Source organism: Anarhichas minor, unplaced genomic scaffold, assembly GCF_050575085.1.
Source record: "Anarhichas minor isolate MPS153535 unplaced genomic scaffold, ASM5057508v1 ptg000054l, whole genome shotgun sequence".
NCBI lineage: Eukaryota > Metazoa > Chordata > Actinopteri > Perciformes > Anarhichadidae > Anarhichas > Anarhichas minor.
The window spans coordinates 493,876-554,077 of record NW_027466500.1 but is presented as its reverse complement, the minus strand read 5'-3'; the positions used below and the strand labels follow the sequence as shown (position 1 = coordinate 554,077).

General features: G+C 42.7%; 5 protein-coding genes across 8 annotated transcripts; 1 reads left to right on the top strand and 4 right to left on the bottom strand.

Moving 5' to 3' along the window:
- Positions 1-1,864: 1,864 nt before the first annotated feature.
- LOC142931693 (phosphatidylinositol 3,4,5-trisphosphate 3-phosphatase and dual-specificity protein phosphatase PTEN) lies at positions 1,865-11,383 on the bottom strand. 2 transcript variants are annotated; one of them, XM_076075748.1, is made up of 10 exons: positions 10,635-11,383; positions 6,895-6,979; positions 6,734-6,778; positions 6,595-6,638; positions 6,213-6,451; positions 5,930-6,071; positions 4,391-4,459; positions 3,751-3,917; positions 3,110-3,367; positions 1,865-2,980 (listed from the first exon to the last, which is right to left on the bottom strand). In XM_076075748.1, the coding sequence occupies exons 1-10, from the start codon at positions 10,711-10,713 to the stop codon at positions 2,798-2,800; spliced, it is 1,311 nt and encodes a 436-aa protein (XP_075931863.1). In that variant the 5' UTR covers positions 10,714-11,383; the 3' UTR covers positions 1,865-2,797. The 2 variants fall into 2 exon arrangements, with proteins under 2 accessions (XP_075931863.1, XP_075931865.1); XM_076075750.1 differs by lacking the exon at positions 4,391-4,459.
- Positions 11,384-13,433: 2,050 nt separating this feature from the next.
- On the bottom strand, positions 13,434-22,903 carry LOC142931742 (bifunctional 3'-phosphoadenosine 5'-phosphosulfate synthase 2-like). The gene is made up of 12 exons (XM_076075816.1): positions 22,778-22,903; positions 20,427-20,541; positions 20,033-20,268; positions 19,770-19,908; positions 19,504-19,622; positions 18,613-18,726; positions 17,910-18,021; positions 17,046-17,251; positions 16,715-16,850; positions 15,187-15,455; positions 14,834-15,063; positions 13,434-14,388 (listed from the first exon to the last, which is right to left on the bottom strand). The coding sequence occupies exons 1-12, from the start codon at positions 22,802-22,804 to the stop codon at positions 14,247-14,249; spliced, it is 1,845 nt and encodes a 614-aa protein (XP_075931931.1). The 5' UTR covers positions 22,805-22,903; the 3' UTR covers positions 13,434-14,246.
- Positions 22,904-25,922: 3,019 nt separating this feature from the next.
- Positions 25,923-30,583, bottom strand: LOC142931803 (multiple inositol polyphosphate phosphatase 1-like). Its single transcript, XM_076075904.1, has 5 exons — positions 29,952-30,583; positions 29,681-29,875; positions 27,989-28,086; positions 27,336-27,466; positions 25,923-26,518 (listed from the first exon to the last, which is right to left on the bottom strand). Exons 1-5 carry the CDS (start codon positions 30,538-30,540, stop codon positions 26,140-26,142), a joined length of 1,392 nt encoding a protein of 463 aa, XP_075932019.1. The 5' UTR covers positions 30,541-30,583; the 3' UTR covers positions 25,923-26,139.
- A 1,422-nt stretch (positions 30,584-32,005) lies between these two features.
- LOC142931703 (multiple inositol polyphosphate phosphatase 1-like) lies at positions 32,006-35,453 on the bottom strand. Its single transcript, XM_076075762.1, has 5 exons — positions 34,874-35,453; positions 34,603-34,797; positions 34,143-34,240; positions 32,869-32,999; positions 32,006-32,469 (listed from the first exon to the last, which is right to left on the bottom strand). The coding sequence occupies exons 1-5, from the start codon at positions 35,451-35,453 to the stop codon at positions 32,091-32,093; spliced, it is 1,383 nt and encodes a 460-aa protein (XP_075931877.1). The 3' UTR covers positions 32,006-32,090.
- Positions 35,454-37,675: 2,222 nt separating this feature from the next.
- LOC142931704 (phosphatidylcholine:ceramide cholinephosphotransferase 1-like) lies at positions 37,676-55,524 on the top strand. 3 transcript variants are annotated; one of them, XM_076075763.1, is made up of 6 exons: positions 37,676-37,784; positions 49,229-50,147; positions 50,226-50,343; positions 51,246-51,399; positions 52,334-52,500; positions 53,154-55,524. In XM_076075763.1, exons 2-6 carry the CDS (start codon positions 49,537-49,539, stop codon positions 53,328-53,330), a joined length of 1,227 nt encoding a protein of 408 aa, XP_075931878.1. In that variant the 5' UTR covers positions 37,676-37,784; positions 49,229-49,536; the 3' UTR covers positions 53,331-55,524. The 3 variants fall into 3 exon arrangements, with proteins under 3 accessions (XP_075931878.1, XP_075931880.1, XP_075931879.1); XM_076075765.1 differs by having other exon boundaries at positions 37,698-37,866; XM_076075764.1 differs by having other exon boundaries at positions 37,698-38,866.
- Positions 55,525-60,202: the final 4,678 nt, after the last annotated feature.

The window sequence follows — 60,202 nt, the reverse complement described above, 5'->3', positions numbered from 1 at the left end:
TTGAGCAGTTCACACTCTTGTCAGAGGAAGGTTGAATAAAAGTGAATGGTGCAACACAGCTAATATGCTACGTATAGCTTCCTCCACTTTGCCTCTCCGGTCTTTGACAAAATTGAACTTGACGTGAATATTTCGCACGGATTAGTTTCATGAATTAATGAGTTGCATTTGCCACAACTATTCACCACTTTAGATGCCGTTGTACGACGCCTATAGTCTCTCACAGCTTTGACCCAACTCCCAATGTTGATTATCTCTAGTATAATCTAGATCTAGAGCTCGTAGGCTATCTCGTAAGTTTAATGAATGTAGAATGAAACGTTTATGTTCATGTCTAACTTTGAATCTTCTTTTTGGAAATGGGGCGTCCAAAACAGATATATGCTTGGTGGGAGAAATGGCAGTTAACAGTTTTTCAGTAGCGCGTGTTTATTTGGCTGTATGATGTGTCATATCTGACCCACATGAAGTAAATATTCAGATCTCCATATTTTTGGCCTCGTCTTCAGAGAGGTGGCTGAGGCAGAAAAACCCAAACAAAAACTTTCAGAGGAGCCAGCGCTCAAGACATACAAATGAAGCAGTATATTGATTAGATTAATATTTCAGATGCCGCCGTGTCTGTGTCTGTGATGAGGAGGGCAATCAAAGGCCAAAGATGTGGACTCTCGAGCTCCACTGAAGTCAGCCCGTCTTCAGTCTCGCCTGCCTGTGGAGAGCCGAGACGTCTCTCTCGACCCAGCACAGCACATTCATTATTAATCTACCGGAGTCTCTCCCTCCTCCTCGGCTCAGCCAATTACAGTCGGGCCCCTGCGACTGCCGCCCGTCTCATTTGACGCTGCACTGGTTTCGGCTTTGATGTCTCTATCAACGCGAAGGAGCCGAGGACCCAAGTCTTAATAGAGCAGAAGGGGATTATGTGACTGCCTGCCTCTAGGGGTGGAACATTTCATATATATGTATGTTTAATTCATACTTTATTTTATTATCAGGAGACTTTGGGCTATGCTTTAGCCGGGGTCTCGCCACTCACTGCTCTCCTATCCCAGTGACATGGTCGTTAATCCTGTTACTCTTTCATTTGGGGCTCCGTCTACCCGAGGCCTCGCGCTCCTCCCTCCCGGGCTGGGAGCCCTCGCTCCTGCCTCTGCTCAATTCATGTGGCGAACGCCTCGATTAACCAGCAGCAGCAGCCACTCTCGCTCGCAGCACTGGTGGTTCGGTGTGAGGCCGGGCGGCTTTTAGCTCATTAACGTCTGTGTCAAGAGGTCAGCTTGCTTTTGAAAGCAATTCAGGAAATGTTAACTTTGCAGAACTAGCAAAAACAAAAGCGTCTCTATTCAACTTCAGTTAGCAGAGGAGTCTGAACCTCAACCTGTTGCTACGATAATCAACACATCGATAGACTGTAGATGCTCCGCCCCCTAGTTGAGTCACGCATTTGCATGAAGTGAGCTTTCAATAAAGTTCCTTCCATCACTTCCCTACCTCAAGTCCCACCCGCTATTTGCAGCGCTGACCTTTAAAGCAGGAAGTTACTGTGAAGGCGGCTCCAGCGACAACCTGCTTTACAGCATTTCCCTTATCAAGTGCAGCGCTTGTGCACATTTTCCTCCACCTCTCACACGCCCAGAGTTCAGGTTTCGGCTGGCTGTTGCTTAAAAGCCCGACTTGAAACCCCGCCAAGTTAAAAGACTGCTTTAGATTCAACTGCTTGTTGCAGAATACATCTTCGTTCTGCATGATTTTCATTAACTGCGAACAGCAAAGGGAGAATATTACATAAACCCTCTGATGTAATTGTCTGAGTATGACTCAAAGCACCGGGGAACCCCACGCAGAAGACACATCTCAAGGCTGGTTTCTTTAAGAAAAGACAACATTGCATACATTTTATTAGGGATGGACGCCAATTCCAAATACATGCAAATCACCATTGTCCTTTAAACGTAGTGTCGACATTATTGCAAACACTTGTCTCCCTGCTGTTTTGTGTATTATATTTTTATTATCTTAGGATAAAAAAAAACATTAACAATTACATGGGATGCCTTGTTCTGCATAATTTAAACGTATACACAGTGGGGACAGGAATGGCAATGCTTTAGACATCATCACAGCCTCTTCATAACGCCGCCCACTCCAAACCCACTGCCCGCATGCAGTTTGCACTGCACAAAGACCAAAAGTCACGTGAGACAGCCTGCAAAGAGCACAAGAAGCATTCACAGTAAAGGGGGATAGGAAGGAGGATAAGATGGAGGGGAGGGAGAGTAAAAGATGAGAGGAGGAGAGGAGGAGGGGGGAGAAGAGGGAGTGAAACAAAGTGACTGCAGCACTGGCCTTGGTTTATTTAGACAGGAGAAGGAGCAGCATAGTCCAAGTATATCATTCTTCTCCCACACTTCAACTCCCGTCTCCTGATTGTGGTTTCCATTGTCTTTGACACAAAAAAGTTTTTATATATGCATGTATATATGTATATACATAGACGTATGTATATAGATATATAGAAACACATGTTCATAGCTACAGCACCTTTTCCCATGGGGCAACAGTGTCAATACCTTGCACATGGTACATGGCCGCGCCAAAGAAAAAAAAGAAAAATAAAAAAACAATATATTGGTCAGGATATTTATCTTTTTTTCCCTAAAGTTGGCATTTGACATGATGATATTCTATTGCCGTCTGGGGGAGGGAAGGGACAAAGGTTCTTCTTTTGAGTTTATATTCAAGTTTTTTCCTTTTTTTTCTGGTGTATAATTTCTTCTTTTCCTGTTTTAAAAAGAGTTCACACTTTTGTGATTTGCGTGTGCTGCTCTTCATCAAAAGGTTCATTTTCCGGATCAGAGTCAGTGGTGTCAGAGTATCGATAATGGTCTGGCTCATTGTCGCTAACGTCCGGGGTGACGGATGTCGAAGTGCTTGCCTCAGAATTCGAATCCTCCACGGTTTTCGTAAAATACAAATTCACCTGGAATTACAAATCAGAAACTAACTTCAGTCTGTGCAATAAAGACAATACTCATAAACAAGTCTTAATCATTGCTCTTTGGCCGATTTAACAGACTCATCCGAGCAAATAGCCAAATGAAATGCGTACCTTGAAGTTTGGCGAGAAGTAGCGGTTAGCTTTGTCTTTGTTGGCCTTGTCCAAGTCGTTCTTCGTGAGCGTCAGGATGAGGTAGTCCCGGTCGCTTTCCCTGCTGCCGTCCCTGCAGTCGGCGCTCTGCGGCTGGCCCGGTGCCGGTACCCCCGGCTGGCTGTCTGCGTTGTTCACCGCCCCGTTCTCCATCTTGTCCCCGCTTTCCTCTGGTCCAGGGATGAAGAAGGTGTTCACCCAGAAGTGAAACATTTTATCCTACGGGGGCAAAAAAAAAAAAGGGGCCGAGAGGAGATGTCGTGAGGAATTGGGCAAAGCGGAGGATTCAAAAAGGAACTTCTCATTACGGCCGGCTATATTCTATATTCTCATCATCAACAAAACTCAATATAAAATCTAAACCAATGCTGTTTTACTCCACCAACAAAAGACGTCTATGGCACGAACTAATTACCGGGCTTTTGCAATAAAAATAACTACATTTATGTTTTATGTATTTTCATGGGATTTGTTGACAGTAAAAATAAAAACCCAGAATGGTGCCAGACTTACTTAACAGGTATAATTGTTGACACCCTGAAATAAGCTCTTAATGACAGAAACATGTAAAATTAAGCTGCAATTAAAGACACACAACTAACCTTCTTCATCATCTTATTCTGTTTATGGAAGAACTCCACTTTGATGTCTCCGCAAACTGGCAGCGGCTGGGGGAATTCGAAAAACATGTGCTTGTCCTCGCGGCGCGTGTGCGCCGGGTTCGACGTGTGAATCTTCACCTTCAGCTGGTACACCACGAACTGGGGATCTGCAAAATAAACGAGTCAACGTTGCGCCAGAGGAGGGCAAGATTGAGAGATTTATGAGGGAAAAGAGGGACAGAAAACACAAGAGTGAGCGACAGTAAAGGAGCAGGGAGTGTGCCAAGAGAAGAAGCAAGACAAGATACCAGTGTTAATGCATGAGTTGGACCAAAAACAAAAACAGCACACCACCACCTCTCCCCTCCGAGTGTGAAACATGCTCAAATTAAGGAGGGGAAAGAGCACAATATGGAGCACCCAAAGAGACCCGGAGCCAGAGACATACGACCCTATTCTGATACACAGTCACGGTTCGGTCTTGTATATATATATATATAGAAGCATTTCAACCGGTGGCAGTTGTGTTCATAGACACTAGTCCTATCCTGCCTCAGACTGCTCCTGCCTGGTGGATCTCTGGGGCCATATAAAAAGCAAATGAGTGAAATGATAATAATGGATGAAAAGGCTCATTTACCCCAATGCCAATTCCCTTTCCTGAAGCCCTGAGGGGTCGGCTCGCTCCTGTTTTTAAAGGTACTGTCCCCTTAAGAGAGAAAGAAGGAGATTATTACAAACAGGACGTGGCTGGACCGTTAAGGGGCCTGACAGCAGGCACAAACACAAGAGCTCCACACAAACAAAACAAAACAGATAAGTGCATCTACACAGTTTTACCTTCAGAAAAACAACCAGTACGCGGCTACAAGGTGTGCGTCGTGTGAGCCGATGCGCTGTGAGACGCACAAAGGGGAAGGACGAAAGGGGGAACTCGAGATCGCCGACGACCACGAAACAGAGTTGAATTTAGCAAAACAGAAATCAAGTTATTTTTAACTGAGTTTTCAAACTAGCTGTTCATCTTTTGCTGTGGTGAACCTAGAACAGGTTGATTTGAGTACATGTATTAAGACGTCAAACTCAGAATAGGGCCTTCTTTTTTTGAAAGGGAGTGTTAGGAGGAAAGATCAATACAGTCGGGATGTTCAGCACAGTCAGGCGTTACGGTGAAAAAGTCAAGGAAATGAAGGAAGGAGGCGCATTCTTCTTGAGATACAGAGAGGCACAACAGCTCATAAAGACATTACAGAGAACTATTGAACCGTTTGGTTAGTAAAACAGCATTAACATGTTGAGAAAATAGACATGCACAATGAAAAATAAAGCGTCATTATCTGCTGAGGAATTTCACCCAAAGGTCTCTGTGGGGATGACTTCAGTTGAATTATGAGATAAAGCACCGATGTTGATAACGTTCTGGTTTCAGCGCACTTTTTAAAATAAAACAAATTCCTGTCTGTGCCACTGAACACAGCGGACGCACCATTTTACAACAAAGTCATTCCACTGGAGCTCAGAGCAAACATGCAGTGATATGTAAATACTCACATGAAGGCACCACTACAGTGACTTATTAACAGGCGTGTGTAAAAACACAACACCGACCAGAATGTTTAATTGCTTTACTGACTTTTAGTTACTTCCTGGTTATGCATCTGGCTTGTTTACTGTACTTGTCGGGTGTGTGCGTACACAGTTCACTTCCCTCGTGCTCTGCTCTGTTTAAACAGTTAATATTGTAATTCCTCTGAACACTGTGCACAGAACGGTATTACACAGCAGAAAATGGACACATGAAAGCAGAACCTGGCTTCTTTAGAGGCCGGCCTCGTGAGGAAGCTAAAAATATTATTAAAAGATGGCTCAAATTGTGTAAGTTTGTTGTACATTGGGACAAACTGAGGAGATCTGATTGAAAGCGTGTTTTCAGAGGGCAGAGAATGAGCCGGCCTTGTTGGAAGCAGTAACAGAAGGACTTTAGAAGAAATACACTGCAGCTAATTCAGCCACGCTACGGCACGGGCCGACTGAACTCTGCCGTAGACGACCCGCTCTGTTCCACAGCAGCGTGGGCGGAGCCCCGACAGCGCACAACACATCCAAGGCTCTCGCTGCGTTTGAACAGCGGCGCGCATGCCTACGCCCTAGTGAAGGTTGGAACACGAGCGTGACTCACTGCAGGTGCCCCCGCTGAACATGGGGAGAGTCTCGAACACCATTTTGTGGAAGAGGAGCGCCACCGGCTTGTAGTCCAGCTGGTGCTTCAGTAGGTGGCTGTAGTAGTAGACGTAGCGGCGCTGGCTCGGGATCGTTACTCCCTGCAACGACAGGGACAATGTTTACAGGTCTATAACGTAGAAACGTTTTTTTTTTTTTTTTTTTTTTTTTTACAACAACTGATCTGGAGCTGGAAGAGCAGCTGCTGTGTGAAGACATTTGGTCTCAGACTATCGTCCCACCTTCTTGTCCCTTGTCCTGACTTCTCCGTAGAAGTCGAGCGCTTCTTGGGCCTTCTGGAACTTGCCGCGGTGGAGGAGATAGGCGCAGATCATGACTCCGGTGCGGCCCTTCCCGGCCTTGCAGTGGATGGCCGCCACGTGATTGTCGTCCTCGCTGAGCCACTGGTCCAGGTCTTCGCAAAACGGCTTAATTAGCTCCAGCTGGGGAGGGTTGTGGTCTTCGAAGGGGTACTGTGCAACTGAGAAGACAAAGAAGCGTGGACACAGAGCAAGACGGGTCAGAGGAGACGAGACACAGGAGACATTTTATCAACCGTGTGTGTCATCAGGCTTTTAGGTCACACTGCTTATTTTCTTCTATAGAACATGTCAAGCAGCCTACCTCTGCAGTTAAATTTGGCAGTATCGTAGTGTCTTTCTGCGCAGCTGAAATGGGAAGAACAAAATGTGGTTAGCATACACACACACAGAGAGAGGACGTTATTACGTGAACAGGGACAAACAAAACGTGCAACACTTACAGGTTGTAGATTTTGTAATGGTTTTTATGCTTTGAATCCAAAAACCTGTTTTGCAAGAGAGAACATTATATATTTATGAGATCAACTGCCAGAGCAAAATGAATAGACAGAAACTGTGATAAATTGCTTTTCTAGGACACAAAAGAAGCGACGCAACTCACCGCACTACGTCGTCTATATTGTTTCTGTACACGCCTTCGAGTCGCTCTGCTGGAAAGCCCATAGCAATGATGTTTGGGTAGATATCTGTTCAGGCCGGGGTCAAGGAGCTGTACATTGTGCATGACTGTGAACATCAAAACTTTAAAAAACTAAAAAGGCATGAAGGCAGCATTACCGAGGCACATCTTCAACCTGAGGAATGAGTAGGTCTGCCTTCAACAGCTATCTAATAAAACCAAAGTTACAATCCATAAGAAAAAGTTGCCATCAGAGCACAGTGACAAGAATGCAGAAACATGCAGCAGAGCGTTAAAAAAGTAACAGCCAACGTTAATATGAGGGTGTCACTGTAGTTATGGATAGATGTGAGCACAGAGGAGGGGCACTGTCCGTGTGCATTGTGACAGATGGCCTTGACAGTGAGAAGCAGAGAGGACGGGAGTCACGGCGCTCCTGCACTAGCCGGGCCCACAAGTGGCTGCATGAGGAGAGTCTCCACTCTCTGACCCGCATTTATTTTTAGAGCCCAAAAGTTATATCGGGATCATCGCAAAATGTTTCGGCTTATCTCTCTTTCGAAGCTCAGCTGGAAAACCAATTTGAATATCTATAAAAAAAAAAAATAAAAAAAATAAAAAAATAAATAAAAGCAGTTGTGTTTTGACATGCACATGCAGCGGAAGGCAGTTGTGTTTGCGGCGTGGACACAAGTGGAAAGCACCACGTCGCTCGTGCTACACCTGCCTTTAAAAGTTGCCTCGTACCATCAAACGGGGTTCCGTATGTCAGCGCACGATTGGGACGGAAAATGTTGTGGCCAATTATACAGTGACATACATACAATTTTAAAAAAGGCGCACACATCAGTGTCATGTTGCAGAGAAAAGAAAAATTGAGTTGGCACGCGTGTCTTTGAGGCCTCATCGCCTACCTGTAAACTGAAGTCTGCGTGTCGCCATAAGCTGTGGGTTTTCACACTTCAACCACAGACTCAAAAGGGCAACCTTTACTTACACTTCCTGCGCCACCGTGTCAAAAAATAGAAAAAGCTGAATGTTTCTTATTGGATGCGTTTCATTTTGAGCAGACCTTATTTTCTCAGAGTCAAATCACTTTTTAACTGGTCAGAAAGATTTGACACGGGCATCTGACAAACTCTGGCTTAGCTGGAGTGTGCACACAGACAAGTACCTGCACATGCAAACACACACACAAGAACAACCCCTTTACATGGCACACAGTGCGCGTGCACACACACACACACACACACACACACACGTCTCACAAACCCCTGTGAGAGGAATAGCTTTATGCAGCTCAGGTATGCTCAACATGGGCCTTGATGCATGAATTCAACAAGCCCTACGGTTATATTAGCAAACTGCCAAGCTACTGACCTGTAGCTCCCTATAAAGAGCTACAGGGACATACTGTGTACACACTGTGCATTAATCCAGTCCATTAATGCCTCAAAGACCTAATCAGGGGCCAAAACACAGCTTTGCTATGCTATTTGATGGGCTATCTAACCCTTGGACCTACTGGCAAAGTGATCCCAGTCTATTCTAAGTGTTTTTAAAAAGCTCCAGAGCTCCCAGGAGAGCCTCAGCCCAGGGCATGTGTGGGGGGGGCTTGGTCTCTGCAGCTGGAAGGAAACACACATACGGGACCCCCGACGGAAGCTCCAAGTAGGAGGGAGAAGAGGAAAGAAAAAAAAAAAAAAAAGTGCCGTTTCAGGGCACGCCTTTTCTTTAAAGCCAGCCCTGCCTCGGCTCTGTGCGTACGCCAAATCCACGGCTGAGAGCGAGAGAAAGGGGGGAAAGGGAGAGTGGGAACCGGGCGAGCGCCGAGTGAGGAGGGGGGGGTGGGGGAGGACAGGAAAGGAAAGGAGGAGAGCAGAGGAAAGGGGGCAAAGCAGAGGGAGGGAGAATTAGAGTGGGAGTAGTGAGGGAAAAAAGAGCAAAAGGAGAGGTGGTGGGTTGAGAGGGTAAGAGAGGGAGAGAGAGCACTCAGACGGCAACACTGATACAAGATCACTGGCAACTCTATTTTAAGGGCAATTCCCAGAACTGCGATACTGCATTACATAACTGCAGAGAGCCCATATTGTTTTTAGACACCATGCCAAAAAGAAATGATAAAGGGGATGTTAGAAAGGGCCCACATCTGAACGAGAGACTTCAAGTGAACTGAAAGACGTGCCCCCTTCACACCTGCACCGATCTCTAGAGGCAGCTTTAGTGTCACCACAAGTTTTACCACATTAAAAACAAACCGGGTGAGAAACATCTGATTATAATATTGTGATGCACACGTTTCATCATCCCAGCAGACACTTCAGCTCAACGTTATCTATAGGATTGAGGAAACTAGTGCTCCGCTTTACATTTTCCATTCGTCTACAAAAGAAAAGAAACGTGAGGCAGCAATGTTTTCAAGTTAATGCAACAACACAGAGCATAACCAGAGAAAATGATATGCAGACATATCACGGCATGTTTCATCTACATGCCGTATGGATTCAGATAGGACGACAACCTACAATCATTATAATTATCGATTAATCTTCAAAAATACCTTTTTTCCCCACTGTAACCTTGATTAATCAATTAATCCTTTGGTCTATAAAGTGTCAAACAATAAGGGGGAAAAAAAAACTGTCAATCAGTTTCCCAGAAGCCAAGCTGACATCTTCAAATGTCTTGTTCTATCTGACCAGTGGTCCAACACAAAGATATTCCATTCAATCTCATATAACACTAAGAACACCAGCAAATTTTCACATTTTAGATGCCGGAGGCAGACAATATTTGCATTAAAAACACATCAAAATGAACTCATCTATTATTTGCCCACTTGTTTCGGCTCTACAACCAGAAATATCAAACTCAGGACTCAAAAGGCCAAAAAGGTTGTTTAGAAATCGTGATAAAAAGTGTGATCAAATCTTAGTACAGACACACATTAGATTTCATATTTAGTTGCCCGTGGTAAACTAAATCAGTATCATTTAGTTCATGACCAGTACCAGCTTCAGTACCAGCAGTACAGCACCGAGGAACCAGGTCATCATCAGTGGTAATAGATGAGAAATGAGTGCTGCAGAAGGGCCTGAAATAGACATTATTAAAGCTGGAAATGACTGCATCTCCATTAAAAAGGGGGAAGGCAAATGTTAATTAGATTTTTCGAAAGATTTTGGTCGAAATCCATCAATGAATACTCACCCATAGAGGACACAGCCGAGATGAAGGAAAGGTGAGCTGATGACAGCAGGGACCAAAAACCTACCACATAACGCAATGTAATGCATCTAGATGCACAAAGATAGAGAATACTAGACCCCATCTAACCCTACCTGTCTTCAGACACACACTGATTTTAAAAACCTGACTTAATGCCACTAACAAACCCAGAGCTAGGTCCACCGCTGGTCGACTGGTATGTAACGTTAGGTAAACGTCGCTTACTCAAACACACACACTAATGTCCACTTAAACGTTTTTTTCTCATCTATAATACGACTGTGACATTTATCCGTGCAGGTTTGACAGATCCACCATCTTTCAAACATGCTGGGGTGACAGCAGAAGCTAGCTACGTTAGCATGGAAGCTAACTACCTCTACATTACGGGTCCAGTTATGCTACTCAATGCTAATAGTACACGTTACCGGTTAATGATCTGGGTGCTGGGGAAATTCAATGAATAAAAAAAAAAAAGCAGTGTGAAAGGATACATGTTAAGTCCAGGTCGAACCCATCCTCTTGATATCTCCTTTTGTTCCGGCTGACCATTTCTTTTATAATCGCAGCCATTGTAGCAGGTGACAGGAGTCTTTCAGGGGTAAATGATGAAAACAGGTTCTTCTAGTGTTACCCGTCTGGTCGTGTGTGTCGCGGTCAGTGGGTCAGGTCCTCGCGGGAGACGTGCGAGCCAGCAGAGCTCTTGGTGTCCGTCGGTGGGATTAGAAAGGCTTCCTCTGGAGCATAAAGACGGGCCTCGCTCCGCTCCTCCGTGCAGGCCCGACTTTGCCAATCCCGCAACTCGTCTAGCAAACGCTCCCGAATAAAATACATGCAGTTGTCCTTTAAGATGCCAGACACGGTCCAGGCCGATGATTCTTCAGACAGCGAGACTATAGAGGACTCACCGGTAAACCCGTCTCCAGTCACTCGGACGCAGCTAGCTCGCTAGCTGACGAGCTAAGCTAGCAGCAGCCAGCTAGCTAGCGACAATAGCTAACGCTGCCTCCTCTTTCGATCCAAGAGCCTCCTAACGATTCAGCATCGTCGTCGACTGATTGCCAAGAACACATCTGAAGAAAAGTGACAGGCTCCACCGTGAATGTATTTAAACTATACAAAAAGCTCAGAGATCTGCACGGATTGGTTTGACAGTTCCGTCCCGAGGAATCATCTTCTTTTCTTGCTCCTTTCGCTCCAGCTGAACTCTCAGGCTCCCATCATGGCCTCCACCGAAGGAAAAAAAGAAGGTAGAGCGGGCTGGGATTTTAGAACAAATATCCCTCCGCCTACTCCATATAGTTCTGCCGTTTAAATAAAACCGGCCAACGCAGCATTAGCTCATTGTGTTTCGACAATTTATTTTTGATGCTGATAAAAAACTGCTCTCAGAAGTAATTGTTATAGCCTCGGAAAACGCAATAGTCGAGTTATTTCATGCTTCTGGCGGAAGGATAAAGTGAGTCGGCATGCGACGCTCCCTTCTGTCAAAGTGATCACGTGTGACTGTAATTAGGGAAGTTTCCAACATAATGTCACTTTTCGCGGTTTAAACTGTCATTTCAGGCCGTAGAAAATATATCCTTTAATTTATCAATCCATGAGACGTTTATCATGTTTATAGTTGAATATTAGTATACTTTGCAGTTCCTACATTGCCTTCTTCATACAATCTCTTCAAAACAATCCTAAATTATACTAACGTTGTTCACAGCATGGACCATAGTCTGTTATTTTATTGTTTATATTCTTGTCCTTGACGCTCACTTACAGTGACATTATGCATAATAAAATGACAAACACAGTCATTGCCTAGATTCATATGAGATTATTTCAATGAATACTATACTACTAATAATAATAATGACACTTTAGTTTACAAGAACACAAAGAAGTAATCAAAAATGTTGAATGCATCAAAAATATTTATCTGAAGTAAGTGAGATTCTCAGTGGTTTGGATTAGATCCGAAACAATTAGTCAAATAATTAATTAGTCAAGCTACAGAAAATAAACAGCAAGCAATTTCATTATTGATTATATAATCATTTATTTCATTTTAAGTGCCAAAAATATTTGCTGGTTTTCTTATTCCTTAATAAGTCCACTGCACTCCAGCAGCAAAAATCACTGCATGTGCCTGTGTCCTGCTCCGGAGGCCCATTCTTGCTAAAGCCAAACAGCCACACAGCATGAGGTCACTTTCATGATCGCCATGTTCATAATGCTAAATAATTGGGGCACCATCTCTCCTAATGAACTGTGTGTAAACATCAGCCTACATCTGAGGAGGCCATACTCAATCCATGTTCATGCAACACAGCTGTGCAAACCATTGATCACTAACTGACATTTTCACATTTTAGATGAGGTGCATGCCTTGCACATCGACCGTCATGCCAGTGATACATTTTGGGGTGTGAAAAAACGGTTAGCCTCTACGTTCAGAAATATTAGGCCTGTGGGACACAAGAGATTTACACCAGTAGCCGTCCTGGTCATTTCTCAGTGACATGACATGTTGGATGTACAGTAGTTGGAGATTTTATAAAGTACTGAGGTTGCAATTCAGCAGATTTAAATGGGGTTACCTGGAACATCGCAGATTAAATGATCTGGTCCCACGTGAGGCTAATTACAGCTTCTTACAGGAGATACTGGTTCTCCTCAAAGAAGAACACTCATCTGGTAGCAATGTAAGCCCTTACAGCTTAATGACAGAACGGCAAAATTAATCAGTCCTTCAAGTTCACTCAACCATCTCTAAAGTATAATTTCAAAGCGTCTCAGGATCTCCTTAATCTGTTATAACAGATCTGTCTGGCAAAGCCAATCCAGAGTCAAACCCCAGTGTTTTACAATTCCAACAAAGGTCCATAAAGATATTAGACAGTTATAAAGAACATCTCCACTGTGACTGCTGCTTGTCCAAGTTCACCCAATATTTGAGACAACAGGTAGAAACACAGGACTATCTTTGGGTCTGGTATCAGTGAGAGATGTCATCATGATGAGTGTCGTTATCAAGCCCACCTCCTGTCAGAGAAACCCACAGTGACTGAGCCCTTTTGCATGCATTTAAAAGTACTTCTGTTATTTCGGTGTTTTTCCCGTACCACTTCTTGCCAGCAGATGGCAGCACTGCACTCTTGGATTTGCAGCCCCAGAATGCCACACTGCCCAGTCGACTTCAACCTTTAACCCTCAATTGATAGGTAGGCACCTTGTACAAACATAAGTTAAATATGGTGTGGCGCAAAACAATGTGGCACAAAGACAAATCAGTACAGAGGTATCAGGGAAAAGAGAATAAATTTAATCCATTACATCAGAAGGCATCTTGTTTCGATGTGATTCATAATAACTTCTTTATTACTGCATTTGTCACCCTAAAACTGCAGGTCTTTATTACATAATTGCATTTTATAAAATCACACAAATCACATAGACACGTCAGGGCAAATGGCAGTAAGACATTTAAACATTTTCTGTTTTATAAAGTTAACATTTGAGAGAAAGGCACTTTCACATTATTAAAAAACCTATGTTGCATTTCATAAAAATATGAAACATTAACGGGATGAGTTAATGAACATCCATAGGCCAGATGGGAAAAAAAAGAAAGAAAGAAAAAAGTGCACTGTAGGTAGTGATACAACAGCTAGCAACCTTCATTCAGCTCATACATAATTTAACATAACTTATAATCGCCATAAAATTTTATAAAAAGTGAATTTTCTTTTGCCATGCATCCCTCAGCTATTACATGTAAATATCACAAATGATTTCTCAGTCTTCGGTTGTGCTTAATTCAAAAATAATAATGATCTCAATCTACCTTTAATTTATTCAAATACATAACTTTAAATAATATGCATTTATAAAGGACTTATATGTTTTACAGGAATGTAAAAATGTAATGCTTTAACTGCTTAAGAAAAGTGATTTCTTTATGGTGAAGAGACTGATTATTTATAGCAATCTAAATAAGTATTTTTGGATAAGATAAAACAAAAATCTATCTAAATACTCCTATACGGATGGGGGGATTTCTACCCTCCTTTGGGAAACGATGGCTTTCCTTGGTGAGCTAAGCGCTCTGTTGATTACTTGTCCTTCTGCAGAGAGGTGTAGTACTCGACCAAAACCTTCCAGGCCTTGGGGGCCATGAAACCATCTGGAGGGTTTTCTGCACTCCGAGCCATGTTCCTCATCTTGGTTCCAGAGATAAACTCAAAGTCAGCATGTCTGAGAGAGTGAGGAGGGAAGGGCAGGACAGGCTATTAGATATGTTGTTTATTTACAAATCACATGATGAGGCCATAATTACACCGGCACAGAAAGGTGGCTGTAAATATACAAGAGCGAAGTCAGAATTCAGTAGGAGTTGTCGAAAGATGTACACAACAATGTTCTTGCAGTGCGAACAAGATAAGAGGCTGGGTCACAGACGGTTCACATTTCCATAAAAATCATGTTTAGGCTTGAAAGATTTGGGCCTACAAATGCGTTATCAGATTTATCACAGCAAGTCTGACATTTCTTTTACCAGTTCGCTCCAGTTTTATTGCACTTGGGTTCACACCGGGACAACCATGTCAGTAGATTCCATGTTTCATATGAAAAAACAATTAGGAAAAACAAATAATACGTAGTAGACAACAGGACATATGAGAAAAATCTCTTCACTCACCGCTCTGTGTCATAAAAGTCCATGGCCTTCTTAGTCTTGTTGTAGGCAGCGACCCTGAAGGGGATGATCTCCACAGAGATGAGGCCCGGGGCCATGGTGAGGACCTTGCTTCCATGGGTGGGTTCATACAGGTCCTGCTTAGTCACCGGGTGAGGCATGCCTGCAGGGTCCCGGCCAACAATGTAGAAGTTTGCTCCGGCAATCATTCTGGCTCTACAGTGCCACTGAACCTGATGAGGAAGACATGCATGTTGATATTTATTCACACACACACATATAAAGGGTAAATGGGTACACAGTAGGAAGCCGGACTGATAGAAACCGCTAAACAATAAGCCACCACTCCTCCTCACCTCTGTGGGTCCAGCGTACATCATAGGAGAGGGGAAGATGGCAACGATGGTGCTTGCCGGGTCCAGGACGCCCTCTTCCAGGACTGCAGCATGCTGCTTCATCCGCCAGTCCAGAGGCACATCGTCGTCTTTGGTCCAGCCGCCGAGTGGGTGCAGCAGGAGGACCGGATTCCTGTAGCCTCGCTCCAGCAGACGCCGCTTGGTGTCCTGCATCAGCAGGGCGTGACCATTGTGGACCGGGTTACGCAGCTGGAAGGCAAACACCGCATCTAAGGATGGACAACATGGAGGATTACAAAATAAAGTTCACGTGACAATAACAGCAGCGGCATCGCAGTGTAATAGAAGCAGTACAACACAATGGAGGTGTTGAGCTTTCATGTCGGTGCAGTCCAACATATGTGAAGAATAGTGTGCATTTTAGTAGCTGTCACAGTAAACATGCTCACAATACCGTCCACAAATCTCTTTGTTTCATACATTTTCTTAGGAAAATGTATCTATATATTCTATTTCATCTATCTATATTTTTCTTACTGTCAACAAACCCCACAAAAAGCCCAAAATCAACAATGAATTGATTTTTTTTTCTGTGTAGCATTGCTAAACCCAATATAGCTTTTTCCTCTAAGCCATAGAGCTCCGTTGTTGTCAGAAGCAGTTAAAAACTCATCATTGTTGCACCGGCTGGCATCATTAACACCAACATGCGCAGTGTTGTTTATTTTGTGTCGGTCCCAAATATACCGTCCTAAATACTCACTAACATAATAAATCTGCTGCAGAGAATAATCCAAAACAAATGCACTGCATCCCTCTGTTTGAGAAATGTTTTGTCAAAACCGCAGTCTATTTTAGGAAAGCATTTAACCTTTTTTTAAGTGAGTATGTATTTCTAAACTTTTTCAAAAGGTTTAGTTCGTCAGCAGGAAGAAACAGACTTGAGTCTGAGAGCCACAACGAAAGTATTGAGAGACGGACAAATGGATTTCTGCTTTTGGTCTTTTCTTGGGGTTTGTTAACAAAAAGAAAACAAACATTTTGTAAACCTAATCTGTTAAGTGCACATCACCACATGCCTGTACCAGTAACACAACTCAGGAGAGCAGCAAAGAACGACAATGAACAAAATACAAACTGTAGTGTGTTGCAGATAAATAAACGACACAATCCTGAACACGGCATTCACATCAAAGTGAGCGAGCGAGAGTAAAAACAGGTGATCACATTTCGTACTTTTTTTAGAAAGATACTGCATGTCTCCATTGATCACTGAACACAGGGCACAAACATCACCATGCGGCTTTAAATTTACCATTTTATTTTTTCATCAGGTCCTTTGTCAAGTTCTTCTGAAAGACAAATGGTGCACTGCTAAATACATTGCTTTCTGGTAATGTCTATTCATTTTTTTTTACCAGCTGCGAAGGGTATTTTTTTTTGTCATAAGCTGAACACATTGTATGCCATTGTGTGTTCCCTGATTGTTACGGTGGTTTTGCGATCGGAGTAATTTAGATTCTCTAACCTGCTTTCATGTCTTTGAACTTCTGCTTGAGCTCCTGTGGAGTGAGGCGGTACTGGTCAAGTCCATCGTTCCATTTGATTCGCTCCAGCACCTCTAGGTCACCACCTACCAGCCAATCACCGCCCTCCATAACCATCTGGACAAAGGTGATAAACAGATAATTATATTTGAGGACATTGTTTGCAGCAAAATGCCAAAGTTCAATATTGACACAGCGAAAGCTAACAAAGGTATATGTACCAAAGGACATTACTATTTGCTGTGCAATCTTGTGACAGACATTGACATTGCAACTGTACGCGTTGAAGATATTTGATGAATGCCTTGTCACCTTAATGTAAGGGTGCTGTGGACAAGTGGTGCCCCACTGTCTGGCACAGCGTTCCTCCTTGCGATGTTGGTAGAACTCTGGGTTCCTGAGAATAGCCACACGTGAACCCTGGTACTCCAGAGCGACAGCCGCACAGCCGTCCATCCCCCGCTTGGTCTCGGTGCTGACAGGCAGGACGATGGGAACAGACATGTTGATGGCCCCGCCTGGGACAGAAGACGATGCAGTGATCTCAACCAGTGAGCCAAAGAAAATATTACTCCAGAAATGTTGTATTACACAATGAACACTGCAAAACAAATACAAATCACTCAAGACAACCCGTAAGTTACAATTCATGTTTGGGGATCAGCACTTTCAAGCAGTTATTCCCCACCAGGCGCACTTCTTAACCTAACTCGTATGAAAAGCTTGAAGTTGGAAGAGGAGAAAAAAAAAAACTCTTTTCCATCGCAAAAAGCCCCCAGTGCCGTTCTTTGAAACAGGAGCAAAAAGTAATGATTGAACACTTCAAGTAGCTGTCTAAAATTAAAATGAAACTGTGGAAAATAGTATAAAGTGTTTGGATAGGTGGGACTGAGTTGTTCTATTTGGAAATAGGCTGTATTATTTTCTGTTATACAGTACTGATGTTATATTTTAAGATAAAAACTCCAATCATTCATACCTTCAGTCATTCACACACATTTGCTGTCAATAATTGCATAGCAATTTCAAAAACAACATGCACAATCCTATTTAATTGTCACTTATGTCCTCAGTAGGAGAGGTTACTCTGCTTGTGCTTGCCTTCAGGGAAATGTGGTGGAGACACAATGTCCTGGCATGTTATAAGAACAGTCAATATGTGCAGCGGGCTCTTACCATCCAGCAGGTTGCCAAAGTGTAAGACCTGCAGGAACTCTCTCTCCCTCATGAAGCCCTTCAGAGGGCTCGCCCAGCCTTCTGACAGGACCTGCACCCACTGTAGATCCAACTGTGGACGAGGAATCATGTCTCATCATCAACAGCACGACAGACATATAACGCACGGACTTAACTGCACTGATCAGCGCACTGTCAACGTTGATGCGCTAAATCAACAAGTCTGTAAATACAAGTATGAATGAAAATTCATTATGGAAGTAAGAACACTGGATGGTTAAGAGTTAACATCCAGCTTAGAGCGTCACTGAATGAGACATTGCTGCTGACACATTTACGATCATACATTCCTCGCAACACGATGTTTTGAGATAACTCATCTGTTACTCATCCAACAGATCTTTCGTCTGTTTGATGAGTAACAGACTAAAGATGGAGGTGTTACTATTTTAAATACACAAATAAAGAGTGAAATAACCATTGACTAAGCCCATTTAGAAGAAGATACAATTAGAAAGACAGTTCACTTCAATCTGTATTAGTACCCAGGGAAGTTGGAGGACACCATTAGTGCACAGGCTCTAAACAGTGGGGAATGTTTATGGGCTCATCATGAGCAGCTCTCCGCCACGGTCCAGCATTGGCCCCCTTGTCCATTTGCTTTGTGATCAAAAAGAAGCCCGTATGCTGGAACGATGGTTACCTTGGTGATGCTTATCGTGGGAAGCGTGTTTGCGTCAGCCACGGCGAGATTCAGCTTGTTCTCCGTAACAAAGAGTTCATTCACCTCCTCCATGACCTCGTCTGGTACAATGTTCTATATACAAGGAGAAAAGGGGAATATTAATATCATATAGTTGGATGTGGTTGGTATTGTAGGTCTATTTTCGTTATCGGTGAATCTGATGATTCATTCCCCCGACTTATCAGTTAATCGTTTGGTGTGTAAAATGGTAAACAAAAGTTTGTAAAGCGGCTGTCACAACCTTTCCCATCATTTTCAACCCACAGTGTCTTCTTCAGATTGCTTGTTTTGTCCAACCAACAGTTCAAACCCCAAAGATATTTAATCTACTATCATATATGACAAAGAAAAGCAGAAATTTCCAGCATTTGAGAAGCTGGAATCAGGAGACGTTTAGCATTTTTGCTTGAAAAATGCTTGTGTGTGTTTTGTCTTTAGTTGCAGATGCTACAGTTTTGTTTGTAAATGCACTTTGGGTTCCCTCGTCTCAAAATCAATGGGTTTTTGGTTAGATGCCAGAACTGGTTATGAACCAGTGTGATGATAACTTCCCAAATGGCCCACGTCATCCCGGCACCACTCTATTGTAATTGCCTTTCAAAAAGATGTTTGGTTCAGGGAAGCAGGCTAATACAGTCCATCCGTGTCAATACGGAACCTGCTTTAAGACTAAATCTGCTTGTTTAGTTAGGGATGCATTTACTTACAAGGTGCTCTGTGAGCTTTAACATTTGTCTTGTACACGGGAAAATACAGTGCCCATCATAACAGAAATGTAAAGTGACTGAGACTGATGAAAGCCTGTGTGAGAAGAAACATGTATGGTACAATGTTTTATGTTACACCCACCTGCTCCTTGAGCAGCTCCAACACCTGGTGGAGGCACTCGTTCACTGAGAGCTCTCCAGTTTTCAGCACAAGATCTGGCGCCTCAGGACGCTCGTAATCTGAGTCGATCCCAGTGAAACCTGGCAACAAATTAAAAAAAGACCCCCATCAGTGTTCATATTACATGTTTTACTTTAATAAGGTTAGAGGGCTTGGCTTTACTCGTATCACTCCTAGAGAGCTAGCGTATCAAACATTGGTGGGAAGTTTTGCACTGTCCCACTGACCTTTGATCTCTCCAGCGCGAGCCTTCTTGTAAAGTCCTTTTACATCCCTGCTCTCACACACCTCGAGAGAAGCGTGGATAAACACCTCAAAAAACGGCAGCCCGGCACTCGCGTGGATCTTCCTCGCCTCGTCGCGATCCTGCGGAAGAATGCAGTACAAACATTTCATTTATGCGTTGCAGTGTATTCCACACTTTCACCAAAGCCTTCATTGGAGGTGTTCAGCTATTTGTGTAGACTTTTGACTGCTCGTGTTTTCTGACCTTGCCGAAAGGTGAGATGAAACTGGTGATGCACACCAGCCCGGCATCGGCAAACAGTTTGGCCACCTCAGCAATACGGCGGATGTTCTCCTCGCGGTCTACGGCCGAGAAGCCCAGATTCTTGTTCATGCCGTGGCGAATGTTGTCTCCGTCCAGTGAGTAGCAGGGAATGGCGTGGGACACGAGAAACTCTTCCAGGGCAAAACTGATGGTAGTCTTTCCGGCACCTGACAAACCTAGATGGAAACATGTGACAAGAGATATATCAGCATGACGACACTATATTTTTAGTCCGGTCCAGGTGAGCTTAACCACGTCGGTTCCTATGTGACAGAGGAATGAGCCGCCTCGTGACCTTTAGATGGAGATCACATACGAGTGTATAGAAATTTACCGGTCAGCCATATGGTGCAGCCCCTGAAGCCTCCCCTGGTCCCCACGACCTGCCCTCTCTTGCTGCGGCTGACATGGTGGGCCTGGTACACCACGTTGGTCGACATGTTGAGGTCCTGAAACAGAAGAACGCGTGCTCAGACAGAGGCAAGCGAAAGCGGTTCAGAGGAAGTTACATATGATGTAATGATGTACATATGAACAGGACAGGACTGGTTGCATTGAGCCATCTCACCTCGCCTGACACCTTTTGACACTGAACAAGACTTGTCACATCACGCAAAGCAGCGCGACGTGGCAATTCCAAATTGTGATTCGCGCTCAGTTTAGCATAGCATGACTGGTTTTACTTGTCCTGCTGAAAGTGACTATGAGGAGCAGGCTGTGGATAAATGGGGCTGTATTGACTTCTAGAGGGGAGGGGTAGATGAGGGAGGCATGGAAGGAGAGGGGGGGGGAGAGGACTGACTGGACAATGTGTCCAGTGTGTGCAGCCCAACGATGATGTGGCAGTGCTCGTGCCCACACGTTCGCCCTCTGCACCCACTTTCCCCTCGTCCCTGCATCCATCCCATGGCTTCACTTTTTGCAGGCTCATCCCCGAGACTCAGAGAGAGCTTCAGTCTCAGTGTGACAATCTGCGTTTAAAGAGCCGTCTTTCACACACCAACCATGAGCCATGACTCAAAATCAATGACACATGAAGGTGTGTTTCAATCGAGGAAGTGGTGAAGATCGCCATATAAAGTATTCTGGGAATTGCTAGTAATAAAAAAATGAATAGAAATCACTCCAAATATGACTAATAATATGTTGAAAGCTTTTGAAAATGTGCAGCTTGGTTACAAAAGTGTGACACTCAATTCTGTGGAAGGATGTGAACGTTTAACACTGTCATCATTTGTCAATAAGTGGCCTTAATATGCTTGGCACAGCATTTCAAAGTAACACGCTGCTCTTACAGCTAGGAAGAATTACAAAAAGTGATTCACATGCTCTGATAATGAACATTATCTCATAATCAAAGGACACGGACAAGGCTACAGTTTGTGCATACACACCCACAGCCTTTGACGAGCAGATTTATACTTTGGCAGCTTCCCTCCGTTCAAATGATGGCTTCATAAAGGCGTATTTATTTAAGAGTAAACTTTAAGACGTGCTCTTTAGACATGTTTTTTCCCCCCAGAACCATTACTTCACTTCATTTGAATTAATTTCTAAATCACTTCCCTCCTTTAATTTAGCATGCTTTTGAATTTAACTGTCCTCTTTATAAAGGACTTTCAACTGCATTCCCGTGTAAGAAACACCTTATGTAACTCCATTCCTCTGGCTTCCCAGTGCCGCTTACATCCTCTTTGTGAGGAAATTACAAAAGATAGACTTTGATAATAAAGTGGTCTGAAGATGTACAACAATGGGAAAATAGTAAGGGCCTTTTGTCAAAGTAACAACAGCACTTTGGGTACATTAAAGCTGTCATCTTCTCAATTAATTATATGTCACAAAATTGTAAAGAAAAGCCCATGTTTACATATCTAAATATGTGTGTGTTCTGTGTGTTGTGTGTTGTGTGTTGTGTGTTGTGTTTATTCTGTTCAATAAACAGTCTAAAACCCAAAGATATCCCATTTACACACTAATAATAATACTTTCATCTGCAGTTTAAAAGTGACTCAGCTCTGAGGTTTTGTCTGTAATGGTGCACAAAGTGAGGGGTGTGAATCTACAAAATGCAGCTCGTGCCTGGGGCACACGCTCTAATACTAGACAAAGACGCAACACAGGTTTGTGAATGGATGTTTGTGAGCCTACAGTACGGTATTTTGTATAACAGTCTTTCTCGCATAGCTCTCCTCCACACATTATAGCTCTCCAAGTTATAGCAGCATTCCTGTGCAGCATCGGACCGCCGTCTCACAGTGGCCTCTTTCTCCAGCCTCGCTACATTATGAATGGGCCAAATTGACGTGGATACGCGACTACAACAACCGGCCTATTATACAGAGCCGAGGCCAGTCTGTGACCATCACACCTGGCAGCAGCCTCAGTTACAGTGACGAGGGAGGCACCAACAAGGGTTACCTTTGAAGGAAAAAAGTCATCAACTAATGAGACTACTTTTCACTGTGTGTCTCAAGGAGAACAGAGTGTTTATTAGCCTATGAATAAGACACACAGCGTTAAATAGTTATAAGGGGAGTTTTACAACTCGGGCGCTGGCGGCTGACACACACACACACACGCGCGCACACACACACATTTTTTGACTAACACTTCAGGGCTGATCTGATGACAGATTGCATTTCAGTTGTTTCTTGTCTCACCGTTGTCTGCACATCTACTCACCGTACGAAGCTTTTTCACCCCGGACATTTCGCTGTTGGAACACCGCCTATGGGCTGCTGAACACCGGGTCTCGGACCTCTTCACGCTCGCAGATGCCTGGATGAGGGAGACGAGTTCGTAAAACCTCCAGAAAGTTGGTAATCGAAGAAGACGAGGGGGGTTTAAAAGGGACTTCCAAGACACGTAGCATTCCGCTGGCCCAGCCTCTAGCCCTCCTCCTCCGATGCCGACAAAAAGAAATCTGCATAATTTGCTGTGGACCGACCAATACTCGAGCAAAACGACATGACGGGGCCGAGCCTCAAACCCCGGCAGAAGTGGCACAGAGGTTGGGTCATTCGGGTTGGACACATTACCGCTACTCTCTGACACTATTAGTTAAGCTGCTATGTGAAATGACACAAACACGTATCTCTCCAAGCAGCGAGTACATTAGGCGACTCTGTAGCTGAAACAATTTTCAGCTACAGAGTCGCACTCAGCTCCGGTTACAAAAGCAAATCTCTCCGGTTTTATTGAAGCGGAACCGTTAAGAGAGCAGAAACGTTAGCTGACGTTACTTGGTTAAACTAGTTGTAATATAGCTGGCGAACATTAACTTATATCAACTCTATCGGGGGCAACGTGACATTAAGAGTAGGTCCAGTAACGTCATTCAGCCGAAGCGACAAAGTTCACACGAAATGATGTCTTAATAGTTAACCAATTCATCGTTAAGTGAGGCAATATGGTTCTGCGCTTTGTTTTGACGTAACGTGTCCTGTAGGCTACTTTGCTTGAGTATTATACCTTGTTAACGTAGCATACTACAGTTTGGAGGCAAATGTACTTTTCACTCCACTACATTTATTTTGACAGTTTTAATTACTTATAGATACTTTGCGGAGTCATATTATTAATGTAACATATGAGCAAAACTATACATGGTGATGAATCTTTACGAATTCACCTCCACCTGACAGGATATGTTGGGAATAACATAGCCTCACACGGGTTATCAGCAATATGTTGGGAACGTGAAGGAGCGTGTTTGGGTTATCAGCATCTAAGAAACTAAATTCTTGACATCAATAGAATTATTAATGTCAGTAACAATTATTAATGATTATTAATAATAACGGGGCACCACCCTGCGAACAGGGACCAATAACCAAACGATAAACTAAGTCTCATAATTAGTGTTCACTCACAATGTCAACAGTCTGAGTACTATTACACATTCAGAGTGAAAGTGAAGGTTTAAGTTCGAGCACAGACCACATATACAGCTATCATCACAATACACATGCACAAAGTAATCACAGACAGCTGCTCTTTAAAATATAACAGAGTTTATTACGTTCTAATACTAATGATCTAGTCAACTAATATCTAAACTAACAACAACTATACATTTATGAGCAGGCTATCTAAAATCAACAGACTGTTGAAAAGAACTCTAGATTTGGATTTAACTATCACCCCCCTGGGTCTGCTGGGCTGGAACAACGGACCGGTTCCTGTATACCCTAGAGGTGTGTACCTTTTTCATTTTACAGTTTGGTTGTACATAATGGCGAGCTCGCGGCTCTTCCGACTCGAGCAGCGGTAGTTGTCGGGGCCCTTTTCGCGTGGGTTTCAACTTCGGCTGTCGGATGGTTGGAAGGGCTGGATCTCGTGCTTGCTGGTCGGTCAAATCTGCACTACTATTATTCACCGCGCAAGGTTGTGAAATTGGGGGCCAATTGTTCTGGGGTACCAAGGGTGTCCCCTGTTCCGTTGCAGGCTGGTTGACTGCAAGGGAGAGGTCAGAGTGTCGTGCGTCTTTGTTCTGAGCGCTTTTCAGCGAACAGAGGGAAGACTTCTGGTTTGGGACATGGTTTTGGATGGCAGATTTTGGCAGTTGTAAGCATGCAGGCGGACTGGGTGGACTAGAGTCAGGAGCAGGTTCTGGGAGGGGCATTGGCATCGGTTGTCTATGTTCCTGGGTGATGGCGACTTGTCCGTCTGGAACTGGCCCACGGCTGGCAAGGTTTAGTGGCTTCAGGTCGTCCACCGGTGTCCGGAGTGTGGTAAAGCTCTTTACCGCCTCCGTCGCATGTTGGTGTATAAGACTCTTGATCTCTGGGTCTAAACTTGCTCTTCTGGAGTGGGTTTGGGACTTAAGATTTCGTTTGAACCTAATTCTCTTTTTAGGGTGAAATGTCTTCTGATGCCATGACTCATGATTTTCTGGATCAAAGCGTTCTATGTCGTTGGCAAGAGACTCAAGCTGATGGATAGGCAGACCCTGCGCGCGGAGAGGGCCTGGATCATCAGAGTGGTCTGAATTAGCATAGTCGTTTAAGACGACATAGCGGTGAGGACGACTACCCTTTCGACGTGTGGGGGAGGGGCTGCGTTTCAGGTGCATGCATGGACTACACGGGACGTTTTGTTCACAAAACGAGGCGCTTGGTGGAGAGTGGAAGTTCTCTCTCTCTCTCTCTCTCTCTCTGAAGAAGTCTTGCTTCTTCACTTCTGCAGGACTAAAAAGGGGTTCGCTTCGTGGATACGAACAAAGATAAAATAGACAGTTTGGTGAATTCGGCCAGCGAATATAAAACTGTTAGACCTAGGTTTTGATTAAAAGAAGAACAACGTTGCATGTGTGCCTCCTGCTACCCCGGAGGGATCGATGGAAAAAGCATTGAGGTGGGGGTTGCAGGTAGTTTTGTAGAAAGGGTGGCTGAACCACAGGGGTCCTGGGGGTGTCTTGGCCCTCGGCCAATTAGATTGCAGCGCTGCTTTCAGGAAACTCACACCCTAATATGAATTTCTTCAGAGCTGGGGGGTTTGGTGCTCAAACTACAATCATGATGAAACCTTTGCTTGCAAAAGGGAAGGCCTGACTCTCTTTGTTCCACAGCACATGTCGAAGCCATATAGTCAGATCCCAACAGATATAAAAAACGTACAATACTTTTAAAGTTTTGAATGCAGGACTTTTACCTGTAGTGTAATGTAACTCTCCTCTGTGGCATTGATACTTCTACTTCTAAAGATGTGAGTAGTATTTTTTTCCATCACTGGTATTTTGTACACTTGAAGGACCTTGTTCTTTCAACAGCACCGATTATCTCGTCATACATACTGACCACACAATCTCGAAGCAATATCAAATGTGTACACTGCAAAAATATATTCTTTAATTCGTGGAATGAAACATTGCAAACAATAAGCAATATATGTGAAGTAATACTGCAATAGTACATGTGAACTTGAAATGAAATTGCTAGGCTGGGATCAGTTTCAGAGACACCTTTTCTCAGCCGGAAGACAAATAAAACACAATAAAGCCACTGCAAGGCCTCTTTTCCAGGATCTACCCTGTGTGCTTGGACTTAAGCTGGACTCTTGAACAGCTGACACTCAGTCTCAAAGTCACAGCCTTGGAGCAGCTCCCTGTAGTGATTTCTGACGTCTTGGTAGCTCGGCATGGAGGCCTGCTGGTTAGTCAAACCGGGGAAGGTCACGGGCTTCTCGTTGAGCAGCGGTTGCAGTCTCAGGTCGCCTCCTCCGCAGTCGTATAGCACCAGGACTAAGTTAGCCGCATAGGGCAACATGTGGCTGGTGCGGAAGGAGCGCTGGGCCTGTGTGGCGAAGTTGGTGGAAGTCAGGGCCTCGCTGTCCTTGAAGAAGCCCAGGAGGGTAAGCAAGGGCAGGAGGGTCTCTGCATGGCCGACCTGGACCGTCACAGCCTCAGTCACCTGTTGCCCTGACCTGACGTACAAGATATACAACATCAGTTTCAGGTCTAACACACAATAAGCTCTGTAAAAAGTGTAATTAAAGAGATGTTGAAGAGAAATCTGTGTCGGTAAGGAAAAAAGACTGTATCGGAACAACTCTGAGACTCCTCCACATTACACAATAAATAATAGTGTTGCTTTTTACAATGACAGTAAATTCACCTTGAACTTAGAGAAGCTAGAAACAGAGACAGATACATTACTTACAAAATACAGCTACAAAGATGTTGATTGTTTTTATGTTAGTGGATTTAGCACATGCAGCGTCTTTCTCTATTACAGAGTGTCTTACCATGCAGTGATTTAAAGGATACGGCTTGTGATGTTCTATATTTTTATTATCTTCAACAAATCCCATGAACAAGCATTGTCTGCGTATCCAATCCTTGATACAGCTTATATACCATAGACTTCCATTGCTGTACAAAATCATCATTGAGCCACACAGTTGCACAGGCTGACATCATCCTTCATTACAATGAACATGGGTACTATAGTTTATGTTGAGTCAGTCTCGTATACACCGTCCTATTACTGTTAATACTCACTAGAGCAGTCGTTCATAAAGACCAGAGCAACACATTTGTATTCATTTACAGCTGAAAATAAACCCCATCAAACGCCTTCGAGTAGTAAAGAATGGTCTTGGGGCCGAGAGCTAAAGGCAAGGTGAGAATTGAGAGATGGATTGTTTCATTTGTCTTTTTCATTGGATTTGTTGACGATAACAACATTACAGAGTAACAGCATCCTACAATCTTACAACTTGAAGGACAAGGTTTACTCACTTGTTCTCGTCGGCTGCTCTGTCGAGTCGACTAAACGCATCGTGGAAGAGAATGCAGCTCGACTTGCGGTTGATATCGTAACCATAAGCTCTTTTCCAGAATTGCTTAAGGTCGTTTGCATACTCCAACACCTGTTGAGCCAGATAGTACAAAGATATGGGGTTTTAGAGAAGACTAAAAAAACACAGGGATCTGTCTTTGTGACATGAATACTGCCAAGGTTTCTCAATGAAGGAACACAGCAGAGAAACCATCACCTACTAGGTAAGGCAGTCGTCTTAATATGACTTGGCCTTCCAAATGTTTCCTTCCTTTACAGACAGATTAAAAGTAGGAAGACGTAATGCAACAGATGTTACATGGGATGTCTAGTTAATTTGTAGAAGGCTTTTAAATCTGGGTTCAAAGAAATAGATACAGCATTAAAGATATTTGATAACATTGTTTCCCGCATGACGGGAGGGTTTAAGACTGATGGTGCTACGTCTAACATGACTAGAGGGCCTGTATATTAATACACTTCACACAGTCTAATCCATTGGGATAAAGGACAAAGAGTAACTTAAGTTGAACAAGCACATCATCTCTAACTTTTATGAAGGAATCTGAGCTGCGAGGTTGGCACATTCAATGATCCACAAACAGGGCCTCACCTGTGCGTCAACTTCATCAAACAGCCGACACCATGGGGAGTTCACAGTCCTGATGGCAAACTCATAAGCACACAAATAAAATGCAGCTTCGGCCATATCTGCAGGAGAAGGGTTGCAATATTAAAACGTAGAGAAGTAGTGAAATCAGACGGGCTAGGCAATCATTAAAGCACACACAATCAGAAGCACTGGCGCGTGACCTCATTTATCCGGAACACGTCTTTGATTCTTATGGCACTTCTTCAAAGCCACAAATGAAGAGTCAATATTGGCTACCAGCTCAGTCTACTTTCAAATTAGAAAACAGCTCCATCTACTGTACATATACCCTCTGTGAAATATGAATGGGATGTCCAGCACACACCGTCTCCCTCATATCTCATGCTTTAGCGACTGCTAATTGTTGTGTTCAATGGCAGCAGATGCATTTGAGAAGGTAATGATTGGGAAAATGGAGAGCGTCTTCAATTGCGACACTTTCAATGAATTATTTTCAATCACTTTGATCGTTTTTTTTTTTGTCATTGCACAGCAGACCAGATCCAAAAAATGTGAACTATGTTGACAGGCAAGCCTACCGTTTTTTTTTTTCACTTATAGAAAATAAAGTTTTTCATAATAAATTAATAATTAATGGATTGAAATGGGACAAATTTGAAGGAAAATACTCAGCAACTGTGTATAATAAATACTCAATATCGTAGTCTCTATTTCCCCTACATAGTCAGTACTAAATTACAGTTTTTCCCCCAGAAAATCTCTTAAGGAACTATTAGGATTATACAGGAGTGCAAAATAAAAACACACATTTACAGTGAGAAATAAGACAAATTCCTTCAGAAACAACTATTGCCAATCAGGAGTAGCTCTTTTCTTTTGGTTACCTGCAAGTAACAGACCTGGGATCCATATTCTTAAGAAACTTTGGACCTAAATAATGGTAAATGAATCGGAGTACTTAGCACACAGTGCACTCGATAGCAAAGTATTAGAAAAGATAGTCACAAATCTGACCATTCCCAATGGTGGAATATAACTATGTATATTTACTTGATGCTATGTACTCGAGTAAAGGTTTGATATACATATACTTTACATAGGTATTTACATTGTATGCTACTTCCCACTTCTAGTCCACTACTACATATTTGACAGCTGAAGTTACTTTGAAGATCAATCAATTACAGTGAATCGTAAACAGTCAATGCTATTCACACATTCACACGTCCAATAAAATATATCATAATTAATAAGGCATCATAGCTGGATTACTAACGAGGCAAAGCAGGCAACTGCTCTGAGGCCACCAAGAGTCCAAACTTCACTGTGTTTATTTGTTCATTTGATTACTTGTACATTTGTTTGGGAAATTGCATTTGTTTTAATATTGTGGCCTTGTGTCTCAATCAAGTTCTAATGTCTTTGTTATTTGACTTTGTCTTGTGCTCACATGGTGCACCTTCCTAAATAAAGATGTGTTTCATCAAATTACCACAAACTAGTTGACATACAGACCACCTTTTAGTTTGGATACTTTAAGTTCATACACTTGGTGGAACATACTTATGTACTTTAACTGTAGTTACTTTTCTAAATATAGGGATTTTACTTGTAAAGGAATATTTTTTTATAATGTGGTTATAAATCAATTATTATGAAATAAAGGATCCGAGTACTTCCTCCAGCACTGACCGTCTGTGATGTCATTGTAGGGGACCCTGAGCCGGTCTGCGATCTTCTCCGTGACCCTCCTCATCTCTGGTCCCTGCCTGAACTGGTCCACCTCTGACAGAGCTGAGGGGTTCTTATCAACTTCCTGCACAAACCTGGCGCACTGGTCAAAAAACCTCATGAGAGCATCGTTCACTGCATGGTCAAACTCCTTATCTGGGTAGAGAGAAGGTGACAGGTTAATGAGAATGTATCTAAGTTGTAGATCATCGTATATTTCAGGTGGTTTTACCTGTAATAGCCCACAGCTCTGTCAGTCCTGCCTTGAAGGACAGTGTGCTATTGACACACCTGTGCTTTGAGCTGGTTATGAACTTGATGAATCCACCTCTGAGCTTCTCCTCTGAAATCAGTGAGGGGAACAGCTTCGACAGCCTGACGGCCAGATGCTTGTGGTCGTTCACACCTTTCTGGACGAGGCGGCCGTCCATGTCCTCCGTGTACCACATCGTCCACTGGGTCCGGATTTCACGCAGCCAGCTGGCTTTACCCGAGGCGTTGTGTAGGACGATGTCGTAGAGCTTCTGCATCTTCTTGACGTTCTTGCTCGTCGGGTACCTCGTGCCGTGTCTTATGATGGCGGTCAGGTGAATTTCGCGACATTGCGCGGACGGAGGCTGCAGGATGGACCTGTTTACAGCGAGTATGTCCTCTATGAGGTACGGGTTCACTTCCTCGTACCTCCCTTTCGTGCTGAAGTATTTTGCGATCGCTGGTATGTTTGGATTATCCTCAGGATTCACTTTGATACGAAAACAGCAGCAAAAGCCAGTTATGATGGTCAAATGAAGAAAAAGGATTTTCCAAAATGTGATCGGCATGGTGCAGGCGAGCAGCTTGTTTGTATTGACGGGTGGGGTGCCCCCCCCCCCCCACGTACCAGACACAAAACCGAGTGACGTGGACCACGTGGGACTGTCCAACCAATCCGTTACACAGAGCCTGTCCTGAAACAAAAACAAAGTTTACATAATGGACCGCAGCTTGCCTCATAATGGACATTGCTCACTTTCAATCACATGACAGCTTGTACTTTACTCAGTGGTGTCCACGCAGTAATAACACAGTGTGCTGGTTAGTAGTAAAAGTCCCGCATTAACTATACAAGGAGCCTGCTCATTATGCAGCATGGCCCATTTCAGAATAATATATTATATTATTAAGTTATTAATTGTAATTATTGATGCATTCATATGTACAAAAGTTGGTTTTAGCTTGAATTTCACCAAGGTATTCATCAATAAGGTCTTATCTTTGTCCATAATAATACAACAATTTGATGATTATATTTAGTTATACTAATCTTAATCTGCAATGTAAGGGGTCAAACAAATGTAGTGTGGTAAAAAGTACAGTATCTCCTTCTGAATTTTAGTGGAGTAGAAGTATTAAGTGGAAGAAAATGGAAATTCTCGAGTTAAGTACAAGTACCTCAAAAGTGTACTTACAGTACTTGAATAGATTTCACCACTGTTGCTTTTGTACATCTTAGTTCTAAATGGGTCTCTACAACTTAAAAAAAAAAAACTTGTATAAAAGATCGTCAGAGATACAGTATGTGATTAACCCTGTAGCCAACAATGACTATATTTCTCTATGAATTCTATCGTGTACTCTTGTACAGCAGTGTGTCATGTTTAAAGAAACCACTTTTTATGATCAAAGTACATGCCCTGGAGTTGAAATGCATTGTGGGATTCATGGCATTCTTGTCATTGCTTTCAATGGTGGAAGAAGCACTCACATCCTTTACTGAAGTAAAAGTACCAATACCACAATGTAAAAATACTCCGTATGACGTAATTAATACACTGTTATAGGTGGTTGAGCTGGTCTTAACTACTCTCGTCACTAAATATTTCCCTGGCTGTATATTTTTGTCTATTATTTGCTTTATAATAAAAGTTAGTTGTAATTCATTAGGTATCTAAATAAAAACTATTTTACGCACAACTTTTCTGACCTTACAGTAATTCAATCAATTTAGATGTTACAAGTCAACCCACTGGTAAAAACTCGAAGATATTCCATATAAAAAAGAAAAGTGATGTTGTTGAATCACGTAACATGTTTGACGGTTCCAGATGAGTCCATCACAAATGTGAATTTAGTTTTCTTGATAAGAAAGGTGTTATTGTGAATTAATGATCAGTTTTCTATATTATAGTTATTTTTATTGAAAGAAAGAAAGACAAAAAAAAACATTTAGTCATTTCTTAATTTTTAATTCAGTGTTTCGAGAAACACAAAAGTGCCTCCTGAAAATGTTTGGTTACAGCATCCATATTTAAATTTTCAAAAGCAGAACATTTAGAAAAAACACACATTCAACCAGTAACATTTTTCCAGGATCTACCTGGTGTGCTTGGACTTAAGCTGGACTCTTGAACAGCTGACACTCAGTCTCAAAGTCACAGCCTTGGAGCAGCTCCCTGTAGTGATCTCTGACGTCTTGATAGCTCGGCATGGAGGCCTGCTGGTTAGTCAAACCGGGGAAGGTCACGGGCTTCTCGTTGAGCAGCGGTTGCAGTCTCAGGTCGCCTCCTCCGCAGTCGTATAGCACCAGGACTAAGTTAGCTGTATAGGGCATCATGTGGCTGGTGCGGAAGGAGCGCTGGGCCTGTGTGGCGAAGTTGGTGGAAGTCAGGGCCTCGCTGTCCTTGAAGAAGCCCAGGAGGGTAAGCAAGGGCAGGAGGGTGTCTGCATGGCCGACCTGGACCGTCACAGCCTCAGTCACCTGTTGCCCTGACCTGGCAAACACCACATGGGGTTCAGAATTTAACATGGCTTATTTCATAGAATTAAGTGTAAATAAAACTCAAGAGAACACAAAAACACTATAGCTACAAAGCAGAACAATATGCAATCGGCACCAAGAAATGTCTGGGTTGTTAGACAAGTGTTTATATCACAGTTATTTATCCTGCCATATCTGCGTACGGACACATTTTAAACCTCCATAATTTGTAACTAAAGAATAGAACACAGACTAGTCTAAGGGTACTTAACATTTCACAACAGCAAAACAGCCAAAATTAGGGTACAAGCATTAAATATATATAGATATTTCATGTATTCCACTGAAGGTTTTCACCAAAGTCTAACCCACATTTGTACGGACTGTGCAGGTCATTTTAAAGCTCACTTACTGGCTCTCGTTGGCTGCCTCGTTCAGTCGGTTAAACACATCATGGAAAAGAATGCAGCTCGACTTCCTGTTAATATCGTAACCATAGCCTCTCGTCCAGAATTCCCTCAGGTCACTTGCATAATCCACGACCTGTTGATGCAGATAGTTCACATGTAGCCTGCGTGTGGGTGGCCTTTACACAAAGAAGAATTTCCCAAAATAGCAATTTTTTTGCGTTCTGTGAGATAACATTTCAAGCTGCGTGAGTGTTAGGTCAGCTTGTAACACAAGGCACAGAACACAATTTCTAATACACATACTGCTAAAGGGTTTCTCAGTGAATGAATGGTGTGGCTTAACAGAGAAGGCATGCATTGTGACTTTTCTTTTTGATTGTATACTCCTTAAAGAAGCAATAGGATATCTAAATTACTCGTCGAATGTTTTTCTTTCATTTATTTTTCATTTAAAAGGGACTACAGTTAAAAACATTAATGTTCCCATGTAATGAACCGTGCCAGATTTTAAACAGATTTGCATCTGTAGTCCTGTTGAGGGTGCTGAGTACCTCCGACCTAGATTAGACTGTTTGTTTGCTTTTGTGTTTGCTCCGAAAGTCGGTTTATTTTCTGTGGCCCTAATTGACCTATAAGTGCTCCTCTGGTTGGCTTAAAGTGCCCGTCTGATCAGCTGAAGTGCATCACTGTCACTTTGTTTTATCACTTACACTAGCTTTTGTGTTTCTTTTTTTCCTCTGTAAAGTCAGGAGACTTGGTTGTGATACATTTGAACAGTATTATATAGGAAAACATAATTTTCTATGTGAAAAATAGCTCTATAAATAAATTGTGGTAGTCAAATAGCAGCCTACATAATTTTGCTGCCAAAGTTCCAGAGTATAGACATTTTTGTTTTAAACATTGGGCTGTTTCAGCAGTGTCTAATACACATTTTGACATGTCACTGAAGAAAGGACGCGAATAGTAAATTGATGATGGCTGAATTCCTTTTAACTGCTTCAGTTTCACAGTCCTGGTATTGTTTATGATGGCTCATTGTCACACTGTCATGTCTTTTTGGGACACTTTAATAGATCAGAGCCATCGTTAATGTCGTTACTAACACCTATGCTTTTACGACTACGACAAAAGCCTGTGAAAAAGGCCTATTGTGCAGGAGAACATCCCAGTTGTTCTCTCTGTTATAAATGGCTCAATAACAAATGAACTTGAAACAAACCATTTCCTGTTGCCGCATTAAATCTACATGCAGCTGACCATTAATTGCTCCTACCTTTGCATCATCCTCATCGAAGAGTTGACACCAAGGGGAGTTCGCTGCCTTAATTGCAAATTCATAAGCACAGAGGTCAAACGCCGCCGCAGTCATATCTGCATGGAAGAGAGGTCGGTATCAACTGTTTAGTGGTTAAAGAACGCAGGAAATGCAGTCATTTAAAGATCTGTGATAAGCGGCATCCTCTCAAATCAGGCTAAACAAGAAAGAAGTGCACTACAAGAACAGTACAGTTGATCAGAAAGTAGTTTGTCATAATCTTAAAAATGAAGCACTTATAGGCACTTCATTATTGCACCTTCACTTTACCAGAATACTAAATCAAGGTCATGAATGACAAGGCTTTCTACCACCTGAGGCAGAGGCCTCAACACTTCTAAATTAGCTTCTGATAAATGCTAAATACGTTAAGACACACATCAACAGCGTAAAAAGGCAGTGTTTCTGCTGATGTTACCTTGTGTGATGTCATTGTAGGGGACCCTGAGCCGGTCTGCGATCTTCTCCGTGACCCTCCTCATCTCTGGTCCCTGCCTGAACTGGTCCACCTCTGACAGAGCTGAGGGGTTCTTATCAACTTCCTGCACAAACCTGGCGCACTGGTCAAAAAACCTCATGAGAGCATCGTTCACTGCATGGTCAAACTCCTTATCTGGGTAGAGAGAAGGTGACAGATTAATGAGAATGTATCTAAGTTGTAGATCATCGTATATTTCAGGTGGTTTTACCTGTAATAGCCCACAGCTCTGTCAGTCCTGCCTTGAAGGACAGTGTGCTATTGACACACCTGTGCTTTGAGCTGGTTATGAACTTGATGAATCCACCTCTGAGCTTCTCCTCTGAAATCAGTGAGGGGAACAGCTTCGACAGCCTGACGGCCAGATGCTTGTGGTCGTTCACACCTTTCTGGACGAGGCGGCCGTCCATGTCCTCCGTGTACCACATCGTCCACTGGGTCTGGATTTCACGCAGCCAGCTCTCGTCACCCGAGGCGTTGTGTAGGACGATGTCGTAGAGCTTCTGCATCTTCTTGACGATTTTGCTCGTCGGGTACCTCGTGCCGTGTCTTATGATGGCAGTCAGATGAATTTCCTGGCATTGTGCTGATGGAGGCTGCAGGATGGACCTGTTTACAGCGAGTATGTCCTCTATGAGATACGGGTTCACTTCTTCGTACCTCCCTTTCGTGTTGAAATATTTAGAGATCGCTGGTGTATCCAGATTTTCCTCAGGATTCACATAGTTAAGTAAACAGCAGGTGAAGATGAGGAAACAAAAGACAGTGAATTTCCACAGAAAGGTCAGCATGATGCACACAAGAATTGGTTTGAAAAAGCAGCTGTTCCCAAAACCTTCTGTGTCAAAAATGGGACTGAGCAGAGTCCAGTCCAGTTTGTTTACCCCAATGCCCTCACAGCATATGCTAAAGTGAAAACACATTCTTACACAACAGCCATTGATTGATAACCTCAAAAGAAAAATTAAAACAGTGAAATGAAAACTACATCAGAAGTCTTGTCAGATTATCAAGGTTTCTTGTGTTTCCAGTTACTTCCTGTTTCCCTGTTTGCATTCTAAAATTGTCTCTACTTTCACAGAAATCCTGTTTATAATGATTTAATATATTACAGTGTCACTCTTGAGTTATAGGGAGACAGTGTTGTTGTTGTTTTTCTATTCTCTTACCACAACTTCATGGTTTGACAACCTTCCCGAACACCTATACGATCACAGCTATTTTAGTTTCATTTCATCCACTTTGAGATCAGAGTAGCACATTAACCACAGAGCTTGCAGTCTAAGAACTCATCAAGAGGCAGCGTGGATATCTGAGCGAAATCTGTCCTCATGCACAACATAGTGCAGCGTTGTGAAGGTTCATGGACCTCCGTTTTGTTATTAATTTCCCCATCCAGATTACATTATTGATGAGTCACTATGGCACTTATTTATCATCTCACTTGTCTGCAAAATGTCAAACTGACATTTTGAAATGTATACAGCAGGAGCTCGAAAGTGCAAGACCCTTCATTTGTAGATTTTGACATAATTTATAATAACATTCTTGCAATGATGCCAACTGGAAATTCGAAATATATTTAACTGCAATATGCAACTATTAAACATGGTACATGTATACTAACATATATAATAACAATACAATACAATTTGCATTTTGCAGAAGTCCAGTTAGGAGAGGATCCGGGCATAGTTTCATTTGCAAAGCTGGTTTCAAACTGAATAAAACGTATACTGTACTGTTAAAATGTAAGTAATGACCTGTGCTTGGTTTTAAAGAGTTTTATGACCCGTCAAGGTCTATAACAAGCATTCCTGTTTTTTTATGCTATTTGGAGAAAATGATGTGCTGTGCAGGTCTAAATAGCAGTCGGGCAACCATGCTTTACACAGTACAAGTTAAACAGATTATGTCCTCAAAGATTAAAAGAGATCCATTGTTGATCCATGAAGGAATCACTTATCAGTTAAGGCTGAAGAGGATGTAAAACTACCTATAGAAACAGTGAATGCTCTGTCAGACTAAATGTATCAGGGGTTATTCAAGATATGCCAACTCAATTATCCTGCCTTATCAAGCATTATAAGCTTAATATAATCAGCAGCATAATCAGTGGTATTAAAAGCTGCGTGACTGAATAGAAAGAATTAGTGCAAGTATTCATTAAATGTCAAGTGACGCTTCTGACAAAAACTTCAAATCAGAATTTTTTAATGTATGCTACATCCACTTTTTAGGACTGTGTGTGTCCACCCCCTCCACCACTGCCCTTTAAATTAAAAATGTTCAATTCAACAATTGAATTATGTCAAAGATTTGGTCATGTGTGTTATTATTTTACAAGAGCCAATTGTCCATATTAATGATTTGAAGCACATCATTATTAAAAACTAACAGTATTAATTATTGCAGGTTTTACTTTATATTTGTTAGGCTTTTGTCTGATTGTTATTCATAACAGTGGCACATTTGCATTGATTGATGTTGTCACCTATAAATCAAGGTAAAAACCTGAGCACTTGTCGACCAACAGGTCTGCAAAGGTTTGCTTTATATGCTGTGTTGTTTTTCAGGAAAAATATCGCTGCCCGACCCATTGCATGGCCCAATTTTTCCCTTACTTCTCCGATATCACAATACAGTGTGTGTGCTCAGTCCTTCACCAACTGATGGCTTCAGATGAGTGAGTGGGTAGGGCTCGCGCTCTTCCAACGCTGCATTTTATTCGTAGCTCTTACTGTTGCTGCATTCAAAGCGCCTCCTGTGCTACAACTTCAGAGCTCTCATGTCTAAATATGTATTTTTTGGCGCTTTATTTACCCAAATATAGACAAAGAAATATTCTATGACGTGTGTTGTTCATAGTGGTGTTATTGTGTTTGTGTTGTTCCGACCCATCCCACCGTATGGCAACTTTTGTCACACGGGCACTTTAAGCACCGCGCCATATTTCTGTTGGTACGTGAAGGCAGCACCGGTGACGGTATGAATAAGGGAACTCCCAGTTTTTCGAGTACCAAACCGCCTCCCCATGAAAACACCGGATAAAACCACAGAGTATACGGTCGTGAAGAACCACTGCGATTTAAAAAGAAGTCCGTAAACATTTCGACGGCAAGGTAATTTACACTACACACACGTTACTACTCTTTAGTCGACCGCAGACCTAGCTATCCGCCGAGCCCTGAGAGAGAGAGGGAGGTGAGTTAACACGGTGGCTCGTGGTAAGGCAAGTGTTAGTTAACGCGTTATGCTGCACCACAAACTCGTTGTATTGTATAATGTCAGTAAATTGCGCTCGGTGCGCGCTTTTCGACAACCGTTGTATTCTTGACGTGAGCTAACGTTAACTAATCGCTGGCCTTGTGTTGAAACATTGTATCAGAATCCTGTCTCCCGTTATCGTTAATCCAGATCCAACGTGATTAACTGAAGAAGCTGCGGTCACATCGCGCTGCGTTTATTTTTTTTATTTATTTTTTAACCGGATCGAAATGTTGTGTTGATTAATTTTTAGGTGATAAATACACACACACATATATATATATATATATATATATATATACACATATATTTGATCCACAATCATGTTCGTTAGCTAACCTATGAGTACAAGAGCCCGACTGTGTTTTAGCTGACGAGCTAGCTTAGCTAAAACACTGAAGACGCCAGCTTGTCTATTTTTAGGAGGTCAAACTAAGCTGATGAGCCACACGTTACAGTGGTACGTAGACTCCAGTGTGAATGCAGTGAATCAGTGTTTTCAGTATGTTGAGGAGCCACCTGTGTCAGCCATGACGTTGACGTTAACACTGTCTCACAGCTGTGCCCACTAACGTTACAGTGACTCCACTGATATATTCTCAGCTGCTGTCTCTGTGCACATTAACCTGGAGTATTAATGGTAGTCACGCATGTGTGTGTGTGTGTGTGGTCATAATTTGAAGATGTTGTCACGTTATTCGCGGAAGAAAAGGGCGGAACTGGTGACCTGCTTTTTGCACGGTGTACCACAAAGTCTCGTGTACACGTCCATTGCTCCTTTTTTAATGGGAACACTTGATGACCACAGACATGTTTTGAACAGTTGGGGGGGGGGGGAACACCACTACTATGTGTGATCGCTAACCCGAGATCCACTAACTGCCTGGACAGAGACATGGACTGACGTAAACAGAGAGATGTCTGTGTAGCGGAACTGGTGAGAAAGCAACTTTTCATAGACAGTATGACTGTGGTGAATGTCAACGGGGCAAAATGTAAGAGTGAGTCAATGGGGGTTATTGTCACCAATGCATCCAGCCCAGTTGCTGAGGAAGCCTCCTTGCCAAAACAAAAGCATGTCAGACTATCAACAAGTGGAAACAAGGAGTTTTCTGTAGGCAAAGCTCTGAATCAGCTGTGGAAAAACTGTCTAAGCTGATGACCAAACATGTTGGCCAACATTAGCTTAGGTCACCAACTTACTCTGGAAAAAGTGCTTTAATGTTACTCGTGTCTTCAGAGAATAGGCATACTATTTTGTCAGTACGTGTTTTTCTTAAAGTTTTTTTATTTTTTTAATGTTTTGGATCTGATAAATGTGCATCTTTTTTGTAATTCTGGATCCATAGGCTGCACATTATTAAATGAAGTTAGAGGGAGTTGTCATTTTTATGAATGCAAACTACAAAGCTTTACTGGATATGACTGATGAATGAGTCAGAGCTTCAGATATTAAACTCCATACTTGACTAGTATTAGTATCCCTCTTAGTGATGTTTGCGTTTATCAGTTACCCATGTTAGTGTCAGCTTGTGTGTAATAACTCACCATCAAATTACTAAGTTTAAGTTAATGTTGGGGAACACACTGTTAACAATGTATATCAAAATGAGATTCTCAATTCAAAACATTACTATAGAATGGAGAATCTGTTGATGTTATATGCTCAGCAGTTTAAAGCTTGTATGTGTACACACCTAGAGAGAGCACCAGCATTAAAATTATCTTAATAAAGCCTCATTTCTAGGTATAAAACTATGTGAAATATGTGCCACGGCTGTATCCCTCTTCATCCAAAAATAGTTTTCATGCAGTCACAATAAAGGAGGTTAACATTCAGAGGCCACTTTATTGGGTACACTGGTACAATCCTATGCTATCTAACACAACATCACCGCCATAACGGCTGTCTTTATGAAGTTTATAATATTCCATTTCTGGTGTAATATTTTTTAATTCTGTGTTTATTACGAGGTCACAGTTGAACGTGTTGTTGTTGTACTGGACTACATTGTATTAAAAGATTGGGGTATTAGAAACACCTCAATATAATGTACAACATTGCCACTAACTCTGACCTAAATGCTCAAACATGTAATAGAATTAACACCTCAACAATCATTTTGTTGTGTCATCTATCAGTTTGTTTCATCAGATACATAAGGAGAAGTTCTGTGTGGCTTTTTGGACGTTTTTAAAATTGATACCAGTTTGACATTTGAATTCTTCTTTTTAGAACAATAACACATTTGCATATGTGTCTGCTTCACTTGAGCTTGTGTTCAAACCACAGCGAGGGTACAATGCCATTAGCTGATGGGCCTCGGCCTGTTTGTTATTCCACTGAATGGTACTACAGTGCGAGTGCTGGGACAATAGCCATTGATCCTTTTGATTTCCATCATAGGTTTGCCTCCAGAGAAACTGCATGTAATGGCTTCAATCTTGTTTGTGCCGTAATTAGAAACACATGAAGTTGTACCGCTCCTCACATGATGTCCCAGTTTCCTGTGGCCTACAACTCCTCTTTTTTTTGGAAATCTAGGCTAGTAGAACTTCCATGTAGCCTATTTTGTGTGTTTTCAGAAAATAAATCATCTCAAAAGTATGAGATGAAATTTTAATTCTACTTGCAGGACAGAAGGGCCGCGTTTAGGTGGTCTAATGTCCTCTGACTTTGCTGGGCTTTGTTTGAACACATGAAGGAGCCAAACAGACTTTAAATAGCTTCAGAATAGTTTGAATTGTGAAGGATGTGTATTTAATATTACACTAGATGATCCAGGTATGACCAATGCATGCGGATAAGGCAAGGGTGTCGAGTGGTAGAATTTGTCAGGAATGTTAAGTAATGCAAGCTGCCCCCTCTGTTTTGTGCTATTGTCTAGCCTGCTTACACCTGAGCCGGTTATCCCCCTGTCTCGACTTGTTTCATATGTCCTCCTGCATTCCTCTTAAGTTTCTCACTATGTTTGGTGTAAATATTGGGACACCAGTGTGTGACTATATCCCCTCAGTGAATACCCAGGAAGCCGCAGACTTGTTCCTGCGCTAATTTGTTCATATTTTGGCCTATTTTTGAAGGCAAAATGCAACATGATGCTATATTGAGGATCGCTGGAGCGACTTTGGCCAATGGCAGGCCAGTGTCGGCCTGTGCTCACAACTGTTGAAAAGTGTGCATGTGAAAGAGACACTAATTATGAAGCGGGGACAAAAGAGTCCCATGAGAGATGGTTTGTTATTGGCTCCACAGAAACTCGAAACACCTCAATGTATGTTAATGGGCCTCTATAGGGTAGAAAAACGTCCCTATGCTAATGAGCAGTGGAATAATGTAGTTCCTTTTTTTTTTTACTATATGTGTAGAAGATAATGTACAGTATGACAACTCTGTTTTAAGCCTGGTGTATGCGTAATAGTTAAAGAATGCAACAGTTTGTACATGGTTTAGATTACATGATTGAAACTAAATGGAGTGGATGAACCACTAGCTCATGGTGGAGTTTTACTTTTCTATCCTTGTTAGAGAATGTGGATTTTTCTTATAGTGCCATGGAGTTTTCGTCAAACACGGTGATGAAAGAGGTCCAATGGAACCGAAAAATCTTGGTTAAAACTCTGTTTGCCGTGTGGGCAATTGCTGACTTGAATTACAACACATCAGTCATCAAAAATCCCAACACGCAGGCTAGCAGAGAGCCGTCTTCTCTGTGCTTTGTTTATGTAGCCAGGCCGCGCACGTGAGCCCCACTGGCAAGCTAATAGGCGCTCTGCACCGAGGTCATGCGGCGGTTACCTCTGATAACGCAGTCCTGATAAAGCCCCTCCTCCGTAAACACTGCTAGCTCTATCAGCACTGTTGTCCTTGTTTTCACTTGTTAGCACTGTTGGCTTCTAGCCGCCTGCTCAGCTGCCACCACGTGGAGGCAATCCCTCAATCTGCTCTGATTTCAGCACCTTGTTGCTGGGCTTAAAGGATTTTTTTTAAACGGTTTAATAAAGGAGCCAAGTTATTTGTGTTTAAGCCGTATGAAAATACGGTTAGACAATTGCATCTTTCTGCTCAAACATGCAAAGTCTTCAGCCGTCAGTCTGGTTGACAGACCTTTAAGTTGATATCTGAAGAGATGGGCTAAATGCTGTGCTGCAGTCTAATTACTCCCTGTGCACCGTAAGTCCCTTCAGTGTTATTCTAGATATCTTTTGTGATGTGTCTGCACCACATGGAGTCTAGTGTTGGTCCTCTGGGCTTGTGAGGTCCTCGCATCCTAATCAGTGACTCATAAAGCTACAGGTGGTCCTTCTCATTAGCAGATGTCACCGGTACACTGCTTGTTGTACCCGTTGAGCTCAGCTCCCCCAGGACTTCTCCAAAGAGCCGTCCGTCTATGCTTCATGGCCTGTCTCGTCCTAACGCTCGGCTAACGGCTCGCTCTGTTATTCAACCAACGGATACGACATCCTATTGTCCTGTGATAGCAGGGTCGCTACAATTGCAAAGGAATCGAAATAGCAAATGTTGATAAAAATAATATTACATTGAATTTATATGTTACAGTAAACGGTAAGAAAAATGATACCACACATTCGAAATGTAGTTTTAATTTGTGTACAAACAATACAGGCAATGCAATGAAACTGAACCCAGTCCATCAGGGAGTTATGATCCCGCTTCAGCGACACTTGAATGTGTCCACACTGGAAACATTTTCAGCCTCCCGCTGCAACTGAAGTCTAGTTTTCTGACAAAATTAGAAGTGCAATATTGCGAGGCAGTAGTGGGAGGGTGTTATGTAATGCATGTTTTCAGCTTCTGGTGTCAGCTGTTATGGCGAACAGATTGATTATTCCCTGACACAAATAAATATCCGACATTGTCGCCTGCGGCCCTTCTTCACAATAACTGTACTAAGTCGAGGCCGTCATCAGACCTCGGTGTTAAATTTCTCATTTTCATACTTTTGTTTTTTTTGCCCTGAATAGCTTGTGTGACTGTTGAGACCTCCCTTATTAATAACTCCATAAAAGACTGATCTGAAATCGTATTCATGGCAACATGCCAGATATTTGAATAATTGCTGACGGTCATTGTTTCCTGAGCTGAAGAGTAATCCGTTGCTCCAGGGAGCCGCCGAGTACACACAATATTTCTTGACTGTGAACAACTAAGACTAGAAGCTAAACTTTAAGTGTAGACGTAGTTTAAAAACGTGAAATTGATGCCTGTGAATCCAAGGCTGCGTTGATTTCTTCAATCTACAGTTTGCTTGTATACACAACATCATAATCGTACAGTTGATACAATCATGTGATGTGATGGTTTCGATTATATTTATTGCCTGCAGTAAACTAACTAGTATCAAGCAGAGCACTTGCACATAAACACAGGTTTTCTTTTATTAGTAAGTTACTAATAATATCGAAGTACTTGTAAGTGGAAAGACATGTTTGTTATAAATACTTTTCTTTCATTGCTCGAGATGTGTTTTGTTTTGGTCAAAACCGTGGCACAAAAACACCTGAAACTATCTGCATAGTGAGTAAGTGGTGATGTGTTTGTTTGTTTTTTGTGTGTGTGTGATTTTTGGGAGAGTTGACCCTTTAATCTCTAAAAGGCTGCACATTCCAAGCATGTTATTCATCTCCTCTGTGTACACTGAAGCCAAACACTGTTTCATTTAGGCTCTCCTTCCCAGATAGTTCAAAGATCTGCTGTGCATGTCCTGCTGGTCGCTGAGCATCCGAGAAGTTTACAGCGCATCACCGAAGTAGTTGAATGAGTGATCTCAGCCACAGATTTTACAAATTAGAGTCTAGTCTCGAAAATAGTGTATTAGAAATAGCAGGAGCCACAGCACCATACGGTATAAAGCTTGGCGAAAGTTAATTATTTTTATTCTAATGATAGGACTGAACTACTGTGCAAGCCTGAACATGCATAGTTAATATTTAACCATAAATCACCTGAACCAGGCTTGCCCAGTTGTGTAAATATTGGCCTTGCATTATCTACCTGTGGGCCGTTTGTACACTATAGGTGTAAAGGGAGACGGGTGAGAGTTTGTTGTGTTGTTCAAGCAGAAACGGTAATGGGATACTTCTCTTTCAAAATCTGCATAGCAACTAAAGAAAAGGACAATACCTCCAGGGCACCAGGCAGGCAGAGGGCAAACATAGTATTAACATAATAATATCTTCTTTGTTTGGCTTTTCTGTGACTGACATCGCTGGTTGTGCAATGTCATATCTTCTCCGTTCAAATATTTAGTCAAGTTTGTGTGAAAGCATCACATGCATATATATATATATATATATATATATATATATATATATATATATATATATATATATATATATATATATATATATATATATATATATATATATATATATATATATATATATATATATATGGCTCAATATAAATAGTTTACTGTGTTCAGCTTGAATGCATCATAATCCAAGTCAATGCAACCTCTGTTAACGTTCGCTTTTAGCTCCGTTATAAGCAGGACTGTGTTAGGGAGAGAACACTTCAATTACATTGTAATAACTGTCTGATTTAAGTCAGTTATTACATTGTAATAACTGTCTGATTTAAGTCAGTTGTCCCTAATGTCTTTAAGGTTGCTCCTCTGTGGCTTTTTTTTTTTTTTGGACTTGCAGTTGTGACAAAGTGTGAGTTTTATGTGTTCTTCACTTGCACTAAAGAACTTCTACACGATCCTTCGACGTGTGTGGAATACGGCCTCCAAGCAGAGACGGTATGAACAGAGCTACTCTCCATGTGCGTCCATTTGAGAGTATCACCGAGGCTGTAAAACTATCATGCGTGTGCAAATGTAAAACAAAATGTAAATATTAAACTGACTAGCCATCAGCTGAGAACCGTCCGGCTTCGATCGGTGCATCTCTAGTTAAATGCAGCATGAGCTGTCACATTTGGGAAGTTTCAGCTAAACCACGTACAGGACTGGATATCAATTTAGTTTTTCGAGCTTCTGCACAGACTCAGAAGTCGGCACTGGACTGGTGTTGGACTCTTTTCATGACCTGGCCCACATTTCCACCAGCTTAAAAATGTTACCCTTTAAAGACACAGAGAATTGTGCACTTATTTTCTTAATTAATCGTGTCCATTAAATAATAAAAAAAAAAAATCTCCACGGCCACAGGGATGTCTTCAAACTGCTCGTTTTGTTTGACCAACAGTCCAAAACTCAAAATATTCTTTTCAATTCACCGTCATCTGATCAGGGTCTACTGTGGTTGACCCCAAACTCTCATATCATGTCAAACACATGTTGCTGAAACCAAACATAGTGACCCGGTCAGTGTGTTTTGTCATCCAGCGAGACATAATGGATACCCTTCTTATCTTTAGGCCGTCGGCACCTTCTTTTTGTTCTGTTGTGTCAGTTTTTTAAAAATAATTTATTTCCAATTTGAGTTCTCTTATGCACTGTTCTCATACAGAAGTACGTGTGTTTGTTTTAAGTTCTCGTCTAGTCATACCCCAGAGCTCTCATTAGGGTTCCTTGGTGGAAACACTGGAACAACCAGCTCAAGCACAGACACGCCTTTGTTGTGAAAAGCCGTTATTCTTACCTAAGAAGCATACTGTATTTATCAGAAGTTGTTGTTAACTGGAAGTGTGTGTGTGTGTGTGTGTGTGTGTGTGTGTGTGTGTGTGTGTGTGTGTGTGTGTGTGTGTGTGTGTGTGTGTGTGTGTGTGTGTGTGTGTGTGTGTGTGTGTGTGTGTGTGTGTGTGTGTGTGTGTGTGTGTGTGTGTGTGTGTGTGTGTGTGTGTGTGTGTGTGTGTGTGTGTGTGTGTGTGTGAGATCTAGTATTTATCTCATTCACATGTCTGTACTTCTGCCAATTTTGATGAAGGCCATTCTTTGCGCTGGGAGATTTCAACTGTCACAAGTTGTAAGTGTTGTCGGGCCAGAAAAATGAAACAATGACGTGAACGACAGGAAGCAAATGTGCAGCAATAGATAGAGTGGGAGAGAAAGTACGATCAATAGGCGCTGGCTCCCGATCCTGCCGGCAGAGATGAGAATGAAGGAAGAGGTGGAAACTAAAAGGCGGAAGGTGGCGACGGGTCAGAGAAACAGTTTTCCTCCCCTCTGAGGCCGATGCTGTTGAGCCGATGGAAGGACAAGAGGGAATTTAGGAACGCATAACATTAAGTTGTACAACACGGATGCTAAGATTCAGATCAGGCATTTGGGAAAAGCGCCAGTGGTAGCACAACAGGGTTCTTTAGATAAACGGACTCTGCAGAAGACATCCAGGCTGCTATTGACACGAGTACATTTTTAGTCATTGCATGTCTTCGTGAAACTTCCCTGAAAGGCCGTTCAAAGCTATTGTGAATTCGTCATTGTCGTACCTCTCTTGGTGGCCTAAAGACGGGCTACGGATGGTGTGTTTGTTTGTGTCGGCTTGACATATTGTCGCTCCTAGCTGGGTGGGATCTTTTCCGGTAATGTCACATGTGCGAAACCACCCTCCCCCCCTCCCCCACCAAACTCTCTGAGACCAAAGACTTGCCACATGAGGGAAAAGGGGAGTTGCAGTGTTGTGGTTTGAGTATGAAATGTAATGTGTTTTCGAGTGTAAGCTCAGCTAATTTAGCTGTCTTGCAACCAGCGTGTGTGTGCGTGTGCGTGTGAGAGTGTGAGACACACAGAGTCAGTCAGTCAGAGATGTGAATGTAGGAGGAAGTGGTGACATGAAACGCATGGAAGATCTTATTTATGCCGGTGAGGTTCCAATTGTGAAAATGACAAGAGAACTTTACAGTCATTTTTTTTTTTTTTAGCAGACGCTTTTATCCAAAGAACTGAGAGAAATGTTCAAACCACGGCACAGCTGGCCAATCGAAGTGTGAAGTGAGTGCGATTGTTGGAAAGTTACAGAAATTGTTGGACCCCCACCCCCACCCAAAATCAAACACCAGTGACATGCGAGGGGAGGGGTTTCCGAAGCTATTGGACCATCCGACCAGCACTTGTGAAAAAGCACACTGGTGGCTCAGAGGTTCCCTGAGGAGGTTTTGCCCTCCAGTAACGCTACAGAGCTGCTCTCGATCAGTAGGTCGTGTGTCTATCTCGTACACACACACACACACACACACACACACACGTACGTACATACATACATGCCGATGAGGGGACACAGTCTTACCAATGGCCTCGCACTATTCCACTGATCAGGGTGTGGTAACACTGCTATGGGTCAGCATAGGCACGGAGGACTGTAAATTTATAAACGATGCTGGATTTATAATGCTCAAAAAAAAAAAACTCCCTGCTCCGTAAGCCAACGCCTCAACACTCTTTCTCCGGTGTTGTCATGTTTACTAAAGTTCTGAAGGGGAAACAAAAAGGCGTTCACGGTCAAAATGTTTAGGGAGTAGCTTCAGTGTTTTTCTCTTATCTTGTATTAAAATTCACAACATCTTAAGGCTGAAGCGTTCGCAGAATCTCCTTTTGTTTCTGCAGCCCTCAAATAATAGTGTTGTGAAGACTTTGCTCTGTTTCGCTCCTGGTACAAACATTTTTCATCAAAGCCTGCTACGTGCTCATCAGGTGGTGGTTAACCTCAGCACACAAAGGGTATGTGTTTTCCACAACCTTGAGTTCCTGCAGGATATGTGTTCTCATACATATGTTCTCCAGATACTTGTATTCTCTCCATGTCCAGACCTTTGCTTGAAATAGCATCATTCCACTACCAAAGTGGAAAGGCATAATGTCATGCGATTTTTAGCGTAGAAATTACAAAACTTATCATATTTTAACCCTCATATCCAAGATTTCTGGGCGAGCGCAGCGTTAAGATACCTGGGTAAATACACGGGTATTTTCATTAGTTCCAGGATTAGTTTGTTTTTCCCTTTTCCCAGTTCAGTCGAGTGCGACTATTTCCTCACTGAGCACGCTGTAAGCTGATTCATAGACCAAAGGTCCTCGGCACACAGCTGACTCAGTGACAGCTAATCTCTGATCTGTCTCACTCCTATACTGTTAACGGACCGACGCGAGTGCTCTTTGTCTCCGTTTCTCTTTTTGTTTCCACTAAACACAGCTCTCCTTTGCACTCCTCACACTACGTTAAGGTGCACAGCTGGGTCGTCACGTAGCTGAGCTTGTTGCGTAAGGACTCTCCTGCTGGGCTGTTTGAATGTTTATCCATATGTTTATTTTTACACGTGCTTAGTTAGAATTGTGGGGGTATCTGTTCAAATCGAATCTGACACCAGGTGTTTGTCAGAGTTGTAGGCGACCCAGCTCACAGCCCCATTGCTTTGGCTCTGTTCTGCTGACCCAGATGAACGGGCCTCTGAGGTGAGATGAGGTACTGATGTGCAGTTTGTTGTCCTGCCAACCGGCCCGGGCCTGCCAGTGTATTTAGCTGCCGCTGGCCTTAGCTGACCCGCCTGTGCCTGACTGCCCTCCCATAACAGGGGTGGGGCTGTCTCGGTGCTTCGGCGCTGACCTTCACAATGATTTATGAGTTCCTTCTTTGCAGCCCATTTCCCCCTCCCATCCTCCCTCCTTCCTCGTATCCATGCAGTAGATTAGGACCTAGTCTCCGGTTGTACCTCGCACTCCCCCGGACACAAGCTGGGCCACCCTGTGTCCGGCACTGACATCACGCTCTATAAACAAATGCATGATATGCAGCAGATGTGCGAGTTCATCCCCTTTTTGTTAATGCTAAACCTCTGCTGTTGCCTGAAGCCCTGATGAGAAACACACGCTATGGAACACAAAGTGGAGTTACAGCTTGATCTGGGAAATAACTGGTAGTATTTTCTACCTGCTGTACTTAATTTAGACGATTAAACGGGTTAGTTAACCTGAGTTACATGCTCCGTTGACTTTGCTACGCCATCAAACTGTAGATATTAGTAAATGTCTGTGTCTCAAATGAATGATTAATCACTGCCGCTGTGTTTTCCTTTTTATCTTCCCATCCATCACTTTCTCGTGCCTTCAGTTCAAACAGCACAGCAGTTCACACTCTGTTTTATTAATAGACAGATTTATATTTATTAGTTAGCCCTTTTGGAAACTCATCATGTGCCAAACGGCAAATGCCAGATACATTAACGGATGACTATAATCCCAGCACTACCAACAACGACTCAACAGTACAATAGACCTGCTGTTCAAGTGCTCTACGTAACGTAAGGTCACGAGGTGCATCGTCCTCACACACAGACGTTCAGTCTTCACTGTATTCTGACTTTTTTTTTTTTTTTTTTTTTTTTTTTACACAGGGGTGCTGTGTGTGTGTGTGTGTGTGTGGGAGGAGCTGATGAGGTGAAGACTGCCGAAGGAGGCCACCGCGGTTCACCTGCTATCTTGTCGGCCTTGACCCCCCCCCCCCCCCCCGAGTGAGCCTGCGGCCTACTTCCCTCACCCCCCCACCATCACTTCGAGGAGACTGGGCCTCCCTCTGGGTGCAAGAAACACCATGTGCCAAAACCGGAGAGGACTTCCCACTGCCCCGTAGACTGCGAAACCTCTGGTGAACTTCCCCCAGTCCGAGGACCCGTAAATTCTCCACGTTGCCCCGCCGGCCAAGATGAAGAAGGTGGCGGCATGGTTGGCAGAGGACGTCTATGACTGGCTGATCAAAGAGGGGATGCCAGAGTACATCGACGCCCTCCGGCAGACGGACGGCCCCGCTCTGCTCAGGCTCAACGAGGCGCACTTCCAGATGCCCCCCCTCTCGCTGGTGTCGTCCGACGGCGGGCAGCAGCTGCTGGAGCGACTGGAGACGCTGCGGATAGAGAATCACATCGAGGCTCACAAAAACGGCCACGCAAACGGACACGCCGGCGGGCTGCCTAACGGGACTAGCAAGCCTCAGAGGAACGGCACGATGGGGATGAAGGCCCGGATGGAGATGGTCCACATCCCCATCCCCACGGTAGAAACTATGCGCACCTCCTTCCCCATTGAGTGGGGGAAGACGGGCATAGCGTTCTTCTACGCGGTGGTGTGCTTTGTGGCCACCACGGTCGTCATTTCGGTGGTTCATGAGAGGGTACCGGCGAAGGAGCACACCCCGCCGCTACCCGATAAGTTCTTCGACCTGTTTGACCGGGTGGAGTGGGCCTTCTCCATTTGTGAGATTAACGGCATGCTGCTGGTGGGACTGTGGCTGATACAGTGGATTCTACTCAAGCACAGGTACACTCTACATATTATTTTAAATTTTTTTTTATTGAAATGGTCAAGTTATTAATTTTCTTCGTCTGTTTGTCCCAGGTCTATTATAGGCAGGCGATTCTTTTTCATTGTGGGCACACTCTATCTGTACCGGTGTATTACAATGTACATCACCACTCTGCCTGTTCCGGGGATGCACTTCAAATGCTCTCCAAAGGTATTACACACACACACTCACACACTTATTTCTAATGTAGGTCTGTTGAGCATGAAAGGCTTCTTTCTTACTTACGCTTTAGGCAAAAACGTGCTGAATGGGCAAATTCAGCAAAAACTGAGATGTCTTTTGTAAGCTGAGAGCCTGTGCGTGCTCTCCACTGACCACCGATTGTAAGATATGTGCATGTCCACTGTTTTTGTGAGTCAGAGGAGCTTCGAGTAGTTGCTTCACTTTTTTGAATAGGTCCTCTTATTGTAATATTGCAAATGCTCTACTAGGAAAGCACTTTCATATCCTTTTATTTAAATCCACCGTGTGTTCCTGTTGTGAAGTCTCGTGTTTTTGTTCATAAAACAATCCTGGTGAGAGTAGATTGGAAAACCAATACAGTCTGTGTCGTCTTTGCATCTCTTAGCTTTTAGTGTAACAATGCGTGGCCTCTTCTACACCCGTCCACAGTACTGTATTTGGACTTTCTGCTACTTTTCATTTAAATAAACGAATACTTATATTTTAAAGAAAATATAAAGGGACAATCTTTTTTTTGTGCCACTAAATGTTATCGAATAGGTTAATAGTTATTCTACAGATGATATCACAAGAAATGCTGCTACTACAGCTGTACAGTAGGTGTTGCTTCTTCTCACTGTACATTTCTACTTTTGATACTTCAACTACATCTCGCTTCCAATACATTTGTCCTTTACTCTACAAACTTTGAATGCAGGAATTCACCGTGTAAAGTATTTTTCACTGTATTTCAATATCTTCTTATGTAAACGTAAACCGCAGCAGTTGTCCTCTACATCCTACTTTTACACATCATATATTTCTTCAGCAGCTATGAGTGATATATCAGTTTGTAATACCTTTGTAATAACTGGCTGCGTTTCTTTCAGCTTCTCGGGAACTGGGAGGTGCAGATGAGGAGAATAATGAAGATGATTGCTGGCGGGGGCCTCTCCATCACAGGTTCCCACACCATGTGTGGAGATTATCTGTACAGTGGCCACACCGTCATGTTAACGCTAACGTACCTCTTCATCAAGGAGTGTAAGTTCCACGGTGTCTAGACTATAGGTTTAGTAAGAATGTACACAAAGGTTTTTGCTTTAAAGCCACATGTGGCGCTCGTTTTAACCTCCTCAAAGTCTGTTTTTATATTTACAAATGTGCAGCAGATCATTTTGACGACCACAGCTGCCATAAACTAGTGCACTCTTCTTCAGTAGGTCAGTTGAGATGTCAAAAGAATGATGTACTATTCAGAGATATAAGAGTAATAAGCAGGTCGGCACTTACAGCTATCGAGGCGGATTTATTACGACATAACGCTCAATTTCATAACTGATGTTTTAGGTTTTCACACACACACACACACACACACACACACCACCGTCCTCAGTAGCATCTGCATCTTCCCGATAAAGCCCGGTGCTGCTTTGGCTTTCTCAACACTTCTCTAAATTGTAGCGGGAAATGTAGCCATAAAGGAAATGTAGAGGAAATGTTCCGCTATCCACGTCCACAGCTGTTCACACATTAGTGTCACCGTGTTACGACATCGCTCTGTTGCATAACCACATTTTCTGTTCCTCACCAGGCATTTCCTTTATCTTAACGTAGCTGGTTTGCCCGCTCACTTGGTTCACCGCTAAGCACACGGGTCAGAAGTCAGACGCATCTTAACTGCTTCTGGGTCAAGTTGTAGACATTGGTACATTTCTAAGGCTTTGAGTTATTAACTCTGCTACATCACATTACTACTGCAAAGCTTTTCCACCACAGCAGTGACATCTAGTGGTGAAAAGGAGAAACGTTTGGTTCATATTTCCTCAGCCATAGTCTGAACGTCTGAGGCCAAACACAATGTATTTGCACCGGCCCCAATGCCCCGTTTAGCTGTTCTTCTCGAGTTGATGCTGCTGGGTTCCTCCTGCGTCTCTCCTGTATTAAACCCTGCATGTTTTTCATGTTTGATTGGCAGATTCCCCGAAGCGGTTCTGGTGGTACCACTGGTTTTGCTGGAGCTTGAGCGCTGTGGGGATTTTCTGCATCCTTCTGGCCCATGACCACTATACTGTGGATGTGGTGGTTGCATACTTTATCACTACACGCCTCTTTTGGTGGTACCACACTATGGCCAACCAGCAGGTGAGTGCAACATGCGACATTAAAGTAGAGGGTTTATTAAGTGGAACCTGTATTTCAGTACCGAGGTTACATAGAGTATGTACACAGAGAGGGGTGTCCAGGTGGGAAAACGTGTCATGTGACTTCCGGTGTTGTCGTCAGCTGCTTGCAGAGGCCTCGCCATGTACAGTCGTATAGCTTGTTAATCAGACACATTTTCTTTTGTTGGCTTTGAAGTTGTAAAATAACTTAGTTTAAAATCTGGACATAGTCTGACACATATCACCCTGTTGTTTTTACACTTCTGCTTTTGTATTAAACAATCGAGGTATGACCTGGATTTTTTGGACAAAGCGAGGCTGTTTTGAATCTTTTCTTCTAGCGTCATCGAAATGACTTCTGGCCGTAGCTTCATATTTAACGCACAGAAGACAGTGGTATCAGTCTCCTCATCTGAGAGAGAAATGGATATTTCCAAAAAATACCCAACTATTCCTAAGATTTGTGCATTAATGTGAAGAAGAACCTGATGTTTATTTGGCTAATTCAGCTAATTTAATACCTGAAACTCATTTTTGTCTGCTATGAAATGTTTCTCAAGTACAACATTGTATTCTGTCCGTGTACGTGACCCCACTTACACTATTTGTGTCTTTTTTTAAATTTTATTTCAGTCGCTGAAGGAGACGTCTCAGAGCAACTTGTTCTCTCGCGTGTGGTGGTACAGACTATTCCAGTACTTCGAGGAGAACGTCAGAGGCACGGTGCCTCGCAACTATCAGCTGCCGTTGCCATTGCGATCGCTGCAGTGGAGCCGCGGCGTGAAGTACAGCAAACTGGACATCCAGTGACCCCTGTCCTGTCGAAGCAAGCGAGGACTATGACTTCCATAAGTGCTGTTTTTACCCGATGGAAGACGGCACTGACAAACGTAGCGCTGACCTTTCACCTCCAGTAACAGACACGTCCCTGTCCTCATGGGTAGCACTGTGACCCACCCGGTTCCTCTTTTAGTTTCTTTAGTTGTTCTTTCTCTTCTGGTAGTATTGCCAACACAGAGCACTAATTTATATTTGTTTTGTGTGATTTGTTTTTTTTTTTTCTCGTCGTGGGCCACACAACGGTTTATGAAGCATTTCGACAAACGTCTCAAAGATTTTTTTGGGCCACAAGGACTCTAAACTTTTCCCCTTTCTGCACAAAACCGTAGTTAACGTCCTCGTGTTCTTACAAGATTTTTAGCGCAAAATAGTGTCGATCATTTGATAACCAAAATGCCATTAGCATTTTTCTTTTCTTTTTTTTTATAGCAAATTACTTTTTGTAAACTGTCCTTGCTAAAATGAGTCAACGGTGCAAAAAAATATTTTTTTTTTAGTATTTCAAACTTTATTTTTCAAAGAGAAATGATGTCCAACAAAAGATTTTTAGATTTTTACCTTTTTCAAGATGGATAACAGAGCATAAGAATCTAATGTGGTATAACGTACTTCCAGTGCCTTTCTAGCTTGATTGTAAAACAGTTCAAGTACTCCGTGTCTTGTGTCTCCGTGCTGCGGCACGAGGTGGAACTTCGTTAACAGTCTCGTTCCCATGAATGTAAAAACAACTAGCCAGCCTTACCACAAGATTGGTTTTCACACAAATTAAGTGCAGTGAGTGAAATGTCCCATTTATTTATTGATGATTTATGATGTCAGTTTGTGCTTCGTTGGATAATACGGTTCTAGCAAAAAAAAAAAAAAAAAAGACTTAATTGTATTTTTCTTTTTGTCTGGTAAAAATATCTAATGTTACAATCGGTCTTTAACCAACACCAGCCATGTTCAAAACCTGATCATTGATGCTAAATTGTCTGTTAGTTTTACTTTTTCACAACTACATTATTTGCAAAACATCACTTCCTGATTAGAAATAGGAGACGACGTGTCTCTGAGGTGCCGAGTGAAGTTATACTGGACCTTTTGACATGTCTGTGCATCGTCATCATCAGTGTCTCCTCTCTTGTTCCCCACATTGAGTCCCATTTTGACATCAGATTAATCCTCATTACTGTCTGGTCTTGTAACCTTTGTGGGGGTGATGAGATCTAGAGGAAAATGTTCAACGTCAACACTGGTGTTAGGGAATCTTAGAGTATAAAGTTTCTGAGCATGTCTGTAATGAGTCTGTGTGAGTACTTTGTGTGGTTTGTCGCGCACTAAATCAAGCTGCTACCTTCCAGTTTAAAAACTAGAAGCAGCAAACACTCGACCTGGAACTTGTGTGTGTTTGTGGGGAAGAAGCTGAAGCATGATGCACAGAGCTGGTAATGTATTTGACCGTGTGTGTGTGCAGGATGACATTGATTTCCATTAATGTGAAAAAGCGTCTTTATTGATAATCCTAATCATGTACATGTTGGCTTTTTTTTTTTTTTTTTGTATAACTATGAACTGTAAAGAATACGTATTGCACAAGTTCATCTGTAGGGAAAGATTTAATGTTTTGTGAAACTTTAATTTCAAGTTAAACTGATAAGCTTTGATAAAGAGAAACTGCACTAAGCTTTAGATTATACAAATCCCAAATAAATATTAAGGATGATGTGATTTAATTTCTTTAAACTATATCTAAAGAAGGTGGTGAGAAAATAACATTATTTCCAATTGATGAAGCCGATACCTTTTCAATGCCGACAAGAGTCTTGTTGTTTGAGACAAATGTCCCGTAGCGTTGTCCAATCATTTCACTTAAAGAACGTTTTCTCAGTTTTTAAAAGCACAGCAGGTTCCTCACATTCAGACATTTTTTGATTTGAAGTAACGGTCCAAACACGGCTCTCTATTAATGTCTTAGGGGTCTGGTAAGGATGAAAGTTGGAGTTAATGTTTATCTTCTTGTTTGCCAATCAAGTTGGATTTATTTTTTCAGCGTTCGTTATCCTCGTATGTTCCTCTGTAAACCTCTCAACAGCGTTGTCCCAGTTTGTGTGTATCCCAGATATTTGTAAGATAAAGGATTGTACTTGGGACGCTTTTGAATAAAACCTTTTACTAAAATGTGTTTTATTTACTGTCCCGTGTCTTTTCTTTTTAAGTTTATCACGATCTGTTTTTCATGCAGCAGATCGCGTTCTCGTGGCAACTCATTGTGCCAAAAGATGACGTCATGGCGAGACCCACTAACGGCCAGCAGATGGTCGTATTGAGTTGCATAAATAAGACGGGGTGGCCTCTCCTTCCTAAATGTGTTTATGTGTCCTGTTTGTGTTTACGTGTCTCACATAGTTCCCTTTTCCATTAATGTAGCTCTTTCTGGGCCTCATGTTATCCCTTTAAACACGTGATGCTGATGTTTCAAACTGTAGTCTTGTACCCTCTCCTCTCATCCACCCAGGTGTTTCAAAGTCTGCTGAGGTTTTTAAAATATACACACACGCGCTTACGCTTTCCAGTCCCTCGCAGCGACTGTTACATCTTTATAGTAATAACTTAAAGTGCCTGAAAATGTGGTTTCAAGTTTTTAACAATGAATAGTCATCACTTAAAGCTTGGGAAAATACATTATCAAGCAGGTTTTCTGGGCCTTTAAGACAGCCATGTTAATGTACTCTTTGAAGTCTAAAGTCAACGTGTCCAAAAAGTTTATCTTGCCAATTATCAAATGACTGATCCGTGCTGGTTGCTGTGGAATCTCGCCACAGCAACCCCTGGGGAAATACGAGCGATCCAAACGAAAGCTAATTATATCACGACCTCAGGTGCTGGTGAACTGCAGCAAAGGGGGTTTGATGAGTTTTCTCCAGTTGCCTGCTAAAAAGAGCAAGAGGTTCCCTCATAATTCCTTGCATGAAAAAGGATCATCTGTGAGTCTGGAGCTGGCTCCTGGGCCCGCTGGGGAATTTGCTGGCACCCTGGGAAGACTGTTCTGACCAGCCAAGCCCAAAACTCCCACACAGCTGACTTCAATAAATAGGCCAGAGTGATGCTTTAAAGATAGCAGCTTAATGTGGCTGAACGTATTTTTAAATATGCAGGTATGCGGTCTGCACTGTGGACAGAAAACAGACTGTTCTTAATTACTGCCAGCTTGCTTTGGATTTTTAAATGCGGGGTGTAAAAATGAACCGTGTGTCTCAGCTCGTCGAGGTTTTTTTCACATCATATTCTGCATTTTACAGCATGAATAATGCGCCTTACCATGTTGCTCTGGCGTTGTCCACTCTGCAGCCGCCTGTTTTCGAATATGGCTACGCTCCGCTCCGCCGTCCATCAATCGCTTTTTCCTAAAGGAGAACATTTCTACTGCCTGTGCCTCAATATATGAAAATACAAGCTTTATCTTTTCACAGTTGCACCCCTGCATCATACCCTCCCTTAAGGCCGTGAAGCCAAGAGAAACAGCGGTCTGATTCATGGGTTCCTAATGGGAACATGTGAACACAAACAAAGTCTATTCTATTCTCAGCAGTGCTGCGGTCGTTCACCGTGATACCATACTTAGCCCGTGAAGATAATGTTGTTGGAGTGGAGTTTTGTCTGAATTTTTTGAGTTTTGGATGAACCCGGAAAGTGGGTGGTTTGAGAGAGAGAGAGGATTGGGCTAATAAAACTGCCATGGTGTATGCAATCATGTTCTAGAACATAAAGCCTGTTGATTGTTCGGTGTCTCGTGAAGATTAAGAAGTTTCCAGTTTGAACATTAATGCCTCCACACGCCTCTCTGCGTTTGCGATCACTAATCTAGTGCTGTGGAGTGTTTTTGAGCAGCGTGTGAATGAGAGTACATATCCGCCTCTGATTGACATCTATAATAGTTGCTCAAGTCACAATAGGCCTTAATACTGCATCATTTTTAAAGTCGTTATTGTTAGCAAACAAGCTTAGTTACACATCCTGCAGTAAGACTCCAAAACAGTGAAACAGTTAAACAATGAGCTGAAACTCACTATGAAGCTCCGTAAAGACAAGCTGCAGATTCAGGTGATGATTCACATTGTCATTTGACACAATGTTATTATAAAAATATTGATTGTAGCCAATATACGGCAAGGGTTGTCAATGTTTTTTCAAAACCTTTTTTTTTGTTATATTTATTGAAATTATCATTACATCTCGCTGGTTTTTCCATTGTTGCTGACCCCAAGCTTAATAATCTCTGTGCTGTTTTGGTTCACTTTGCTGCAAGCACGGATTTGAAGGACTGCAAAAAAAAAGGCTAAACTATCAGCACTCAAAAACAGCAAGATGCGTTTTTATATCCATTTTATTGCCAACAACTTTTGACGCGCCGCGAGGTCAAGAGAGAAACAAACACGATCAACAGCACGCTTTCCTCTCAAGAGACTTGATATGATCGAAGCACTCCAGACCCAGAACCAATGAGGCTGTTGCTGCTGAAGACAGTTGTAACGATGATAGTTATTTTCATCACACACACCATTATCAGTGAGATGTAATGCCACCCTCTCCACCATCAGGGCCCCACACACAATTTTAAGAGACCATGAAATGACCCCCCCCCCCCCTCTGAGCTTGTTAATCTCGCCACGCTCTGTCAGTTGGGCCAACTCTCCCTCCAGCCTTTGACCACTTGAAATTGCACTGCAGTTTCCATCTACCACTCGAGAGGTGACTCAGTAACCGGCCTAACAGCCAATATGACAAGGTGATTGTCAGTGATGGAGGTTACCCTCGGGACACGCTGTGCTCGAAGAGAGTCTGAGAAACTCCAGCTCAGACGGTGTTGATAAGTCGGGTCACGGCTTGTGACATTGCTTCCTCTCCCTTCTCTAAATCTCACAGGTTTCGGAGCAGGTTCCCGTCCGAGGGAGAGCGACATACTGAGTGATGTAACGAGTCAAGAGTCATCTCACGCCAACTGAGGGGACTCTCTGGAAAGAGTTTCTGTGACATCTGTCCACAGTCCTCGCCACCAGCGCTGGCACAGCAGACTGATATGTAGATATGGACGTCCTCGGTATTCTCACCGCTATACCTGTGAGGACGATTTTTAATGCATCATCCTTCAAGAGACACTCTGATCTCTGGCTACTGAGTGGTTTATTTCTGTTGATGGATTTTGGAAACGGGCCATGTTCGGATGAGCAGATGGCAGCCCGATTATCGTCAGATCCTTGTTGTCAAAGTGTAATTTAGATAGAGACCACACCGCTCCTGAGCTGTGGCTCTATGGGCATTTATTGATCACTGTAATGTGAATTTAGTTTCTCCTCTTATTTGAATATGTGTACTAGTATGTGCCTTTCTTTTAACACCAGGTTGAAAAGCAGTGTTTGACTGGGTGCGGTCAGAAGAATGTCCTTTGTTACACCTGTAACCACACCTAACAGTGATGTCACAGGGTCCTGGGGTACATCTGTACATCACTGCATCAAGGTGATCATAATCAAACCACTGGAGGTCGGCAAAAAATACATTTTCATGCTAAGTAGTTATTATTTTGGGCGCAGTACAAAGCTGCGAACACAACATTGACATTTTACGACCTTAATATGAATGTTATGTGATATTGGTATATTATTATATCGGTAACCTATTTACACACACAGCCGATACGGCGGAACATCAGCATTCATTAGGAGTCGTCTTTCTGGTCACTTGACAAATGTATTTACAATATTCACTCTCTTTAAACTGTGTTTTTGGTCTCCACCAACTAAAAATATTTGGCTCTTTAACTGCTAAATGCTCCACTATGTTCTCCAGCTAGTCGCTAATTTAGCGAATGTAAATTTGTAAACTTTGGGTCTTGAAATGGCGCTGATGAAAGCGGTGAGAATGAACCATCTCAAAGATGCTAAAAATCTCTGTAGATCTGAGGGGGACTACAAATCTGGGTTCATCAAGTGACCCTTTTCACACTAGACATAGTCAAAATATTGTATCTTTGTATTCTCATTACATATGATTATATTAGAGCAGATTTAATGTAGTGAATATAAGAATATCAATACATATTTGTGATTTATTGCTGGCTATTGGTAGACAGAACCTCTCTTGATATTTGAATTTGATATTGAGCTTCATTGGATCGTTGCTCCTGGCATCCTCAGCAGCAGTGTGTTCTCTGGCTCTCTTGGCTCTCAAGGCATTGTGGGAAACAATTGGCTTGCTTCTTGCTGGTCATTGGACAAAATCACAACTTCCTGTAAAAGCCCACAATGAAAAATCCAGACCTGATAGGGCGTTGAAAGGCCCGTGCAGTAAAATCAATAGAGAATGATTTTGAAGTACGGCAGCCGACTGCAACGTTGACTGAAAGCCACAAGCCTCCATCCTCCTATTTTGTCTTCCTTTGATTGTTCTCAGTGTGTTGCTGAGTAGCTCTGATGAGGATTCTTGTATTCTAGTGCTCTGTATCAAGCCCCGCTGTCACCGACTGCTACACACGTGGATTATTTTCTATTATTTTCTAAGTCATGGTGACTTGTTAGCTCCGGGATGGCATTTGGAAAGAAGAACAAAGATTTGATCAGCAGATGGGGAAACAGGGGAAGTGTCAGCGATAAATTCAGACTATATTAAGTCGTATGTAACGCTTGTACGTGTTAGTTCAGTCAGTCACAGCATGACTGGGGAGAAAATACGGACCATATACAGGGAGTGATGAGGCTGTTAAAGCCAGAGAGCACAAGTGTCCCTGAGGAATATACCGGAGCACTATAGAGGTGCTCCAGTATATGATCTGTAGTTCAGTCGAGCTGAAGAGATCTCAACCC

Coding starts and splice junctions, on each gene's coding strand:
- LOC142931693 (XM_076075748.1), bottom strand. CDS start 10,713: ATGGCTGCGATTATAAAAGAAATGGTCAGCCGGAACAAAAGGAGATAT. Junction 6,779..6,894: donor AATATAGACGACGTAGTGCG/GTGAGTTGCGTC, acceptor CTTGCAAAACAG/GTTTTTGGATTCAAAGCATA. Junction 3,368..3,750: donor AGAATAAGATGATGAAGAAG/GTTAGTTGTGTG, acceptor TTGCCCCCGTAG/GATAAAATGTTTCACTTCTG.
- LOC142931704 (XM_076075763.1), top strand. CDS start 49,537: ATGAAGAAGGTGGCGGCATGGTTGGCAGAGGACGTCTATGACTGGCTG. Junction 51,400..52,333: donor GTACCTCTTCATCAAGGAGT/GTAAGTTCCACG, acceptor TTTGATTGGCAG/ATTCCCCGAAGCGGTTCTGG. Junction 52,501..53,153: donor ACACTATGGCCAACCAGCAG/GTGAGTGCAACA, acceptor ATTTTATTTCAG/TCGCTGAAGGAGACGTCTCA.
- LOC142931703 (XM_076075762.1), bottom strand. CDS start 35,453: ATGCTGACCTTTCTGTGGAAATTCACTGTCTTTTGTTTCCTCATCTTC. Junction 34,798..34,873: donor AGAGCTGTGGGCTATTACAG/GTAAAACCACCT, acceptor CTCTCTACCCAG/ATAAGGAGTTTGACCATGCA. Junction 33,000..34,142: donor TCGATGAGGATGATGCAAAG/GTAGGAGCAATT, acceptor CTGCATCAACAG/GTCGTGGATTATGCAAGTGA.
- LOC142931803 (XM_076075904.1), bottom strand. CDS start 30,540: ATGCCGATCACATTTTGGAAAATCCTTTTTCTTCATTTGACCATCATA. Junction 28,087..29,680: donor CTACAATGACATCACAGACG/GTCAGTGCTGGA, acceptor CTTCTCCTGCAG/ATATGGCCGAAGCTGCATTT. Junction 27,467..27,988: donor TTGATGAAGTTGACGCACAG/GTGAGGCCCTGT, acceptor CTGGCTCAACAG/GTGTTGGAGTATGCAAACGA.
- LOC142931742 (XM_076075816.1), bottom strand. CDS start 22,804: ATGTCCGGGGTGAAAAAGCTTCGTACG. Junction 17,252..17,909: donor CTTTGGCAACCTGCTGGATG/GTAAGAGCCCGC, acceptor CTTCTGTCCCAG/GCGGGGCCATCAACATGTCT. Junction 15,456..16,714: donor GTTCAAAGACATGAAAGCAG/GTTAGAGAATCT, acceptor GTCCATCCTTAG/ATGCGGTGTTTGCCTTCCAG.